The sequence below is a fragment of the Dipteris shenzhenensis genome, chromosome 21, assembly GCF_047967505.1.
Source record: "Dipteris shenzhenensis isolate YYH24624 ecotype China chromosome 21, Dip_SZ_1.0, whole genome shotgun sequence".
NCBI lineage: Eukaryota > Viridiplantae > Streptophyta > Polypodiopsida > Gleicheniales > Dipteridaceae > Dipteris > Dipteris shenzhenensis.
The window spans coordinates 52483204-52550287 of record NC_141616.1 but is presented as its reverse complement, the minus strand read 5'-3'; the positions used below and the strand labels follow the sequence as shown (position 1 = coordinate 52550287).

Below are 67084 nucleotides of genomic sequence, written 5' to 3'. Positions count from 1 at the left end.
TTCTATGATGCATGTGGGATTAAGAGGGAGCTCACATCCCCTCATACTCTAGAGCAAAATCTAGTTGTAGAATAGATGAACCGAACCATTCAGGAAAGGTTGCAATGTATGCTTTCCAATGCAAGTCTTTATGGTGGTTTTTGGGCTGAGGCAATGAGACTGCAGTGCATGTGATCAATAGATCACCTAGTAAGATTTTGGATGGTGTTATTCTTGATGAATAGTCATGGAGTGGCAAGAAGCCCTCTTACTCTCATTTGTGTATATTTGGGTGTGAGGCATTAGCTCATGTGCCAAAAGAGCTTCAGAAGAAGCTAGATCCTAAGTTTAGGAAATGCATCTTTTTGGGTTACGGTGAAAGTGGAGAGATGGGCTATCGTCTCTGGGATCCAGAAGCAAAGAAGATTATATGAAGCCATGATGTGGTTTTCAATGAGAAGAAGATGCATAAGACACCCATGAGGGAACTGGAAATGAGGAGAATCACTTTCCAGGATGTGAATCCATGTGCATATGTTGATAGACAAAAGATGTCCATGCATCGAATGTGTAGAAAATGGTCCCACCAGGTACTCCCACAAGTACACAATCAAGGTCAGATGATGGATCATCTATTGGTGGAAATGATGATCCAAATGTGGCTAATATGCAGATGGGACAACAAGTTGAAATGCCTTGAGAAGATTCACTAGAGTGTTTAGACCGGCTAAGAGATTTGTTCCAAGGGCAGATTTGCTTACTAATTGCAGGGAGCCTTCTTGCTACATAGAGGCTATGATGCACAAGGATCAACACAAGTGGGAGTATGCTATGAAATCAAAGATTAGTTCACTCATGAAGAATAAGACTTGGGACTTGGTTTCTTTGCCACATGAAAAGAAAGCATTGCCATGTAAATGGGTCTACAAAATGAATGTCACAGGTGGTGATGTGCCAAAGTACAAGCCCTATTTGGTTGCTAAAGGGTTCAATAAAGACAAGGGTGTGGACTTTGCTAAGATCTTCTATCCAGTTGTGAGGATTACCACACTTAGCTGCATACTTGGACTTGTGGCAATAGAGGATATGGAGCTTATGGAGATGGATATCAAGACAACTTTCTTGCATGGGGATCTGCATGAGGAAATTTACATGGTACAGCTCGAAGGCTTTAAAGCAAAGGGCAAAGAGAATGTTTGCAAGCTAAAAAACAATCTTTCGACAGATAGCTTCAAACACACTATGTTGTGCCTTCTCACTATGTTGTGCTTTGAAGGAGGCTTCCAAGGACTGTGATGCACACGTGTACGTGCATTGGAATGAGGTACATTAGTGCATTGCCCCTTTCCATATGCACATTCAAGCAACTTGTTAACTATGCTAGGGATCGTGTGCCACTCTTATGTGTAGTTGCACTTTGTGAGCAACCTTCCATAGCTGTTGAATGCTTATCCAAGGATCTAAGACCCATGTTTTTTTCTTCAATTTCAAGTTGGGACTAGTGGTGTGTGACTACATTGTCCACAATCGAGTATGGAATTGGAGATGTTTTACTACAAGACATGGGCCTCTTTTTGACACTATCTTTTGACGCTTTACGGGTGCAAGCACGGGCACGAAGATCATTGGTACGGTTGGTGGGCATGGAAGATGTCAATGTAGACATCAAATAGCCATCGGTATGGTTGTTGATATACCTGTCGGTATAGGGGTTGGTATATACCAACCCCTATACCAACATATCTACCGATTACCATACAGACTGCTACCAACTTTTTTATTGACGCTTTCACTGACTTCTGGGTACAATTTTCCATACCGATGTTTTTACAGAACGTCATTTCCAAGGGTCCCAAAATATTTTTAGACCACAAGTTTGGTCATTTGAAAGATAAAAAATACAAGAGTATGTAGACCGAAATTGAGATCAAAACACTTATATATTGATAGTAAACTTAACATACAAATTAATGTACAAAATGTCACTATAAAAATGTGAGGGCCAAATTACACATAAGAAGACTCATCAATGCCAAAACTATGAATCAGTAGCATTTACATTGATGGCTTCATCTTGATCCAAGTCTTGTGTGCCAAATATGTCTATCTCAAGGTTTAAATACAATTGATCGCCTACATCATCATCCCCTACTATATGTCTACCTAAGACCTAATCCTCTAGTTCACCTACCTCTAGTTCTCCCTCTTCTTCCCCAAAATCGCGATCTCCACCATCCTCCATTACAGTGTCATTATTCTCACTTTCTTCATGGCCCATATCATCATCATCATCCTCTTCCCTAGATCCATCAGCATCATTATTTGGATCTTCTGCTGGCATCTCCATACACATATTCCTACCTTCAAAAATATGTTTGCTTCGAGGAGCAACTTGGACCACGTACCACCATCTTGGATCGAAATGATCCAGATGAAATACCACCTACGTTGAAGATACAAATTAGGTGCTAGTAATTATATTCATTTATGCTCAAGTATAAATAAATAAATAAATAAATAAATATATATGAACAGATATCTACTAACATTTGTTTGAAAACTAAGATATTAGCTTTTAATCAATTCATTAGTGTGTACCTATTCACAATGCTCTAGAAGAACAGAGGTATCACTTTCATCAGTCCAGGGTCTGATGGAGTCAATGGCAAAGAAACCACAACTGTCTCTCTTGACTATAACATTGGGACCATTGTAGATAGTTCTAAACCATTTGACATCAAGAATGAAAATACTAAATTGACTAAAATAAACTTCATAGATGTCATGTATGGCCCCATAATAATCTAACTGTGAGGAGAGAAGATTGGTATTAGAAGCACTTTCTGGGCTATCTTGTACAAAGTTAGCCATGACTCCACAATCATATGTGACTCTCCTTGAATAGATGCCTTCCACACAAAAATGCCGTCCATGTGACCATAATGCATAGTAATTTTTGTACTACAAAAGAACATGATTAAAATAATGAGGATGCATTTTGTGGTGATTGTGATCATAAATACCCAAATTAAGTAGAAAGGTTGAAAACTTACATGTGGTATACATCAACTGCAAGGTCCCGCTCTCGATTAGTTATGTCCTCTCCATCATGTTTGGCTTCATGAAGGGCGTCTTGTAGCCAATCAAATGACATGTGTCTAGGGAGAAGAGTAAGGTCTGGTGGATATGGCACCGTCTGCCTATGCATGACTCTAAATCTCACCCTCTCATTTATTATTTTTTATTTGGCCTCTTCATATCTCTCCACCCATCTTTGCATCTTGGGACTATTGAGCACACAAAACTTATTGAATTTCTCTTTTTGCTCTTTGCTCATCTTTCTTTCAACCCCTGTACCTTGGGGAACCTCTACAATGACACGATCGTTGTCCTTGATGTTCTAAGCATGTGGCATATCAAGATCCATGGATGCAAGAAACTCTGTGATGTATACTAATGACTCTTGCACAAGCAATCCCTCCGCCATGCTTGCTTCGGGTCTAGCTCTCTACCTTACAAATCCCTTCAAGGTTGTCATAAACCGTTCAAGGAAAAACATCTAACGACTATGAATGGTTCTCGCAATGGTGACTTCATCAACTATGTGTACAAGCAAGTGTGCACCTAAGTCATCATAATGCTTGAGGGAAATTGCTTCTCAAGCAAGCACACAGCATGGAGCCCAACTTAGCCCTCTCAATGCTTGATACAGAGATCTCTTTTTGTGAGATCCACCTATTCCACATGCACTTGTAAGATTCGGTAATTTATACCCATCATTTAAAATTGTATGAAATATAAGGAAGGTGGTATAATAGTAAGCATACCTGACAATGCCACTGATCTTGTAGATAGTGGTTCTAACATATTTTGATTGATAAGCATCCTCTCACTATAATTGGGAGGATAAACTGCCCAAGCAAAATAGGAGTTATAACAATGTGTCAAATCATATAAGTTAATTACACGAAAGCATTTCAATCTTAGTTCTACTCTTATTTCAAGCTAACATGTAGAATATCTATAAGAACTTACGCCAATCATGGGACTTGAGGCCACTAAACTTATTGTCCCTTGTAAACGCACCCCTTAGGCAATGCATGTGTCCCATGTGTGTCCAAAAAGATGCAATATCTGCCTTGATCCTTGCCTCCTCTACCTTGGAAAGGATCCATGGTGCCTTTGGGAGAACAATTCGTGGAGGATGCTCTTGGGTTCGTGAACCACCCTCCTAAATTGTAGAACCAAACTCTTGAGTTCTATGCATATGCTCTTGGGGTCACAAGTGAGGCATCTTACCCATCTCGTGCAAGTCTTCTTGCACTCCCCTTGTGTCTTTGTCACCAACCAAGTGTGCTGAAATAGAAGCCCCCATATTCTTGAACATATGCATGGGATCCAAGAGGTGATTGATTTTTAACTTGCCCCAATATGGAAGCTCATGAAAGATAGACAGCTGGTCCATACTAGGAGGAGGCTCCTCACTATTAGTTCTCCAATCTCAAATCTAGTAACTTGCCTTCCTACGGACTGGTGGTGGATCAAGTTGACCTTCACGTGCAGGATGATCAAGCGAAAGATATTGAGCATGACCTTTATAAACCATCTTCCTCATATGTTTAGAGTGTCTCACATTCAAACTAGGGCCACAAATAGGACAAGCATGGTACCCTTGTGTTTTAAGTCCTACATATATGCATGGACACATAGGTCATTTGACATAGATCACACCATAATAGAATCATAAAGGTATCAATAGGCATGTAAGAGCACGTACCTGCACAGCCCCCAAATCCTGGATAGTCATGCATGGTCCACATCAAAATTCCCTTGATGCACATGTCTGCAGCTCTCGCCTTAGGGCTCTAGAAATATCAAAGACATGTATGCCCCTCCATAGGGTCTACTTGATCAAGGGTGCCATGTACACGTCCATATTTTGGGCCTTGTACTTCCCTTGGGGCACCAACTCAATGTGTAATATGTTACTACCCTTATCCAAGACCCAAGGTATGGGGGGACAAGGTCCATACATAATATGCATGGCTTTCCTTAATATGCAAGGGAAAAATATGGAAATTTCATGTCACCCCTCCCACAAAATATAAGGTATATACCTTGAAGAATATGCAAGATTTTAAGATTTGTACATATTTTTCATAATATGTGAGGCCCAAGGGGGGGGGGGGTCTTTTGAAGGGGGGGTAAAACAAAAAATACACTAAAATGTGAAAACCCATCTCCTTTCAAATTAATGTAACTTTTTCATGTGCTACCCAAATTTCAAGGTGTAAAGACGTATTTGTAGCTCTTTTAGTGTATAACACAGCCATGTTAATTTGAATAATTTCCACTCATGGCATATTGTTAAATTCATCTCATACTCAAGATTTTGATAGGTTTTCTTACTAAATGGAGTTGGAGCCTTAGGGTACTTCCCTGGCATAAGTAGGGCAAGCATGAGATGTCTCTTCTTTCTTGTTAGCCATGGCAGGATATTGTAGTTCACCAAGACTATGGGCCATATCGACCAAGATGTGGAGCATAGCCTGAAAGGGTTCATGCCATCCATTGCGAGCCGAAGATGTAGATTACATGGCTCCCTTGCAAACTTTGGCCACATGTTGTCTATGTGCTTCCAAGCAGCACAATTTGCTAGGACCCTCAAAGTGTCATCGGTGGACTGGTGTGTAGCATGCCACATCATCAGCTGCACAATGGACTTGCATCTAAATATGTGCTGTATTCAGGGGATGATGGAAAAATGTCTCAGGACCTTCACTGGGATCGTCTTCCCCAGCAAGTCTTGTCTATAGCTCTATGCTTCACACTTTGAGCAATTAACCAAATCACCATACTCGTGATGAAACAAAATACAATCATTAGGGCAAGAGTGGATGGTGTCATTATCCATCCCAACCATCGTCAACATCTTTTTTGCTTTGTCCTTGGGATTGGGCATGGTATTGGGGGGACATGCAACATCTTCTGGAGCAACCTATTACAATTGAGATAGCCAAGAAACTTGTGAATGAGATACTAATGAGATACTAAGATGAAGGCTCCAAACCTCATCAGGGCTGAGACACTTGTGTCTGACCATCCATACTTTGCTTGCAAATTCAAGATCGAGAGGCAAGCTTGTAGTTTTGACATCCTCATACCATCATACAATAGTGTTGATGCCAAATCTCGCATCACGATCTCATACTCAGACATCTCACCCCCATCTCCCTTGGTGCCTCCAAAAAAAGAATCCATCATGTTCGCCATGCCCTTGTCCTTCTCTAGAGGATCATCCTCAAGATCATCTTGATCGAATCGTGGTGGTGGTGGTGTACGTGCTATGTCACTGCTCTCCTCACCTTGTATAATATAATGATGCAAGGTTAGTGTGTTCAACGAGGACAAGCAATATAAATATCCATGAATCATTCAAATATCATTGGTTTACCGATGATGCACTAACATGTTGACCAATATCCTCTTTCGGTGGTGCCTCTCCATACATCTGTAAGTGGCACATGACAATATGGCACTGATGACAAACCCCTCGCCTGTAATGCATGCTAGGACAAGGCAATCTCTCACGAAGCCACTTCAAACCCCGAGAGATGGCCCCCTATCCGATTATCTATAACTACTCATCCTCTCCACCTGCACACATCCATAACCATCATCCCCAAGTCAAGTCAAATAGGAGTCAAACTCCCAAACACCCAAATCCCCCAAATTCCCTCAAACCCCCTAATCCCCTCTCATTCACCAAACACCCTAGGGCCTAAATCCCCTCAAAATCCCTTCAAACACCCACTCACCCCCCAAAATCTCCCAAGCCCCCCCAAAAACCCTAAACCCTAAACCCCCAAAAAAACCATGTTTCTTCGATATGGGCATCGGTATATCCTGATGACCATACCGACATCCATACCGATGCTCTGCTTTTATATCATTAGGGAAATTTTGGACTAAAAAAGGGCCTCTTGGATTAGTCCCTTAAGATTTGTGATTAGTAAACCAACCAATGGGAAGGCTTGGGCATTAAAAGAATGGAGGATTCCATATTGGCCTCTCATTGGTGGAGAGACTTCCCTTGGTCCCCATTAGGCTCCCACTTGCCTCCTCTTTCCCCCACCACCTCCTGGGGCATTTACTCTCCCCCTTGACTTTTTCATGGTCCCCCTACCCTCCTCCTTCACTCCGTGGGCCCCCAAAACCACGAGTTTTTTTCCCTCAAAAAAATAAAAAATTTCCAAAAGTGTCCCCAACCCCCCAAACTATCCCCATTGACTCCCAACCTTCCTCCTAGCCTCTTTCTCCTCTCAGCCTCCTCCTCCTCCTCCTCTCAACCTCCTCTCAGCCTCCTCCTTCTCCTCTCAACCTCCCCTCAACCTCCTCCTCTCAACCTCTTCCTCCTCTCAGTCTCCTCTTAGCTTCCTCCTCTCAACCTCCACTCATCCTCCCCCTCTCAATATCCTTAGCCTCCTCTCAACATCCTCATTCTTGCTCTTAGCTTTGTCCTCTCAATCTCTTCCTCTTTTCTTTCTCCCATTCTTTCCATATTTATGAAGCACTCCTCTTCCCCTAGACCAGGTGTAAGACACATTTTGAAGGAGTACTTCATTTTGGGATTGCTCAAAAGGGGCTTGTATGGGAATGAGGGTAAGAGGACTATGTTGTGGAGAGAGAGAGAGAGAGAGTGTGTGTGTGTGAGAGAGAGATATGGATTCCCATGCATTGTGTGTGTGTGTGTGTGTAAGAGAGAGAGAGAGAGATGGATTCCCATGCTCTGTGTGTGTGTGTGTGTGTGTGTGTGTGAGAGAGAGAGAGAGAGAGAGAGAGAGAGAGAGAGAGAGAGAGAGGGAGAGGAAGAGATGGATTCCCATGTTTTGTGTGTGTGTGTGTGTGTGTGAGAGAGAGAGAGAGAGAGAGAGAGAGAGAGAGAGAGAGAGAGAGAGAAGCCAATGGATTCCTATGGATCATGATGTAGTGGACACAATAAAGATTTGATTTGATTCCTAGGCTTTATTTGGTTTGAAGTTATTTTGTAGATATTCTGATTTCTATTACTAAGATAATGATTTTGAAGAAATACTAATGATTTACTTATTGCAATTGTCAGGATGCATCAAAATTGACCATTTAGGGACATGCCAAGTACCGCTACTATAATATCTATGAGAAGTGAATTCATGATCACAATGGGGCATGCCTTACAATGATTATTATTTTCTTTTATAGATTAAAAAGTTAAAGATTAAGAAGTTATTGGAAAGGCACATACCACCATCTTGGATCAAAATGATCCGGATGAAAAACCACCTATATTGAAGATAGGTGCCAAATGCCATCAATTATATATATGAAATTATGCTTAAGTACATGTATCAATGGATCTTAAAAAATGAAAGCTTCGATTAATTAAATCATTAGTATGCACCTGCTCACAATGCTCAGGAAGAACAAAAGTATCACTTTCATTGGTCCAAAGTTTGGTGGAGTCTATTGCAAAGAAACTATTATTGTCTTTCCTCACTGTCACATGGGGACTGTTGTAAATAGTTCTAAACCATTTTACATCAAGAATGAAAATACTAAATCGTTTGAAATCAATTTCATAGATTTCACGTATGGTCCCACAATAATCCAACTATGAGGAGAGAAGATTGGTATCCAAAGCACTTGCTCGGCTATCTTGTGTGAGGTTAGCCATGACTCCACAATAATATGTGACTCTCTTTGAATCGATGCGTTCCATGCAAAAATATCATCCATATGATCATAATGCAATGTACTTTTTGTACTGCAAAAGAGCATCATTAAAACAATGAGGATGCATCTATTTTATAGCGTATATTGCCACAAATAATTACTTAATTATGTCAAGAGGTAAGAAACTTACATGCATCATACATCCAGATAATAACTCTCGCTCATGCTCGTTTATTGTCTCTCCATCGCATTTGGCTTTACGTAGGGCCAATTGTAGCCAATTAAGTGACATGTGAGTGGGGAGAAGGGCGAGATCCCGTGGATATGGTTGCGATCGCCTGTAAATTACTCTGAATCTCTTCCTTGCAGCTATTCTTTTTGCTTTGGCCGCTTCATATCTCTCAATCTACTTTTACATCTCCTTGCTATTGAGGATACAAAACTTATTGAATTTCTCCATTTTCTCTTTGCTCATCTTTCTTTCAATCCCTTTTTCTTGGGAAACCTTGCCAACGATGTGATCATCATCCTTGTTATGCCAAGCCTGCGGCATATCGGGATCCGTGGATGTAAGAAACTCCATGATATATACTAATGACTCTTGCACAAGACATCCCTCTACCATGCTTGCTTCTGGTCTTGCTCTTTGCCTTACAAATCCCTTTTAAATTTTTCATAAACCGCTCGAGAAAAAACATCCACCGACTATGAACGGTACTTGCAATGGCCACCTCATCAACTATGTGCATAAGCAAGGGCACTTGAGTTTTCATAATGCTCAAGGGAAAGTGTTTCTCAAGCAAGAATACGGCTTCAATGGAGTCCACCCTAGCCTTCTCGATGCTCAATATGGAGATCTCTTTTTGAGATATCCACCTATTTCACATGCCCATGTAAGATATATTCATAATCAGTCTACAAATTATTCAGCTTAAATTGAAGAAAATGCAATCAATGCGATTTGATAGTAAGCATACCTCACAATACCACTGATCTTGAATATAACATTTTTAACATCTTCTCGTAAGCACCCTTTCACTGTAATTGGGAGGATGAACTATCAAAGCAACAAAGAAGTCATGTCAATAATATAACATAGTCATAATTACACTAATGCATCACAATTATTGGTACACTAATCCTACAGCTTAGAATACCTGTAAGACCTTGTGCCAATCATGGGACTTGAGCCCACTAAGCTTATTGTCCTTTGAAAATGCTCCTTTCAAGCAATGCATGTACCCTGTGGGTGTTCGAAAAGAGGCAATGTCTGCCTTGACTGCTGCCTCCTCTGTCTTGGAGAGGATCCATGTTGCTTTCGGGAGGACAACTTTTCCCAAAGCATGCACTTGGGGCCACAAACGAGACATCCTATTCATAGCACACAGGTCTTCTTGCACTCCTCTCGAGTCTTTGGAACCAACCAAGTGTGCCCAAATAGTAGCCCCTACATTCTTGAAGATATGCATGGGATCCAAGAGATGATTGATTTGTAACTAACCCCAATAAGGAAGCTCATGAAAGATGGATAGCCTCTTCATACCATGAGGAGGTTCCTCTCCATTCACCCTCCAAGCCTGAATCTAGTCACTTGCCTTCAAATATGGTAGTGGTGGATCAAGCTGGGCCTCCACGCATGACATGGTCCAGCGAAAGGTATCGAGCATGACCTTCATAAACATTTTTTCTCATATGTTTGGAGTATTGTGCAAGCGGTTTCAAACCCGGTCCACAAACAGGACAAGCATGGTACCCACTTGTAACAAGTCCTGCACGCGTGCATGAATGTGTTAGTATAAGACATGCACGTGAAAGAGTCATAAAAGCATAATCCTGTATTATACATGTAAAGACACAACCATGTACCTGCGCACTCTCCATATCCTGGGTAGTCATGCATGGTCCACATCAAGATACCCATGACCAAAATATCATTGGTATGTCTAGGAGCTCTGGAAATATCAAAGACCAACACTCCTCTCCATAAGATATGTAACTTCTCTATCAAAGGTGCCATGTTCACGTCCATATTTTTGGCCTTGTACTTCCTTGGCACAAGTAGTGCAAGCATAAGGTGTCCCTTCTTTATTGTTAGCCATGGTGGGATATTGTAATTCACCAAGACTATGGGCCATGTTGACCAAGATGTCGAGTGTAACCCGAAAGGGTTCACACTGTCCATGGCGAGCCCAAGATGTAAGTTGTGTGGCTCCCTCACAAAGTCCGGCCACTGATTGTCTATGTGCTTCCAAGCTACACAATCTGCAGGAATCCTCAATGTGTCATCAGTGGACTGATGAGATGCATGCCAAGTCATCAACTCCACTATGGATTTGCATCGGAACATGTGATGTATTCTTGCAATGATGGAAAAGTGCCTCAAGACCTTTACCGGTATCTGTTCACCTTGCAAGTCATCTCTATATCATTGTTTACCACACTCTATCTCCATGCTCACGACAAAAGAGAATACGATCATTACGGCAAGCATGGATGGTATCGTAATCCATACCCACCATTGTTAGCATCTTCTTCGCTTCATCTCTTAATGTTGGCATGGTATTTGGTGCAGGCAACACCTTCTGGAGCAACCTATCCCAATTCAAGCATATATAGGCTTCGAATAATGATGATTCTCAAACATACATGATGATTCTCAAAACAAACAATATCCAAATATGAGTCAAATTAATGTGGGAGCTAACCTCATTAAGGCCGAGACACTTGTATCTGACCACCCATACTTTGCTTGTAGATTCAAGATTGAGAGACAAGCCCATAGTTTAGACATCCTAGCACCCTTGTACAATTGTGCTGATTGCAACTCTCACATATTGTCGGACATCACGTGTACATGTGATGCAGTGCCCCTAATCCATCATGTCCACCAATAGAAAATAAAAAGGGCTCAATAGTGATGGCCACCATGAGGCGGTTAATGAGCCACCACTTCAAGAGCGGCATAGCTACTGATTGGCGGTACTAAGATTACCAAAAGAAGCAAGGGCTAAGGCTTCCTCTTTGCCATAAAGAAGAGCTCCTAAGTAGTGAGTTGGCAGATGACACGGCTGTTTTTTGAATTGAAATTAAGACAATACCCTAATCCTCCAAATTGGGAGTTTAATTCAGATTACATGCGAGAGCACATGGGTGGGGTCCTGAAGCATCGTAGGTCAACCTTGCGTACTTCAATCGCAAAGAGGAAGGCTAAACACAGCTGGGCAGACAAAGCTGACTGGAAGTTTTTCAAGAAGCAGTACAGGGACCATCCTGAATTATTTAAGGGTCAGAGGAGGGTGCAAGGAGAAGGCTGGACTCCATAGGTACTTCGCACTTTGGTGCAGGCGGACGGTTGGCGTTCGAGGCAACCGTGGTAAGTCTACTTCTTCTCATTTAATTTATTATTCTATTTGTTTTATTACATATTGCATGCACTTTATCTAACTCTTGTAAATTGGGTCCACAGCAAGCTGCGATGGGTCACCTTCCCACAGACGCAAAGATGAGACCTGGGTTTCACATAAGAATAAAGCCGTGGTTTATTGAGTAGTAGGCGCTAGGAGCGATGGTCACTTGGGCTGAGGTAGCTGCTCACACTGTATAAATCTACTCCTACTTGTAATCTCACTTTTTAAACTATTTTTTAAAAGTTCCAATCTAATTTCGAATTAATATGGTTTCACTCTTAGAATCAAAGCTCGAATGTCCCATCAATGGAGGTGAGCGGTGATGATGAGGGATTAGGCTTACCCTGCTTCGACGAGGGCCAAGGATCAGGCTAGTGTGATGAGGATGAGGGCAATGATTCGGATAAGCAATAGTTGTAGTAGTAGTTTGCATATACTTCAGCATGTATATGCTTTTCGTATGTCGGCTCGTTTGAGCGATTTTGTATCACTCTTTTCGAAAGGGTAATTTTGTAACAAACAACGAGGAAACATGGCTGGTTGAGAAATTAAATAGACCTACATACAACTTGACTACCAAGTACAGAAGTGAAGACCGAATTTTGAGAAACAAACCATCTCAAGAAGGTCCACATGGACAAAATGAAAAGCAAGTAATACTTGATCGACACAATGCCTTCTCAGACTGCTATTAATGATTCTCATGAACAAGCAAGGTGCATGCAAGGCAACAAGGGTATGAGCATGCAGAGAAGGTAGTGGAAGATAGCAAAGGGACGTTCTTCTTGAGAGCATGTTGGGAAGGTAGCAATAGCACCAGCAAAGGAACACCTTCAAAAAATTCTAGAGGCAAGACAACACGTGCAACAATAAAACCAGCAAAGGAAACACTCCTGATAGGATGAAAATTTTCCATGTAGACACTCTGTTGGAAAAATGCCATGTATGTCACTCTAGTTCCACCACCTGAAGCTCCAGTTCGACTACACTTCCCATAATTTCATGAAAAATGGAGATGACATGGAAATTCACACAAATTGCATAAGTCTCCATTAAAGCAATGCCTTAGCCTACATGGCAATGCTAATAAAAGGCTATATTGAGGTGCATAATGGACATATTTTAGCATGATATAGTTTTTTATGAGACCACCCACTCTCCTTCTCCATTGAAATTTTTGAAGGTTTTAGACATAGCCCTATTCCCTATTGGTGTGTCAATGAAGTCACATTTGGATCTAATCCACATGAACAAAAAATGTAAACATTAAATGAACCCGACGAATGCGTCTGACAAGCTGTAAGGAGCTGAGGGAGGCGTGTGACAAGCTCCAAGGATCTCTTTGTGAGATGTAGAGGTTGAAAGTGACATCATTTCATTGGGTAGGACAAACCATCCTTGTCAGGTCTGGAGTGTTCAATGGACATTGAAGGCAATGGAAGCTTTTGATTGGTTTCAAGAGCAATGGCTTCGAATGGCATCCTCCAAAATGGAGGCGCCAATGTGGAGTGTGCACACCAAAGGGGCTTCAAATAAGTCTCGAAATGCTCCAAAAGCCACCATCAGACTCGAATTTTGGGCTATGTGTGTATACGAGAAGTGAGGTTTAGAAGTTAGATCGTTAGATTGCATTCCCGCGCCTCGCTCAGCTCTATCCAGTGGGCGTGAAAAAGCTTGGCCAAGGGGAGTAGATTCGCGTTCCCGTGTGCTTGCTCCTAGCATGCTACAGTCCACCAGTGTCAAAGACCACCGAAGAGGAATCTTGCAATCGCAATCCCAGGTTGCAAGTTCAAAGTTCGACCACTACCAGGCTGCTACGGTCCACCACTGTCACAAGACCACCGGCTGCACCAGGTTTGATTGATGGTGGCACCGTAATGCCCGCCAGCCCTCAAATTTGAAGGTTGCAACACCCTTCAAAGGGGGGTTTACCCTTATAGAGAAGGGTAAATTTTTTTAAGCCATTCAAAAGAATCGTGATTTTTGAAATTATCCTTCAACTCAGAAGGAGATAAATTTTTTTAACATTCAAATGAAATTATGATGTTTAAGTTATCCTTCAGAATGGAAGGGTATTATTTTTTTTATGTTTCAAAAGAAGGACACACTTATTATAGGCCTTCAAAAGAAGGGCGGACATATTTTTGACCTTCAAAATTTTAAAAATTAAATATTATTAATAATATAAAATAAATAAAGAAATTAAAAATCATTGGCTCAAGCTGTCAAGTTGATGATTGCAAGAAGTTGTGGGTACTAGGTAGTTAAAACTTAATACTAAATAGTAAATAGCTCCTTAAACCGAGTGGTTATTGGGATTCCACACTGCACAGTCACCGTCCTCGTTCCACCGATGCATTCCATCACGTTTCTGCCTGTCATCTCCAAGGACCAAGTGCACCCCGCCAGCATGGCTGCCTTCTTGCTCATGCACATCGAAGAATGCCTTCACCTCGTCCTGCGTCATAGAGATATACAACATAACAAAGAGACTGTTAGGATCGTCTGCAAGTTGGATCAAGAGAGAGATATCCCATAGAAGTTCACGAGCTCTCACGAGTCACCAGTATCGCGTCGAACGGTCTGGTCTTGAGGCCCGAAAGTTCTGCTTTCAACTTCCAAGTTCCAAGTTCCTGATTCCTGAATCCCCTATTTCTTGTACACGGGTGACGGACCCTGAGTCCTGACCACGTGAGTCAAGAAGATGAGAGTCGAGACCAAGTTGAGGTGCAAAGCATTGAGCAAGCCGCCATCCACGAGTGATGATTCACGAACATACTCTTTCGACGAGAGGGCTCAGAGCTGAGAGGACTCAGGAGCACAAGAATAGCCCTCAAATTTGAAGGGTGCCTTAGCCTTTCATTTTGAAGGGTAAAATCTTTCAAGCACTTCTTAAAAGAAGGGTGAAAAAATACATTTCCCTTCTTTTGAAACTCAATTTTTTTTTCACACTTCCTTCTTTGAAGGACAAAAAGAGGACTACTTTTCTTTTGCATGGTAATATGTTTATCACCCTTCACAACATTAAACTAAAAAGTCCAAAAAAGCACCATCATGTGAAAATAAGTCCAACAGTGAACTAATAAATTTCAACATTAAACAAATAAGTCCAAAAACACCATCATGTGAAAATAAATACATCATGTGAAAATAAATACATCATGTATATAAAAAGTTTGATGTACAAAGAGTCATGATGCACAAAATTGGTTATAATGTAAACAAAAGGTCATATAAAAACCATGCAAAAGTGCTATACTAGGTTGCAATAAAGGCATTCCTTTCTTCATAGTGCCTTACCTAGAACTTGGGGATTTCAACATTAAACAAATAAGTCTAGAAAATCACCATCATGTGAAAATAAATACATCATGTATATAAAAAGTTTGATGTACAAAGAGTCTGATGTACAAAATTGGTTATAATATAGATAAAAGGTCATATTAAGACCATACCAAAGTGCTATACTTGATCTCCTGTTATCATCATTACCATGGCACGTATTTTGCACTGTCTAGAAGTTTGAGATGCATCATCAAAAATCATGTTTTTTGGATAATTGTATATTACATCAACTCCATCAGTGAATAGACTCTCTAATTCACTTACTAGTGGTTTAAGAAAGGCACTAAAAACATCGCCTGAGCTTTTAATTATTTTCTTGCAACTGAAGGGTATAAAGAGAATAGGTAGAACCCCCACAATGGATTTTCTTCCAGTGTTTAGAATATAAATTTCCACTGCACCACAGTCTTTTTGTATAGTTTGTGATGCTTGAAAACTATCCCAATGTAATAACAATGCAAAGTTGCAAGGATCTCCCTTGCAATACTTCTTTTCACATTTGATTGGAAAGCGACACTCCATGTAGATGAAGTCTCTTCCTCATTCCAACCACATTGTAAAGTTCTTGACATTGCACTTCTAGGGAATGTAGCATATCTCTAGCATATGCTTTCTTGCAATGCGAGGTTTCACATACTATAGGTAGCTTGTAAAGGGAATTGGGATTCCAAAAGGCTTGAACATCACGACATTTGTAACCATCCCAACAAAAGTCAAAAATATGCTCAGGTTGAGCACTTTTTTCTTTTCCTAACCACCTTTCCTTATTACGCCACATTTGAAGAAATTCATGACAAAAAGTTCTACTCTTAACTAGCAGTTGAAGTTGCTTGCTTATAGGTATATAATCAAACAAGACCATATCCTTCCTTGGGATGCCACACTTTTGACAACAATCTTTGCAATCACGTTTAGGTATCCTCTTTTTATTTTCATTTCTACATGAACAATATATCACATTTTAAGAGTAATTATTATCATTTGAAGGTAGAAGCAACTCTGGATCATGTACATTTTCAAGTGATCCCATACATAGCCTATAGTGTTGAGTCTCGACCATTCCAAGACTACTCAATAAAGAGTTAAATTGCTTCCAACTTGTAGGAGTCTTAATGCCATTAAGATCATCATCCCATGTTGGATGTAATTGTACCAAAAGTTTACTAAGGCTTGGTTTCTTACTTTCAACACTAGGCTTTCCTAAACCTCCAAATAGATGTCGAAGCATCTTATCCTGTAATTCTAGTGAGACTTTATGATCATCCCATAATGCTTGTAATTCAATTATACTCCCTAAGATTTGATCCTCTAATGCATCTTGAAACTCTTCTCCATCTTCATTTTCACTCTATAACTCCCTCAAAAGTTCAGCATGTGCTTCTAAATCATCCATAGCATTCTCTACATGGAGTGGACCACTATCATCATCTTCTAAATCATTATTATCTTCAAACTCTATTATATTCTCAGCTTTGATATTATTTAAGACAAATGTAGCACCAAGATCCTCAAATCTATCCTTCTATTTTTTATGTCAAAAAAAGGTGGCAGGAGCCATGTAATGGCCTCCACAACAAAATGAGTTACAATTACACCAAACTTTTCTTTGTTCACTAGGGGGTCTCAACAAGTGTGCCTCTCCTTGTGTATCCAATATAGATGGACTTTGGTCTTCAGCTACATTTTGTGTTTCTCTGATTATAGATGGATGAACATTTCCCAACTAATGTGGCACCATTAAAAAATGGTGTTATAATCCAAAAGGGCTTCTTTCTAGTTTCAACCATTGTGCACACCAATACTGGGTGCTTAACTGCAACTGTTTGTTCTTTGAGCCTTTCTTGCACAACTAGTCTTGCATTTTGACCATGAAAATGCTTGCCCACAAACTATAGATGTTCATGCAATCCAAGGACACCGCTTATCCTAACCTTGTATGTAGTACCAAATGCCCCACTGGCAATTTTTTCACCTACTTGTATCAAATCATCATTGAACCTACAAAAATACATGACCTAATGCACATTACGTGTTTCCATGATAGGCATGGCTTGTGTTCTAACCAAATTTATCTCTTCTAGAGACTGGGTCCATGGCAATAAGAGCACGCTCGGCAAAAGACCTCTGAGCCTTATTTGTCAGCTCACCTATTTTAGCCTGGTTGCTGGACATTACACATATTCGAGTCCTTCTATTAATCCAAAGTGTATTCCAATACACTTTCTGGGCCTTCTCTACTTGTTGTTGGGTAAGAGGTGAGAGATTGTTATTATATACATCTAGAACCGACCCAATATAGGCAGTCAATCTCTTTGGACCCTCTTTATTCCAATGTGAAGCAAGCAAAAGGTCTACTCTTTGCATGTCTGTCAACTTCTTTTCAACCTCTAAGGCAATGTTTATCTTACACTAGAAAATGGCAAGATCGCTTTGCATAATTCTCTCCATTTCTTTTTGAGATAGACCACTAATGAAGACTAGCATGCATTCCCTAATGACTTTGTTGAGCAATAATTTATCCTGGCCTTTTAATTTGATCTCACTGTTGGTCTTTTTCTTCTTTTGGCTAGCTAATACACTTGTGTGATCCATCTTTAAAGAGACTCTCCAACAATAATTTGAACATTTTCAATAAACATGCAATCAATAAAAGACACGCTTCAATCATGATGAGCCAAAATATCCTTTTCAAAGTAAATCATTGAAGAAAGTTATAGTAAAAAAAGATTTAGAGAAGAAATCATGCAATAAATTAAGACATGCAATCATTATGCTTTTCTTACCGTGCTTAGAATATGTTAAGACCACTTTTGAATATTTTTTTCTTACACACATATACCTAGGATTTAGAGCTTTTGCAAAATTTCAATTAGACATGCAATCATGACACTTTTCATGCCCCACCTGATCTGAGGATCCGATAGAACAATGGCACCATGATTGCATTCTAGAAACACACTTTAGACATGCAATCATGATGCTTTTCATGCCCCACCTGATCCGAGGATCCAATAGAACAAGGGCACCACGATTGCATTCTAAAAACACACTTTAGACATGCCATCATGATGCTTTTCATACCCCACCTGATCCGAGGATCTGATAGAGCAATGGCGCCGCAATTACATTCTAAAGGCACACATACACAGATTTGATTTTGAGCTTTTGTAAAATTCATTTAGACATGCAATCATGATGCTTTTCATGCCCCACCTGATCCGAGGATCTGATAGAACAATGGCGCCACAATTGCATTCTAAAAAAACACTTTAGACATGCCATCACGACGCTTTTCATACCCCACCTGATACGAGGATCTGATAGAGCAATGGCGCCGCAATTACATTCTAAAGGCACACATACCACATTGCTTTCTCAAATTTCACACAAGAGATATGTAATTAAAACTTAAGAACTTCTATCGTTACAAAGCATATCATGAATCTTGTTTTAAGTGCATCGATTGATTCATGATATGTGTTCTCTAACTTACTAGTTTTAGTTTCCATGGATTTGTAATGCATAACATAGTTGCATAACATAGAAATGTAGCATAAGTAGCAAAGTGCATAACATAAAGATAATATAGAAATGTAGAAATGTAAGAATCTGATAGAAAGATAAGATGCATTCCATGAGTACATTTTTAAATGTAGCATAAATATCCAAGTGCATAACATAAAGAGAAGGTATGTCTCTACTACATTGTTTAACATATTAAATCATGTGTGTGTGTGTGTGTGTGTGTGTGTGTGTGTGTTAGAGAGAGAGAGAGAGAGATTATTATTATTATTTTAATGTGTGTGTATGTATCTATGTGTGTGTGTCTTTGTGTGAGAGAGAGAGGGAGAGAGGGAGTCCAATTGCAAATCGCCATGCTACCATGCTACCTGCACTACAAGAGGAGTTCTTTTAGCTCTCAAAGTTTCTTCAAAGAAAAAAAGACACCATGCTTGTATTTCACTCTAAAAAATAATCAATCTAATGCATAAAAGTTAGAGACTCACTCCATTTAAGAGCTCCCAATGAAATAGAAACTAAAATGTAGAACTTTTAATACACTCTCTTCAAAGGTATTACAACCCTAGAATCTTAAACCTTTGAATTTCTTTTGAATTCTTGCAGGGATTTAATCGCTTGAAAAAACAAAATCTAATCCTAGTTTTCAATAAAAAACAAAAATAGTTTTTAAGGGTCTGCAAATACAAAACAAAACAGTTTCTTGAAAAAAATCATATGAGGGTACAAAAAAGAGTCTACAAAATCGTATGGAGGACTAAGGCTTTCTACAAAATTGACTAAGGTTTCTAAGGACAAAAAAATCGACTAAGGTTTCTAAGGGCTTGCAAATACAAAACAAAACTTGAAAAAATAAAAAAAACAGTACATTATACCTTATATGTTGAGTCGGGTCTTCGGCTTCTCCCGGCGTACTATGGAATCACGGTGCAGGCCGCCGTCTTTGGAAGTTTGAGTCTAGATGTTGTGAGTACTGGGTGCTCTGCCCAATTGCAGTCATAGGATAGGACGGGGCCGATCGGTGGGCAATCTCTGAGGAGTTTGAGGAACTAGTTGCAGTAGCGCACATGCGTGCACCAAACAGCACCTGTAGCAAGCCGCGGGTGAAAGCAGACTAAGCTTTGGATAGACAAAGCTTTGGATTAAACTATTGGCATGACAACAACAAAATATGGAGGCGCTTAGGTGCAACATTTGCATGCAGGTGTGTAAGCTCTGTGGAGATCGAGGCTGCCCTAAAGTCACACACGTATGCTGGAGTGAAAATGGCCGACTCCCGAGTACTTGGAGTGCTGGAGTGTAGGACCTAGGTGTATGGTGTGGACTCTGTAGAGATCAGATCGACAGCAGCAGAAATTCAAGAATAGACTAGAACGTGCACACGGCAAGAGACTCCAGCAGCAGCAATAGCATAGAGTGACGAGTCAAGAAGAGAGTCAAGAAGTAGCAAGGTTGGCTCGAGACCTTGATCGCGAGCAAGTATAGGCTAGGTATCAAGAAGAGCTCAGGAAAGTATGAGTCGTGAGCAGGGGAGGAGATTGAGACAGCAAACATTATCTACATGTACATCAGAGTCCTGGCTCTAACTAGCCATTTGGGTTTTCCCGCTTCTCCCTTCCCTCTCAATTTTTGGGGCTAAAAGTTTTTAATGCACAAGACAACAATATCCAAGTCTAGACTCACATTTGACCAATGATTACCTTGCATGTAATTGTCATACTTTGGAAAACTCTTTTTCCCCTTTGAAAACTATTACAAATAATGCATAACATAAAAGATAGATAACATAATGCATAACATAAAAGATAGATAACATAAAGGGGAGAGTGCATGCCAACAAAGGCCATGGTCGTGAGTTTGCTGGGCCAATGGTAGACAATGTTCTAACATATGACCGCATTGAAAGTTTGGTGCATAAGTGCCAACACTACACAAAGACACTCAGGCTAGTCTACCTTGGAGGCACTCTATCCTGTTGATGAGTTAGCTATTTGGGAGAGACCCATTTGTCTTTTCCCACTTCCCCCCTTCCCTCTCAATTTTTGGTGCCTTGGATTTTTCTAGTGCATCTTTTTCTCACTTGACCATAGGTCTCAGGGTGACCACCTCACATTGTTGATGCAACATCACCTCACATTGTTGTACTTCTTTTTCCAATATGAGAATTTGGTATTCATAGCCTTGGCTCTCACCCTTAACATTATTTTGACACAGCATCTGCAAGGAATCAAAATATTTGCTACCTCTAGGCTACCTCCTTGGTTACTCATTTCCTTTTTATCATAACCATAGTCATAGTTTCCTACAGTCCCTGATGCTTGAATTTTTAAAGATGAATTATTAAATTGTCTACATAGTGCTTTTTCTACGATCACAAATCACATTCTACTTTGTTGAGTCAGTCATGATAGTCCTATAGGTCATCTTCTATTCTATCATCTCTCAAACCTTCTTTTTGACCTTCACTCTATACTAAGGAGTATGACTTGCTAGCCAAAGAGATTCCTCTATAAAGACTTAAGCTTTTTGGTTGATTGTTATAGTTGCCAAAGACATTGGTTATCCGATTTGAATAGGAGTTGTAGTCCTCAACTAAAATACTTGATTTTGGTTATTAATAAACCTTCATGCAAAGTAGGATTTAGTGCTTCACATCATCATCATTGTTATTAGGTTCCTTGTCTAGCCTTTTGCTAGACCTAGGCTTAGAAAAAAAAACTTTGAGATTAGGAACCTAATAGCTCATCTTGGATCAAATGCACCAATCACAAAATGTGTATTTGATGTAACCTATAGTAATCCAATCTTCCTTGATGCCAATATGAGCATATCCTCTAGCACCTTCTACAGTTTAGTTTAAAGTAGTTTTATTTCTTCCTAGGAAAACTTATGTGAGGAATTCTTTAGATATCCCTCAATTAGATTTTAACTTGGTCGGAGGTCAACTTCGAGTTGTTTGGGCCTGTGGTAAGTTGAGGTTCGAACTTGGATCAATAGGACCACATGTGTCCTCGAGCCTCTATCCCCATCTATGCCAAGTAGGACAATCATTCATCATCATTGCAGAAACTACAAGAGTGTTTTAGAATGCAACGTCACATCAACAACATACGTATTCTTGGGTATTGTATGGAGAAATTTATTGCCTCTATATTATCATTCTTAAAAATTATCCACTTGCTATACTTACCTTCATGTCACCGATCGATACACCCATCCTTGCCATGCGTAGACCCACCAAAATGTGGGATCATTTGATAAGTTCATGTATCCTAGCTTCCTTGCATGCATCCACCATAGTGGGATCATTTGATAAGTCCATGTAGGACTTAGCTTCATGTCACCGATCCATACACCCAAATTTCCCTTGCATAGACCCACCAAAATGTGGGATCATTTGATAAGTTCATGTGTCCCATCTTCCTTGCATGCATCAATTGTAGTGGGATCTTTTGATAAGTTCATGCAAGACTTACCTTCATGTCAATGATCCATACACCTAGGTTTCCCTTGCATAGACCCACCAAAATGTGGAATCATTTGCTAACTTGCATGTATTTTGTCCTTGCATGCAAGTGGAATCCACTATAGTGGAGTCATTCCATGCACCGACCACCATAGTGGAATCATTTGATGAGTTGCATGCATTTCTTCCTTGCATGCATACACCCATCAAAATGGGGGATCATTCGATAAGGTCGTTTGGAATGACTTGATAAGATCATTGACTTCGCCAAAGTGGGATTATTTGAAAAGTTCATTCGATGAGTTCTATTTAATATGTTTCATTTGATAAGATCAAATAAGCTCCTTGCCTCATGGAAGCATATGGAGTAACCTTGGCTTATGGAATCATGTGTCACTTGCATTTATTTGTTGGCTTATTATCATGTTCATAAGGGTTGATCGGATTAATATGTGTGCTCATATGCTTCATAGGCCACCATAAACTAAAGTAAAGTTCTCCTTCATGGAGTACGAGTTGCATTTGAAAAACCACTACACAATGCATACATGTAAAGTCTCCCCTCAATTGCACAAGTGCATATATAATAATGATCAGCTTTGCATTCCCAAAACATGACAAAGTATCTCCAAGTGGAATTACAAGTTTCGATGTAGTGCCACAATATACCAAGGAAGAACATCTGGTTGTGCGCTTGCCCAAGTTGATGCAGCCTTTGCATTCCCAAAACATGACAAAGTACCTTGAAGTGGCATTACAAGTTTCGATGTAGTGCCACAACATACCAAGCGAGAGCATCTGGTTGTGCACTTGCCCAAGTTGATGCAGCCTTGCAAGAACATGCAATAGGTTTAGGAACTTCTTATTGAGGTACTGCCATTGGCCTTTCAATCGGCCGAATGCATGCTCCATAACAATTCAGGTGGAGGATAGATAGAAGTTGAACTTGCATTTCAAGTCTATGCTAGGGGTATCATATAGACTAATGAACCATATTGTAAGTGCATATACACCATCTCCAAGGATGTACTCTCGAATGCGAAAAGCGCCATCAAAAAAATTAAAATTTTGGAGGGATATGGAAACTACTCAAGACCTATGCAAGGTTTATTACCAATAAGATGATTGGGGGATGATTGGAGGTATCATTGTTGATGATTGCTACCTATTTTTTGTTCACATAATAGGATGCACATATAAATTTGGGATATTCTACCTTCCTAGCTACATATTTGGTGTTTGATGGACATTGGAACTTTGCAAGTACATGCAAAATTGGTGCATCATTTTATTTACCACCCCCTCATGGAGAGGTCTTGAGTCAACAAGGTGGAAGCAACATCATTTTCTTTGAGGTTACACATGAGGCGATGGAGATCAAGGGAGGAGGCAGAGGACGATGTAGAGGAAATGGAGGTAGTGGGCATGATAAAGGAAAAGGGAGAGGGCATGTTGGTGATACTAGAGCTTCTACTATGCTTCTTAATTCTCTCCTAGAAGCCAATGATATATTATTCACATCTCTTGTGATGCAAAAATCTGGAAGTACCTTGCAAGCTTCAAAACAACACTGCTGCAAATCGAGATCCTTTAAAGTACCTTGTAGATTTGAGTACAACACCTAATTTTCTCTAGGAAACCACATATACATTCTTCACATCTCTTCTAATGCAAAAATTTGGAAGTACCTTGCAAGCATAAAACAACACCACTGCAATTCGAGACCTTCAAATTACCTTGCAGATTTTAATACAACACCATCTTCAGGAGCTATTGCATATGAAGGTAAATTGGCAGTGCAAGGAAAACAGATACCAAGAATATGGATAACATTTGCTTAAACCACCAACTGAGCTCATGGTACCTTTCTCTCTTTTCATGGGGCACTCGAAGTTGTGAGATCCATGGTACCTTTCTCTCTTCTCATTGGGGTCTTCAAGAGCCAATGAGATCCAAAACGGCGACGATAAAAACTTGCAACCAAATAATGGTTTATATAATGTTTTATGCTTTATTGCTTATATATATCCACTATCCTTCGGTTTGGATATGAACACTGACATGCTCGCCAGACTTCTCCTCACTACCACACACCCATCCCAGGTAAGGGCTATGATAGACTCCTTGGTCTCTCAAGGGACCTTGGAGTTCAAGACTTTATCAATCCCTCATCGATTGAGATTCCCTACTACTGGCTCTCCTATGGTCCCTGTACCCCAAGCTTGCTTAAGAAGACAAAATATTGAGTGCTACACCTTGAGTTACCTCTGAACCTCCCTTCATTGCTCCAATCAGCTTACCTGAGGATGCCGCGAATTCCTATATCTACTATACACAGCTTCAAAATATTGGAAAAATGTCCCTTATAATCTCCACATTTTTGCATAATCCATAGGTTAAATTGTGCTGCAGGATGAATGGAATAAAACCAAACAATTCAACTTTGTCAACATCTCTTTTCCTAGGACATGTGTGGTTGAGCCATTTTTCCTAGAAGAAGTGCACGATCATCGTTTCATTACTTGTGGCTTCTCCACCATCCAATATAAATTTGATATCCCTAATACTTTCTATTGAGCTCAAGGTGCATGGATTAGCGACAATGTACACTCCCTTGCAATTCAGCTTCTACATACTCTAAATAGGATTCATGCATCTTCAACGTTTATCATGAATCTGCATTCTAGCCTTTAGTACATTTAGAAAATGCACTAATGACCGATAGCAAAAATGGTGAAAAGGGAAATGGGATTCCAAGTCAAAGACACTATTTGATTTAGATGTGAGTCGGGGGAAGTCTAGGAATGGATGTTTACAAACATAGAGAATGGTGGATGAGGTGAATGCATCTGTCAGGAGCTCGAGAGCCTATAATTTTTTATGCCAAGAAACACAAAGAATATCACTCTAAGAACCAAGGACAATGTTCTTGGCTCTTGACAATAGACTCGGTTTACGATGTTAATTTGGATGCATAGCACATACATGGCTTGGCAGATGATGGAAATTTGCATGCCTCATGGAGGGACTGAGAGCGCAAGGAGAAGTCTATTCATTGCTCTCCATGCGGCACCTTTTATTTTAAGAATATACAGATAGAGATGTTAAACATATTTCTTTTTTTTAAATGCCCATCTATTTTTTATTAAAAAACATAAACAATTTCTTACATGAAGAATACAATGTTCTTTCTTATTTTCTAGATAAACAACTCATTTAATATGCAGATAATCAAAATTAATACATAGGAAAATATAAATTCTTTCTAATTTTCAAGATAAAGAACTCATTTCCTATATAGGAATTGTAGAAAGTACTTCATTCTCCTTATAGGAACTTACATTTCCTAGATAGCAATATACATGGGCTATATAGGAAATGCAATTCCCTACACAACAAACTTGAAATCCACTTCATTCTCCATATAGGAACTCACATTTCCTAGATAGCAATATACGTGGGCTATATAGGAAACACAGTTCCCTACATAGCAAACTTGAAATCCACTTCATTCTCCATATAGGAACATAGATTCCCTAGATAGGACTATATAGGTTATCAAATTCCCTATATAAGAAAGTAAAAATCGGCTTCATTCTCTATATAAGAACTTGCATTTCCTAGATAACTATATGGGAAATAAAATTCTCTATAAAGAGGATAAAATGAGTAATTCTATCTAGTAAAAATGCATTAATTTCCTAGTTTGTTAAGAGTTCACTATATAGAGATTGGTCAAAAGTTCCTTGTGACCCCAAGCCCAATCTACAAGCCTCTATTTCCAAAGCAAGAAGTCCCAGTTGTAAGTTGGGCGATCAAGCAGCCAACCCTAGTGCAACCCAAGCGCATCTAGGCAATCAGAAGAGATCTAACAAAAAGTTATTGGAGTGCACAGTGTAGCATACTCTTTTCTCTCTCTTTGGAGGGAAAGTGGTAATGGTGTATATGCTAAACATTCTAGGAAAGTCTTTTTGTCGTAGTATAGAGTATAGACTTCCTTGCAAACGATTAGATTTCTCATTTATGCCACCCTTCACCTTCCAAATTGGCGAGCTAAAAAGCTGCTTTACTCTCTTGCTTTCATGGGTGTAGCCCCCCCCAAGACGTGAACAGTCACCAAATTGATGATTCCCAACATGCAATGCTCATTGCCCTTCTTTCCCCATTCCGATAACAATCCTTCTTCGTCGTTTTCTTCCAGAACATAATAGTGTTAGCATTGCTTTCTGGCAATAAGGCCATATAGTGCCTAGTGCAATTCGTGGACCAGCAATTGTAGGTGCACATTTTCTTTGACAAAGCATTCTGCAAACTTGTGAATCAAACTTGCGTCAAAATCTGTGGCCATGGTTCCACTAAGGTTTCTATGACGAGTAGGGGCTAGAGCTAGTTATTAGTTAAATTTAAGGAGGTTAGATCAAATAAGGTATCTTTCGTAAAGGACCGACAAGAGAGATCACTGCAACCGAAAAGAGAGATCAACAAGGCAAGGATTATTGATGCTATCATAGAGCTCCAGGGAGAGAGAGTAAAGGAAAGGCAAGGACTTAAATTAATTGTATGAAAAATAAAGAATATGTTATTGTAAGACCGGGAAGAGAGATCAGCTAGTCGTATGAAAAACAAAGAATGTGTTCTTGTAGGAACGTTCAAGCCAACGATTTCAAAGGAGAGCGATTAGAATTTACACAACAGCAAAGGACAACAAGAGCAATCAGGACATACACACATGATAGCAATGAACACGAATGAGAGAGAAGCAAACTTGAACTATCAAATGTGGCGAAGCAACAATAAACAACGGTGATCAATGAAACCAACCAAAAGGCTGCCTTGCTTTTAAAAGGGTTAGCACATTGTATTTTGTTTTTGGAGGAACCAAAAAGTCGCGTTGTTTTTAGAAGGATTGGCACGTTGTTTTTGGAGGTGTTTTCTTGGACGATCTAATGGCTTACATCTAGCCATGTGGCTGCATAGGATTTCAAAACTGCAAAGAACCACCTTCTAGTGCTAGCCAAGTAAAAAGGAAAATATTTCCAAAGCCTTTCATAGGATGAAAGTTTAGTGGTCGCTATGCCATCAAGGAAAATCGGAGCTTGTTTACCTTTGTTTCAAGAATATTTGAATTATAAATGAGCATGCATGATTGAAACTTGGGTGAAATTGATGCAAATCTCTCCAAGCTTAACAAAATTAAAAGTTAGCTAAAAAGGAGTTACCTAATCTTGAGAAAAGATATAATACAAGAGAATCCTAAGGGAAAAACACGAAAATTTTAGAACAAGCAAATTTAATAATCTCAAAGGTGAAGGAAGACATTTTTAAAGAAGTAACTCTATAATATGTTATGACTCTTGGAAAGGCTTTGTGTAAGGAAACACCTCACAAGAAGGGTTATGTCACGTGTGTTGAGGGAGAGGAGAGACGTAGAGAAAGGGAACAATGAAGTTTGCAAGATAAAATCACTCTCATACAGCTTACAATGCCACTAAGGTCTTGATTTCATTCTACAAAAACACAAATGTCAGTCAACTAGCTGCAAATGCTAGGACACATCCTTCTAAGGTGCTTAGCTTGAGTAGCAAGAACTGCTACGTATCGTAGCAAGGGGTCTCCATGAGTTTGATCTAATTGTTCGTCGAATTCGGGAAGATGCGCTTACCCTGAAGAAGAGAACGATAGCGTCCCAAAGCACTGAGAGGAAAATTCTGCGCGTAATAATGGTACTTGAGGTAGAAATGGCAGGGAAAGCCTCTACCCGTGAAGGATTTCTCATGCCAAGATCCATCTACTCGTTGAGTGTTCAGAAGATAGTTGATTCCACTCTCTATGGATTCTACCTCGAACTTGCCCAGAGCTTCTCCAGCAGCCAGAGGACCCTGGACTGCCCATGCAGTCTCTGATGCGGTGCTGGCATCCCCCTGACCTTTCAGCGATGGATCCTTATAGCTGTCACAGCTTTCGACCCATCCTCCATCAGCTGCTTTGTTTTTTCTCTGCGACTCCACCAGCTACCTCGCTCCTCGCGAGATCTGCTCCTCGTGGGTGCTGGGTGCCATCATTGAGAGCGCGATCAAAACTCCACTGGTACCGTAGATGTAGTTCGCACCCCACTGTCTGAACAGCCGCCTTCCTTCTCTTGCTCGTTACGCAGAAAGGCAAGGCCGCGGCTCACTGTCATGGGAGAGTGGACGAAGCTATCGTTTCGCTGAGCCTTAAGCATGCCCGTCATCTCTATCACCCTGGCGGTGACGTCGGACGTGTTGGGGTCGATCATCGCCTTTAGGTCACCGTAAGGAGTTGCATTTAGCCAATTCTGATTGTTGTCTTTGTCGAATGCTCCCCAACCTCCCGCTTTGCATTGCATGCTATTTATCCATTCCACCGCCCGTCCTATAGCCTCTTGCTTCAGGGCCTCGTTGGGGAGCTTTATGGCGCTGAGAGCCATCACCACGACGGCGGTGTCGTCTACGTCTGGATACCAGCGGTTTTGAAATTTAAAAGCCCAACCTCCAGGCCTGCCATCCTTATTTTTGACGGCCCAATCGCCCTCCTGCAAGATCTGTTTCTGCAAAAGCCAGTTTCCAGCTCGTTGAAGTGCTGGAAGATCGGGCGGAAGGCCTGAATCCACCAGAGAACGCATGACCAAGGCAGTATCCCAGACGGGAGAGATGCAGGATTGCACCCAGTACTCATCTTCCGTCTCTAGAGAAAAGGCTCGAAGCGCTTCAAGACCACGGTGAACGATAGGGTCTGAAACGCTATAACCTAGCGTGATCTAGGACCACAGAGAATAGATCATAGCTGGGAATATTCCAGCCGAGTCACCCGTCTCTTCTTGTCGTTTGATCACCCATTTCTCTGCTGCTTTCAGTGCTGTCTGCCGGAAGGGCACCACCTTCAAGTTCTCCGCCAGCTTGAAAGCAGAATCGATAACGATGAAGGCATCCGTCCAGTCACGCCGAAAAGATGGTCGAAGCTTGGCGTGCTTCCTTCCCTCCACATATAACTCGTCAAGAGAGATTGCTGGATTGATCGAGAAGATGGGCTTCCGGTCGAAAACAATCATTAGAGGTACCGTGCCCAACTAGACATTTCGTAGATGGTCGTGAGGAACTAGTTGGGCAGAAGCATCACCCACATAGGAAGGGAAGGGATACCACGCCAATCAAAGCAACCGATCAACGCAAGGTGCAGCTGAGTGAAGACGCGCACTTTGCTGATGCCTCCACGTTGGAGGATGAAACCACGGGCTCGCTCAAGGGCTGGATCGGATGCAGGAACATTCATCAGACGAAGCGCTAAGTAAGCCTCTATGGTGACGCTCAACTCGCCACCATCTCCGAAGTATACTTCCCATCCACCATTGCCGCGCTGCCTTTCTCAGATGTATTTCTCCACCTTCTTCAATGGATACAAGTCGTCTATACGCAGCACCTTGTAGAGGAGGACCCCTTCAGCTGTGATGGCGACGTTGCTCTCCAGCTCTACCCACCAGTATCCGTCGGGGTACTGCATGGAGAGAAGAAATTCTTGGCTCCGCTTGATAGCTGCGTCCAAGGAAAGTACAGCAGGACTTCCGACTTCTGGGATCGGCTCCGGCTTGAAGGACAGATCCTGATTGTAGGGACGCATTGTGCTCAAGAGGTTCAGAGAGACAGAGAGCTCAGCTGAATGTGATTTGAGGTTTAACAATGACAGAGCCTGCACGTTAATAAAGAGGTTGTAGCCAGTATCTACGCTAATTAGCAGAGCTAACATTCATTTATTTCGGAGCAAGACGATAGTTATTGGTCGCCGTATCTAGTCGACATGGCATTCAAGGCAGGCATGTGTGACATTCCTCGATACGCGCCTCGGGAAGCTTCATAGCGCAGTCTAAGAGCGCATTCCCGCGATGGCCAATTTGAGCGGTGTTGCCACTGAATGCCACCGCCTTGCATATTCCCCGATCGAAGATCCTCCACGCCATGCCAGGATCTGGCACCTCAACACCCCGCTAGAGACAAAACTTTTGCTTCTCGAGGCGGACATCAGCCCTCAAATTTGAAGGGTGCCTTAGCCTTTCATTTTGAAGGGTAAAATCTTTCAAGCACTTCTTAAAAGGGTGAAAAAATACATTTCCCTTCTTTTGAAACTCAATTTTTTTTTCACACTTCCTTCTTTGAAGGACAAAAAGAGAACTACTTTTCTTTTGCATGGTAATATGTTTATCACCCTTCACAACATTAAACTAAAAAGTCCAAAAAAGCACCATCATGTGAAAATAAGTCCAAGAGTGAACTAATAAATTTCAACATTAAACAAATAAGTCCAAAAACACCATCATGTGAAAATAAATACATCATGTATATAAAAAGTTTGATGTACAAAGAGTCATGATGCACAAAATTGGTTATAATGTAAACAAAAGGTCATATAAAAACCATGCAAAAGTACTATACTAGGTTGCAATAAAGGCATTCCTTTCTTCATAGTGCCTTACCTAGAACTTGGGGATTTCAACATTAAACAAATAAGTCCAGAAAATCACCATCATGTGAAAATAAATACATCATGTATATAAAAAGTTTGATGTACAAAGAGTCTGATGTACAAAATTGGTTATAATATAGATAAAAGGTCATATTAAGACCATACCAAAGTGGTATACTAGGCTGCAATAAAGGCATTCCTTTCTTCATGGTGCCTCAGCTAGAACTTGAGGACGCCTTGCCTTCATATCTTTCCAAACATCAAAGATTAAGTTCCAATCCACTTCTTGTACCTGCTGAGGAGCTGAAAGTGAAACAAACATCAACATATCCAAAGTCTTTAATGACAAACAAGACCGATCATTACTTTTAATTCTGTTTTGCTTGGAGAAACCTCTCTCACAGCAAGCAGAGCTTGCTGGTAATACCTGCCATAACTTTTTGAGTGTAGGAAACATTTGTGACCACTCAATTTCTGAGCTACATTGCTCCCATGCATCCAACAACCCCTTTGAAGGATATGCCTCAGCAATACTAAGAACAAATCGCTGCAACTCACCTTCACAATGCTTGGATTGGATAAGTGGTGTATTCCCATTTCCAAACCTGATACAAAGTTGATCAAGATATTGCTTGACAGTGTGTCCCCGAATATCAAGATCTTTGGGATAGTTTTTTGGCGAAAACAGTTTGGCTGCATTCACTACAAGGCATAGGCCATTTTTCGACGGAAATACCGACGCTTTTTACATTAAATTTTTTTTTTCACGAGCGCAAACGTCGCTATAAAAGTCGCTAAAAGCGTCGAAAAAGGAGCGTCGCTATATAGCGACGCTGTTAATCGTCGCTATATAGCGACGATGCAAACGTCGCTATATAGCGACGATGCAAATGTCGCTATATAGCGACACTGTTAATTGTCGCTATATAGCGACACTGGTAAACGTCGCTATATAGCGACGATTAACAGAAGTAAAAAAAAAAGGGTTAGTGGGGCTAAACAGGGCTTCCTTTTGGCCCTGTTTAGCCCCACTAATCCTTTTTTTTTTTTTGTAATTACAAAAGAAAGTTTTTTATAACAAAATTTCCCTTGCTTGCAGGGTGATACAAAATTGTTCTTATGAAATGATGAGTAACAAATGCATATACATGTCGGACATATACAACAGTGTTTGTAACAAAATTACCTTGTCGAAAGGGCGATACAAAATTGCTCAAACGAGCAGATATACAAAATGCTACTACCACTACTCATCCGAATCCGAATCATCTTCGTCTTGTTGGCCTGTTCCTTGGTCCTCGACACCTGCGTCTTCTCCCTCGTCCTCGCCACCTGCGTCCGATCCTTGCCCCTGTTGATCGCTCGCCTCCGATGATGGGACGCTTCAACTTTGACCTTAAGAGTGAACCATATAAATCGAAAATTAGATTGGAACTTAAATTAAAAAGTGAGATTACAAGTAGGAGTAAACTTATACCGTGCGAGCAGCCACCTCAGCCCAATCGACTGTCGCTCCCATTGCCTCTTGCTCAATGAACCACGGCTTTGTTCCTATCCGAAATGCGCGCCGCGTCTCTGCATCCGTAGGAAGACGACCCATCGCAGCTTGCTATGGATCCAATTTACGAGAGTTAGAGTTAGCTAAAGTGCATGTAATATGTAAGTAAAACAAATAGAACAATACATTAAATGGGAAGAAGTAGACTTACCACGGTTGCCTCGAACGCATACCATCCGCCTATACCAAAGTGCGAAGTACCTACGACGTCCAGCCATCTCTTCGCAGCCCTCCTCTGACCCTCGAACATTTCGGGATGGTCCCTATGTTGCTTCTTGAAGTACTTATAATCAGCTTTGTCTGCCTAGCTGGGTTTAGCCAACCCCTTTGTAATGGAAGTACGCAAGGTTGATCTACGATGCTTTAGGACCAAACCCATGCGCTCTCGCATATAATCGTCATTAAACTCCACATTTAGCGGATTAGGGTATCTTTGTTTTAACTCATCGATCACCGCCTGCTTCTTTTGGGCATCTTGATACCGCCAATCGGTATTTATGCCGCTCTTGAAGTGATGACTCATCAACCTCCTCATGGCGGCCATCACTGCTTTGCCCTTTTTATCTTCTATTATCTCTCCGGCAGATGTGATTTGATAGGAGAGATCCCCTGATGAGTAAGGGGGACTGACGGTAGCAGAGTCTGAAGGAGTGGAAGCTGCGCGAGCGCTTCCGGAGCGAGGAGTAGCAGTGGGAGTAGGAGAGGGAAAGGGACCTGACTGATACTGTGTCTCCGGACCAAGTGGAGACCTAAAGGAGCGTGAGTGTGCTGACTCGTCTACATCTCCCGAGTCAGCACAACATGAGCCGCCCGTCCTACTCTTCCTTCCCTTGCGAGAGGCATGCGCAGGTGATGATCCCGCGGTCGAAGGGGCGCAAGGGGATGGCTGGGCAGTACGTCCACCCGTCGGTTAGGGGAAGGAATTGCGGAGGTCCTTTGAGAGAGGAGAGAGAAGAATCTTGTTGCCTCCTCATCGCTCATCTGCGCTACAAACTCGTCGGGACTCCCGAGAAAGCCATGCGTGGCTAGCAAAGGAGTTCCCCGAGGGGTAGTCGCAGTGCTACGTGGAAGAGGGGTCGGCAGGGGTAGTCGTAGTGCTAGGTCTGAGAGGAGTCGGACCAGGGGTAGACCTCGGGATAGTCGCCTGAGAGGAATCAAAGTCCTCTGGAGCATATAGATCGTGAGCTCTCCTCCTGCGAGGCTGTCCGTACTCGTCGGATGAGCGACGTGATCCCATGTCTAACATAGACACAAACACGAAAACAGAAAACAAAAAAACAAACATAAGCATTCTCATAGGCATAGGCATAGGCAAGAAGAAAGAAGAGGGAAAGGAAAGAGGGAAAGAAGATGGAAAGGAAAGAAAAGAATGAGAATGAGGAAATAGAGAATGAGAGAAGGGGGAAATAGAGAAGGGGAAAGAGATGAGGGGGAAATGAGAGCTTATGCGAAAATAGAGAAGGAGAGAAGGGGGAAATGAGAGAAGGGGGAAATAGAGTGGGAAATAGAGAATGAGCTTATGCGGAAATAGAGAATGAGCTTATGCTTCTCTCATTCTCTATTTCCGCATAAGCTCACGCATAAGCATGAGCTTATGCGGAAACTTGAGCATAAGCTCATGCTCATGCAGGAGCATAAGCATAAGCTTATGCTTATGCTTAAGCATAAGCATAAGCATAAGCTCATGCGGAAGCTCATGCGGAAAAAGAGAAGGAGCTTATGCGGAAATAGAGAATGAGTTTCCGCATAAGCTTCTCTCATTCTCTATTTCCGCATAAGCTCATGCATAAGCATGAGCTTATACGGAAACTTAAGCATAAGCATAAGCATGAGCTTGAGCTTATGCTTAAGTTTCCGTATAAGCTCATGCTTATGCATGAGCTTATGCGGCATAAGCATAAGCTCATGCGGAAAAAGAGAAGGAGCTTATGCGGAAATAGAGAATGAGTTTCCGCATAAGCTTCTCTCATTCTCTATTTCCGCTTATGCTTATGCTTATGCTCATGCGGAAAAAGAGAAGGAGCTTATGCGGAAATAGAGAATGAGAGAAGCATAAGCATGAGCATATGCTTCTCTCATTCTCTATTTCCGCATGAGCATGAGCTTATGCGAATGAGAGAAGGGGGAAATAGAGAAGGGGGAATGAGAGAAGGGGGAAATAGAGAAGGGGGAAAGAGAGAAGGGGGAAACTTATGCATAAGCTCATGCTCATGCATGAGCATAAGCATGAGCTTATGCGGAAACTTAAGCATAAGCTCATGCTCATGTATGCGCATAAGCATGAGCTTATGCTTAAGCATAAGCATAAGCATAAGCTCATGCTTATGCTCATGCGGAAAAAAAGAAGGAGCTTATGCGGAAAAAGAGAAGGAGCTTATGCGGAAACCTAAGCATAAGCTCATGCTCATGCATGAGCATAAGCATGAGCTTATGCTTATGCTTATGCTTAAGCATAAGCATAAGCTCATGCTTATGCTCATGCGAAAAAAAAGAAGGAGCTTATGTGGAAAAAGAGAAGGAGCTTATGCGGAAAAAGAGAAGGAGCTTATGCGGAAATAGAGAATGAGAGAAGCATAAGCTTCTCTCATTCTCTATTTCCGCATAAGCTCATGCATAAGCATGAGCTTATGCGGAAACTTAAGCATAAGCTCATGCTCATGCATGAGCATAAGCATGAGCTTATGCTTAAGCATAAGCATAAGCATAAGCTCATGCTTATGCTCATGCGGAAAAAAAGAAGGAGCTTATGCGGAAAAAGAGAAGGAGCTTATGCGGAAATAGAGAATGAGAGAAGCATAAGCTTCTCTCATTCTCTATTTCCGCATAAGCTCATGCATAAGCATGAGCTTATGCGGAAACTTAAGCATAAGCTCATGCTCATGCATGAGCATAAGCATGAGCTTATGCTTATGCTTATGCATAAGCATAAGCTCATGCTTATGCTCATGTGGAAAAAAAGAAGGAGCTTATGCGAAAAAAGAGAAGGAGCTTATGCGGAAATAGAGGATGAGAGAAGCATAAGTTTCTCTCATTCTCTATTTCCGCATAAGCTTATGCGGAAACTTAAGCATAAGCTCATGCTCATGCGGAAAAAGAGAAGGAGCTTATGCGGAAAAGAGAAGGAGCTTAAGCTTCTCTCATTCTCTATTTCCGCATAAGCTCAAGCATAAGCATGAGCTTATGCGGAAACTTAAGCATAAGCTCATGCTCATGCATGAGCATAAGCATGAGCTTATGCCTATGCTTATGCATAAGCATAAGCATAAGCATTGCTCATGCGGAAAAAGAGAAGGAGCTTATGCAGAAAAAGAGAAGGAGCTTATGCGGAAATAGAGAATGAGAGAAGCATAAGCTTCTCTCATTCTCTATTTCCACATAAGCTCAAGCATAAGCATGAGCTTATGCGGAAACTTAAGCATAAGCTCATGCTTATGCTCATGCGGAAAAAGAGAAGGAGCTTATGCGGAAATAGAGAATGAGAGAAGCATAAGCTTCTCTCATTCTCTATTTCCGCATAAGCTCATGCATAAGCATGAGCTTATGCGGAAACTTAAGCATAAGCTCATGCTCATGTATGAGCATAAACATGAGCTTATGCTTATGCTAGCATAAGCATAAGCATAAGCTCATGCTTATGCTCATGCGGAAAAAGAGAAGGAGCTTATGCGGAAAAAGAGAAGGAGCTTATGCGGAAATAGAGAATGAGAGAAGCATAAGCTTCTCTCATTCTCTCTTTCCGCATAAGCTCATGCATAAGCATGAGCTTATGCGGAAACTTAAGCATAAGCTCATGCTCATGCATGAGCATAAGCATGAGCTTATGCTTATGCTTATGCATAAGCATAAGCATAAGCATAAGCATAAGCTCATGCTTATGCTCATGCGGAAAAAAAGAAGGAGCTTATGTGGAAAAAGAGAAGGAGCTTATGCGGAAATAGAGAATGAGAGAAGCATAAGCTTCTCTCATTCTCTATTTCCGCATAAGCTCATGCATAAGCATAAGCTTATGCGAAAACTTAAGCATAAGCTCATGCTCATGCGAAAAAAGAGAAGGAGCTTATGCGAATGAGAGAAGGGGGAAATAGAGAAGGGGGAAAGAGAGAAGGGGGAATGAGAGAAGCATAAGCATAAGAGAATAAGAGGGAAAGGAAATAGAGAATAAGAGGGAAAGGAAAGAGAGAAGGGAAAAGAGATGAGGGGGAAAGAGAGAAGGGGGAAAGAGAGAATAAGAGAAGAGGGAAAAAAGAGAAGGGGAAAAAAGGAGAATAAGAGAAGGGGGAAGAAGGAAAGAGTGAGAGGGGAAGAGAGGGTTCCTACGCCCATCACTGCAGCTAGCGCTTAAGGCGCTAGTTGCAGGCCAATGCAAATAACAAAAATAATAAATGGAAAAAGGAGGAAGCACTTACCTGAAAAAGTATGTCCCGCTCAGTGTAGTGGACTGGCCCTACAAAAGAGAGAAAACAACCCATTTTTTCAAATAAGATGTTAGTGGAAGGAGGAGATTACAAAAGCAACTTCTTGAAGGGAGGAGATTGAGGAGACAAGGAAAGGAGGAGATTGAGGAGACAAGGAGAAAGAGAAGGAAGAGAAATACAGAAAAAAGAGGTGAGTTTTCTTTCTTTCTTGAAATCTCGTTTTTTGTTTCAATCCTTTCAAAACAAGCATGAAAACTAGTTTACAGGTTTAGCAATACAAGAAGAAACACTCACAAAACTAAAGCTAACAAACAAACAACCTACATTGTTGAAACAAACTCACCTCTTGAAGAACTTTCTTTCAAGAAACCAAAGAGGGAAAAGGATAGAGAGGGAGTACAAGAGGTAGGAGAAGGGTAAGGAGTGGAAAATAGAGTGGGAGGTTGCTTGGAATAGATGGGAGGTCGTCGAAAATAGGTGGGAGGAGATTTTGGGTTGCTTACTTGAGAGATTAGGGAATGGATTGAGCAAAACGCCGCGCGTTTCGGCGTTTCGGGTTTTAATCCACAGCGTCGCTATATAGCGACGCTTATTCGTCGCTATATAGCGATGGAACAGAGCGTCGCTATATAGCGACGCTTACTGTCACTTTTTTTATATGGCCTCAAGAGAAGCTCAAACATGCTATTTTATAATTGTCAATATCTCCTCTTCATGCTTATGTTGTGATTTTATAAGTGTAGATGGAAGGGACGAGTGGAAGCTCATCCGATGATGCGCCAATGCCCGGGAGCACGAAGTGGCTTACGGAGAGGTTATACTGTCATTGCACTCATTGCAAGTGAGAAGTACGACATCAACGTCGTATTATCATGCGCCACTTGCGGATGTATGGGGAGGAGCCGGAACCAGTACCCCCCGTTGGTGTTGCACATGTTGATGGATCATCGGTAAGTCAAAGCTATTTAAGTTCGCAATCTTATTGTATACCAGGAAATAGAAGATCTTATATTTACACGAATGAGCTTATGACAGGATGAGGAGGGTGACGAGGGTACACATATACCTTCTCACTTTCAACAAGACTATAGTCTCCCGGATGACGACGAGGGTATGGTCGACATGATGGATTCCATTTTTAGGGGCACTACATCCCACGTACACGTGATGTCAGAGTCTGAGGTCAAAATGCGAGAGTTGCAATCAACACAATTGTACGAGGGTGCTAGGATGTCTAAACTACGTGCTTGTCTCTCAATCTTGAATCTACAAGTACAGTATGGGTGGTCGGATACAAGTGTCTCTACCTTAATGAGGTTAGCCCTTGCATTAATTTGACTCATTATTTGGATATTGTTTGTTTTGAGAATCATCATTTGGATAGTGTCTTTGTCATAGGTTGCTCCAGAAGATGTTGCCTGCACCAAATACCATGCCCGCATCAAGAGACGAAGCGAAAAAGATGCTAACAATGGTGGGTATGGATTATGATACCATCCATGCTTGCCGTAATGATTGTATTCTCTTTCGTCGTGAGCATGGAGATTTGGCTAGTTGTCCAAAGTGTGGGGAACAACGATATAGAGATGACTTGCAGGGTGAGCGGATACCGGTAAAGGTCTTAAGACACTTTTCCATCATTGCAAGAATACAACACATGTTTCGATGCAAATCCATAGCAGAGTTGATGACATGGCATGCATCTCATCGGTCCACTGATCACACATTGAGGATTCCCGCAGATTGTGTAGCTTGGAAGCACATAGATAATCAGTGGCCGGACTTTGCGAGGGAGCCACGCAACTTACATCTTGGGCTAGCCATGGACGGCGTGAATCCTTTCGGGTTACGCTCGACATCTTGGTCGACATGGCCCATAGTCGTGGTGAATTACAATATCCCACCATGGCTAACAATAAAAAAGGGACACCTCATGCTTGCACTACTTGTGCCAGGAAAGTACAAGGCAAAAAACATGGACGTGTACATGGCACCTTTGATAGAGGAGTTACATATATTATGGAGAGGAGTGCAGGTCTTTGATATTTCCAGAGCTCCTAGGCATACCAATGATATTTTGGTCAGGGGTATCTTGATGTGGACCATGCATGACTACCCAGGATATGGAGAGTGCGCAGGTTCGTGGTTATGTCTTTACATGTACAATGAGGGATTATGCTTTTTTTACTCTCTTTTGCACGCATGTCTTGTACTAACATATTCATGCATGCGTGCAGGACTTGTTACAAGTGGGTACCATGCTTGTCCTGTTTGTGGACCGGCTCTGAAATCGCTTGCACGCTACTCCAAACATATGAGGAAAAATGTTTATGAAGGTCATGCTCGATACCTTCCGCTCGACCATCTCGCACGTGGAGGTCAGCTTGATCCACCACCATCATATTTGAAGGCAAGTGATTGGATTCAAGCTTGGAGGGCGAATGGAGAGGAACCTCCTCCTGGTATGAAGAGGCTATCGATCTTTCACGAGCTTCCTTATTGGGGTCAGTTACAAATCAATCATCTCTTGGATCCCATGCATATCTTCAAGAATGTGGGGGCTACTATTTGGGCACACTTGGTTAACACACTATTCAAAATTTTTGGACTTTCTCTCTTGGTTTGGACTTTTTTTTGGAGCATATCCTTTCCACTCAACTTCACTTAGTGAGCTAAAAAATTGGGTTTTTTGAGCACTTAATGGGTCACTTATATACAAATATGGCCTTATTAAGCTAGTAAAAAGTCAAGTGGTAACCTCTAATTTTAAAAAAAATGGCTCGCTGAAGCTATAATTCCCAAACTCATGCATGGTGCCTCCATCCAATAACTATAATAATAATAATAGTAGTCTCCTAACTCAAGTTCAATTTTAACACTATGAAGTGAAAATATGACACCATATGAAAAGAGTTTGTTGAATTCAACATATAAGTGGTGTATAGATACACCATTAAAAAAAAAAAAAAGAGTTTGTTGAATTCAATACATAAGTGGTGTATAGATACACCCTTTTTTAAAAAACAAACCATACAATAAATTATCTTATTGGTGGTGTATAGATACACCATTTGTATGGAAAAAAGCATACAAAACATTATCTTATGCATCTGAATCTCGTTATTGGTGGTGTATAGATACACCATTTGTATGGAAAAAAGCATACAAAACATTATCTTATGCATCTGAATCTCGTTCAGAGTCATCAGACTCATGTAATGTATTTGAGCTTGATGGGTCAAGTCTTGCCAAATGATGTTTAATATGGACACGACTTGGATCAGGGATTGTGATACATTTTTCAACATTGTATCCATGCTTCTTTTTAAAACTTCGTGTCCTCGATTTCCAGCAATGAATAATGCTACTGCCTTCCACCTCTGTTAATCCCTCATTATTTGGAACCCATTCACGTTTCTTTTGCAAGCATCCCTCATAGAGTTGTTTTATTGTATATCTTCTCGGGAGATTTTTTAATGGCTTTGGTTCATACCATAAAGCTGTAAATGTTATAGGAGTTCCCTTGTCATCCCTTTCTATCTTAGTAACCTTTGCAACCCAAATTGGGCCACCTTGGTCATCCAACTCTGAACCCGGATCACATGCCCAAACTGCAACAAATAGACCCTCTTCAATCTCATTACATGGTATAAACTCTGGTAAGGGTTTGTCTCCCTTCCTGCCACAATATTTTCGAGGTAAAAGGCATTCCTCTGCTTCCTCCATATCTACTAACATATTTATATCCAAAGGAAAACTTGGTGACCTAGCTTGTTCCGGCCAAAAGGATTCAGACTATTCAATGCTCATTAAGTTTTCTTGTCTTTCTAAAGATTGGATAAGTGCTTTAGTTGATTTAATTGTCTCCAAATTCTTAGTTGATTGCTCAGGATATTTCTGCATCATACTTTGAAGATGTTTAATGAAGGCTTTCAAGCCTTTCATTTCATCTATGTCAAGTGATTTGTTTTTTGCAAGAACAAATCTAGTTTCCTCCAATGGAATTATTCGTTGTAACAAAGCATATGACTCACTCCATAAATGATCTCCATCTACTGAGTAGTGCTTCCATTGCATCACTGGAATATTGTTATGCATGTGAAACCGAAAGTAGTGTGGATTTGTGTGTCCTATTAGGGCATCATCTCCTGTTTGTAAATGTGGCTCTATAAATGCTCTCCAATCTACCATCCTCTCTAAGATAGCCACTTCTGATTCTTCCCTACGAGAACCTCCAATTTTTTTCCCAATTCGAAATAGCATATCCTCCATTGTCAAAACATCCATTGCCTTCAACTCACCAGAGATAACACTGAAGATTTGATCTATGTCTTCATGTGTATGGCCGACAAGAAGAAAGCCAACTTCCACTTCTTCAAATATTTTCAAACCAACCAACATAGAGCATAAAGCAAATATATATTTATTCTTGTTCTCTCTCCAACAATTATCAGCTTGTATTCGCAATGTGTTAGGCAAACATCCGCAAGCATCTCTGACCTTTCTTATTGCTTTCATGATTGATGTAACAACCTGGTTACTATCATGGTCATGCAAACTATCAATCCATACATCACAAAAGATTCGGTATCCATGTACTAATACTCCACACAAGTGTGTTTTTAGTCCACGTTTGCCCTCCAATGCCGGTGGGATACGTCTATATCGTGGCAAAGTGGTTGTATTCTGGTCCATGCCATCAATGGTGATGCACATGGACTTATTGACATGTGAAATAGCTTCCTCTCTCCAAGAAGCATACAACTTTCGAGCATCCTGCACATGACGTAAATGGATTGATCGCCATTTAATATATCTTCCTCGCTGCTGCTGACATTTACAATGTTCAATGGCATTTTTTAATTCATCACATGTCTTACATTTTGACATCCTTTGCTTTGATGGTGTCTTGACATGGCAAAAATCTCTACGCCAAATTTTGTACAAGGTTGATCGTGAAATCATGCTCTCGTCTCTGTCTTGTAAAGTTTTATTGACAGTCTCTAGGACGACCTTCTTTGTCATTCCCAAAGGAAGATGTTGTTGGCATTCGACACGTCCATCTAGCATTGTTTGTTGAAGATGAGGCTGCGGTAATGCATGGTCTTCGAGAACTTGCTTTAATGTTGCGGTTGCATTTATAGTGCTTCCATGGCATTTAAGCTTGTACGTATTTCCATGAATTGTATGAATAACTTTTTCTTTCACCTCTGCCCAGATGGTCCAATATGTGCCATGTGATAGTCCAGTTAACCATTGATATCCTCGATTGCAAATGGGTCTCCCATTAACCATGGGTTTCAATCTAGGTTTACAGTGTCCTGTGCTCAAATCTTGATTAGTGCCTTGATGAAGAAAGCATGAAAACTCTTGAAGAAGATAGTTATGTCTATTAGGCGCTGTCTTACTCCAAATACCAAGGCGTATGGCTGCACAATCATCTTTCCCAACTTTTCTAATGCAAAGTCTCTTGCAACAAACTCGCATAAGCATCCTTTCCATATTCTCCTCGGATAGCATCACATGTCTCTTTGGTTCTAGAATTGATGCCATGATTCTTCGCCTCTTCACACTCACATACTTTCTTTTTGTAAATAGTGTCTTGCGTTTTCTAGTTGTAAGACCATCAAACCTCGAATCCATTTCCCTTGAATCTTCATCTTTATAATCAAATGCTGTGTAGGCTTGAGAATTATTTGATACCTTATAATATCTTGGAAATGGCAATCTGGTCGACATGTTCATTGATGTCAATTTGTTGCCAATGCCTCTTGAATTTTGTGGTTGAACTGTTTCTCCTTCGTAACTCAAGATTCTCCCATCTATATTCTCTGGCATGCTAGCAACAATATTCTCAGATTCTCTGCCCCTTTTGCCTTGTATTCGAGTGGTAACATCATGATCATTGTCACTAATATCATCAATTCCTGTTATTGCATCACTTATCCCATTGATCTTTGCGTGTATTTTTCTTTGGGGTCCCATCTTATTATTTTCAACACATCTTCTGTCTTTTATATCAATAAGCATGTTTGAGTCACTTGCAGCACAAGACAAGTCTTCTATACCAGTGAGCCTGTTTGAGTCACTTGCAACACAGGATAAATCTTCTATACCAGTGAGCCTGTTCGAGTCACTTGCAACACATGACAAGTCTTCTATACCAGTGAGCTTGTTCGAGTCACTTGCAACACAAGACAAGTCTTCTATACCAGTGAGTATATTTGAGTCACTTGCAACACAAGAAACCTTTTCTGCATCAACATCTGTTACTATAATGTCCTCGATACCTGTGAGCATGCCACTATGATACTCTTGATTACTACTATAGCTTCTTATCAATTTGGATCCCATTTGTGTTATAGTCTTTTTCTTCTGATAATATTCTATTGTGTCTTCCATGACATTGAAGGAAACTGTCTTGGGCAAACTTGATTTCAAGAAAGCTAACCCCCATTTACAAGTACTATGAACTTGTAGTTGAGACGTAGTATTATGGACGTCTAATTGTGAAGTACTATCCATTGCATTTTGAATGACACCTGCACTAGTCAACTTAATTATCTCCACTATACAGAGAAAACTCTGAGCATAGCCCTTAAAGTTGCCAATTGCTAAAACTTCTCCGAAGCGAGATAACATCTGTACTTTTTCCCCCTGGATATAAGTTTTCTTGATATCTTGAAAGTATGTCTTTGGAACAATTTCGTCTTGGTCCCAGAGTGTTCTGTGTGCTTGCATATCAAATATATCACATTGTAAGATATCTCCCAATGTTTCAAAGTCTCCATGTGGATATTTTAAATGTACTTCAGGATTTACAACGTTGGTGATTATCACTACACATCTTCTCTCACCACAACGTTGAAAATGACACACATTCATAGGATCAAGACTATGAATTCGTCCAAAAGCCACCACTTCATTCTTCTCATATAACACCACATCCATACCCTCTGTTAGGGTGAATACCTGTTTTATGTATAAAAGTAAATTAGCAACTCAAAATGAACATTTAATAAATAACCATTGAGCTTATTATTACTTAATAACTTCTATATCAAAACTAGCAGAGAAGGCATTAACCTAAACCCTACATCCTAAACTTTAAATAATTAATACCAAAACATCTTAACCACCGTAAATCCTAAACTTTAAACATTTAATTCTTAAACCCTAAACCCTAAATCCTAAACCCTAAACCCTAAAAATATAATCATAAACACTAAACCCTAAACACTAAATCTTAAATCCTAAGCCCTAAATCCTTAACCCTAAATACTAAACCCTAAACCCTAACCCTAAAATACAATCAAAATTTTATGATTTTTCTCGATTTGTGCAACATGTTAGATATACCCCCCAACTCAAGCAACACGTTGGGGGTATATCCGACCTGTTGTACAAATCTAGAATTTTCTCGATTTGTGCAACAGGTCGGATATACCCCAACCTGTTGCTCAAGCAACAGGTTGGGGGATATACCCGCAACCTGTTGCTCAAGCAACAGGTTGGGGGGTATATCCAACCTGTTGCTCAAGCAACAGGTTGGGGGGTATATCCGATTTGTTGCACAAAATTCTCGATTTGTGCAACAGGTCGGATATACCCCCCAACCTGTTGCTTGAGCAACAGGTTGGGGGTATATCCAACCTGTTGCATGAATCAAGTTGGATATACTCCAACATGTTGCACAAATCGAGAATTTTCTTGATTTGTGCAACAGGTTGGATATACCCCCAACCTGTTGCACAAATCAAGAAAATTCTCGATTTGTGCAACATGTTTAATATACTCCCCAACCTGTTGCTTGAGCAACAGGTTGGGGGGTATATCCGACCTGTTGCACAAATCGAGAATTTTTTGGATTTGTGCAACATGTTGGATATACCCCCCAACCTGTTGCTTGAGCAACAGGTTGCGGGTATATCCCCCAACCTGTTGCTTGAGCAACAGGTTGGGGGGTATATCCGACCTGTTGCATAAATCGAGAAAATTTTCGATTTGTGCAACAGGTCGGATATACCCCCCAACAGGGCAACAGGTTGGGGGTATATCTAACATGTTGCACAAATCGAGAAAAATCATAAAATTTTGATTGTATTTTAGGGTTAGGGTTTAGGGTTTAGTATTTAGGGTTAAGGATTTAGGGCTTAGGATTTAAGATTTAGTGTTTAGGGTTTAGTGTTTATGATTATATTTTTAGGGTTTAGGGTTTAGGATTTAGGGATTCGAAGAAGTGATGTATGCACACTGATTAGGAAGAAGTGCATGGTGTATGAGAAGAAATGAAAAAGTATTTGATAAGAAATATTCGAAGAAATATATATTCCATATCATGGACATTCTAAGAAATATGTATTCCATATCATGGATACCATGGATATCTGGTGCTTGCTAAAGTAAAAAAAATGATATGGATGCAATGATACTGTAGTCTTCTAGATTCTATGGTTTTAAATACCTACCTTACAAATACATTATCTAATTTTGCATTCTTTCGACTAACTAACAAGCATTATACACATGGAATCATGGATATCTGATGGTTACTAAAGTAAAAAAATGATATGGATGCAATGATAGTGTAGTCTTCTAGATTCTATGGTTTCTTCATTGTTTTAAGACTAAGTATTATATAAAGCACATATGCTAGAAGATCTCCTTTCAATTTTTTTCTTAAATTAATGTATTTATATATTTATTTATATAATAATTATATAATATTTATATTAATTTATAGATTAATAATATATATTTTTAGTAAAATTATATTTTAACATTAGTTAATAAAAATTTAATCTATTATATTATGAGGTAAAAATATTATAAATGGATTTCTTATTTTAATAAAGTGTAGTGAGAAGAGTTTTTTAAAAAGATTTATGATTGAATTTTGTTTTGAAATTGTTGCGTACGGAATAGGTAGGACATTTGAGTGGTTTTGAGATTGATAGAGATATTTGTAATAACGTGTAGTGAGAAGAGTTTTTTGGAGGATTTGTGATAAAATTTTGTTTTGAAGTTGTTGCGTACGCAATAGGTAGGGAGGTTTGAGTGCTTTTGAGGTTGAGAGAGAAATGTGTTATAGATTTTTTTTTTTTTAAAGGAGTTTTTTGGAGAGATTTATGATTGAATTTTGTTTTGGAGTTGTTGCGTACGCAATAGGTAGGGAGGTTTGAGTGGCTTTGAGGTTGAGAGAGAAATTTGTAATAGATTTTTTTTTTGGGTTGATGAGTTTTTTTGAGAGATTTATGATTAAATTTTGTTTTGAAGTTGTTGCGTACGCAATAGGTAGGGTTTGAGTGTTAAATTTTGTTTTGAAGTTGTTGCGTACGCAATAGGTAGGGAGGGGTTGTGAGAGTTTGAGTTAAAGAGGAAAATTTATGGAAAAAAAGATTTAATGCTAAAATGGTTTTTTAAGTTGTTGCGTACACACAAGTTTTTTAGAAAAAGATCGGATTTGAAAAAAAATTCAAATTTATAAAAACTTGATTCTTAGAAGTTCTTGCGTACGCAACAACTCACCTCTTGCATCATTTTGAAAATTTTTGCGAATCCTGCAACAGGTTGATGAGAGGAGAGAAGCGTGGAGTGTAAACGAATGATCTTTGAATGAAAGAGAGAATGAAGAATGTTCTACTTATAGTGAACCTAAAAGAACTAAAAAAACCTTAAAAACTAAAAAAAGCTGACTTGACCTAAAAGCTATCCATTTCCTATAAAACTCTACTTCTCCTCATTCTGTCTCACAACTCTCTTATTCTCTCTCACAACTCTCTCCTGGAGCTCCACCACCTCTCCACTCAGGTACTCCCTCCCTCCCTCTTCTCCAACTTCCTCTCTCCCCTCCCCTTCCCATCCCTTCCCCTCTCCTCCCGCTTCTCCCCTCCCTTCCCTTCCCCCTTCTCCTCTCCTCCCTCCCCAAGGCCCCTTCCCCTCCCCTTGCCTGCTCCCTCCTCCTTCCGTCCCCTTCCTTCCCTTCCCCCTGTCGTCGCTACCCCGCCCCCACCCCCCTCCGCCCCTCTTCCCTCCCCTCCGCCCTTCCCACTCCCCTCCCTCCCTCCCGCCCTCCGCCGCACCCCCCCTCCTGCCCTGTCGTTGACCCTCTGCCCCCCCTTCCCTTCGCCCTCCCCTCCGTCCCTCCCTCCCTGCCGCCCCTCCGCCTCCCCCCCCTCCGCCTCCCCCTTTCCTCCCCTCCGCCCCCCAAGCCCCCTCTTCCCTTCGCCCTCCCCTCCGTCCCTCCCTCCCTGCTGCCCCCTCCGCCTCCCCCTTTCCTCCCCTCCGCCCCCCAACCCCCCCCCTCCCCTCCCGCCCCCCCCCCGCCGGCGCGCCCGCCCCCTTCCGACGACGGAAGGGGGCGGGCGCGCCGGCGGGGGGGGGCGTGGGGAGGGCGGGAGGGGAGGGGGGCGGGCGCGCCGGGAGGGGGGGCTGGGGGAGGGGGGCGTGGCGAGGGCGGGGCGGGCGCGCTGGGAGGGGGGCTGGGGGCTGAGGGAGGGGGGGGTGTGGGGAGGGGAGGGGGGGCAAGGGCGCCCCCCCCACCTATTGCGCATGCAACAGGTGGGTGGGGGGGGGGGCGGCCCCCCCCCACCCACAGACATTGCCTCTTTTCAAACACCGACAGGGTACATGCGTTGCTTGAAAGGAGCATTTTCAAAGGACAATAAGCTTAGTGGCCTCAAGTCCCATGATTGGCACAAGGTCTTACAGGTATTCTAAGTAGAATTAGTGTACCGATAATAGTGATGCGTTAGCGTAATTATTATTATGTTATATTGTTGACATGACTTCATTGTTGCTTTGATAGTTCATCCTCCCAATTACAATAAAAGGGTGCTTACAAGAAGATGTTAGAAATGCTATATTCAAGATCTGTGGTATTGTGAGGTATGCTTACTATCAAATCGCATTATGTATTTTCTTAATGGACATGTGAAATAGGTGGATATCTCAAATATCTTACATATGCATGGACATGTGAAATAGGTGGATATCTCAAAAAGAGATCTCTATATCGAGCATCGAGAAGGCTAGGGTGGAATCCATCGAAGCCGTATGCTTGCTTGAGAAGCACTTTCCCTCAAGCATTATGACAACTCAAGTCCACTTGCTTGTGCACATAGTTGATGAGGTGGCTATAGCAGGTACCGTTCATAATCGATGGATGTTTTTTCTCGAGCGGTTTATGAAAACTTTAAAGGGGTTTGTAAGACAAAGAGCAAGACCGGAAGCAAGCATGGCAGAGGGATGGCTTGTGCAAGAGTCATTAGTATATATCACAGAGTTTCTTGCATCCACGGATCCTGATATGCCGCAAGCTTGGCACAACAAGGATGATGATCGCATCATTGGCGAGGTTCCCCAAGGAAAAGGGATTGAAAGAAAGATGAGCAAAGAGCAAATGGAGAAATTCAATAAGTTTTGTATCCTCAATAGCCCCGAGATGCAGAAGTGGATTGAGAGATATGAAGTGGCCAAAGCAGAAAGAATAAATGCAAGGACGAGATTCAGAGTAATGTACAGGCGATCACAACCATATCCATGAGATCTGGCTCTTCTCCCTACTCACATGTCACTTGATTGGCTACAACTGGCTCTACGTAAAGCCGAACGTGATGGAGAGACAATAAACAAGCGCGAGCGGGAGTTATCATCTGGATGTAATTATTTGTGGCAATATATGCTATAAAATAGGTGCATCTTCATTGTTTTAATGATACTCTTTTACAGTACAAAAAGTACAGTGCATTATGGTCATATGGACGACATTTTCGCGTGCAATGCATCGATTCAAAGAGAGTCACGTATGATTGTGGAGTCATGGCTAACTTCACACAAGATAGCCGAGCAAGTGCTTCGGATACCAATCTTCTCTCCTCACAGTTGGATTATTGTGGAACCATACGCGACATCTATGAAATTGATTTCAGACGATTTACTATTTTCATTCTTGATGTAAAATGGTTTAGAACTACTTACAACGGTCCCCATGTGACAGTGAGAAAAGATAGTAGCGGTCTCTTTGCAATAGACTCCACCAAACATTGGACCGATGAAAGTGATACTTTTGTTCTTCCCGAGCACTGTGAGCAGGTGCATACTAATGATTTAATTAGTCAAAGCTTTCGTTTTTAAAGTCCATTGATATATATATAATTAACGACATTTGGCACCCATCTTCAATATAGGTGGTTTTTCATCCGGATTGTTCTGATCCAAGATGGTGGTACGTGATCCAAGTTGCACCACGAAGTAAGCAAATTTTTGAAGATCGAGATGTGGATATGGAGATGCCACTACCAATGCCGGATCCAATTGATGAATCTAGCGAAGAAGATGTAGATCACCATATGAGCCAAGAGGAAGATGCGCATAATGACATCGCACAGGAGGAGGATGGAGATCACGATATTGACGAAGAAGACAACAATCATCAAGATCAATCACCACACTTAAGCTTTATTGAAGAAGATGATCAAATACTTTTAGGTGAACGTACGATGCTAGAGTACGATGATGATATAGGAGATCAACTCGGTATAGAGTTGGAGATAGACTTGCTTGGCGCCTTAGACTTGGCTCAAGATGAAACAGTTGATGTAAATGCTCTTATTTGATTTTTCTCATCTCAAACTTGGACATGAATATATGAGCTTCAAAGGCTTGATGTACATGCTCTCATTTTTTTATTCTCTATGAGCTCAAACATGTATGAAAATTTAAAAAAAATTGTCATTGGAAAAAACTAACTTTTAAGGCCTTTAAAAAAAAAAAAACCTCTCTGTAAAAACGTCGCTATAATATTTTGTCTCAGTGTCGCTATATAGCGACTTTTAGCAACAGTCGCTATATAGCTCGACGATTTACGAAACCCACTTTTCATACCGACAATTAATGCTAAGCGGGCGCTAAACGTCGGTACGTAAACGTTGCAATAGGATCCGTGTGTAGTAGTGATTGAACAAATGGTGATCATGAAACCGTTCATCAAAGGTAGAGACAAGTCTTCGAATGAAAGCTTGAGCAAACCAAATATTCTCCTCCATGCTGACCGGCCTAGTATTATCAAGCAAAGATGTATGCTGTAACACATGATGCTGCATTACTCCATCCTTATTCTTGTAAGATAAAATGCCATTTTGGACTGCTTTTAGAAATCCATTTAAATTTTTGGAATCTTGAGGAAATGAGGCATGCAGATATCGATTCTTCAAGATAGTTAACAACACATCAATCTCTCTCCCAATCATGGATATATCAACATTGTCTGCTTGAAATTTTACATTCAGCAGATCGACTTCTTTTAACACATCAGCTAAGAAGTGGACAATAAATAGAAGCTGAAAGTTCATTGCTCTCTTGTACATTGCTGGGTATTTTTGCTTCCAACATTCAAGCAGAACCGGCATTACCTTAACCAACCTAATTCAAAAAAACCAAAATACTGATTATAAGCTAGCTTGCATAAAGTAAAACTGTCATAACTTAACCTAGAAAAATACATGAGCTCACATAAAAAGTAGATTTTAAAGAAATTACCTTTTCATAACAGCACCTCGAGATAACCATCTCACTCCATGAATCCTCAATAATTCATAATGTCTAGGGAAAAATTCCTCCATCAGTTTCTTCAATTCTTCCCTTTGCAAGCATGAGTCACCCACCCATTCTCGTACCTTATTTGCAAACTGATCCACGAGTTTACACTCACATATATCTTTGACGACTAGGGCCTCTCTATGGGCTATGCAATGAACGCCCACAAGGTGTGGCACTTCCCTTCGCAGCATTGCAATCAAGCCACTATTTGCTCCAACCATTGCTGCTGCCCCATCTGACCCTATAGCTATCATTTTATTCAAAGGCAATTCCAACTCTTTCAACACATTTTGTAATCCTTCATACATGGTATGCGCTTTTCCATCTTTTACACCCACTAACTTGACAAATTTGGTTACAACAGGTCCATTTCCTCCTTTTGTCAAGAAAGAGATGTACAAAATAAGATGTTTTTCATATCTGCGGTCTGTACTTTCATCTACCAATATTGAGTACACCGGGCTTTTTAGAATTTCTTCTTTGAGCTTTTCCCAATAAACCATATAAATGGCTAAAAGAAACTCCTTTCCCGTGGCTGGATTTATGTAAGCAGAATACTCACAAGACAAGGGCATATTTGGAGTCCTCATGTACATGTGGAACCTACACTCATCAGCAAAAGCTTCTAAGGACATGTCTTTTTGAGTTGCGTGATACATGATTTGGATTATACTAATAATCCTTGATTTCTCACTATCAACTCGTAACTCAATATGCTTCTCAATGCTTATCATCTTGTCCTTCTCAATGAAAGCTTTGCGCTGCTTTGCTTGCTTGTGCGACTCGGAAGCATCATGGATAGCTAATGCTTGCTTTTGGACTGTTGTACTACCAAGCTTTGCATATGGATTATTCATGCTCATTTCCGTACAAATAGAGCCTTTAACTCTCTCCCTCCCCTCCTCGTCAAACATTGAGTATGACCATGGATACAACAACTTCCATGTAGGAACAAAGGTGCGCAAATAAACTCTCTTTCTACCCCCATCTACTGCTGTACTTTCCCCATCTTTGAAGCCTTCCTCATGCACTCGTACACTTTGTGTAACTATGCCCATTTGCTCCAATAGATGTTGGCGTTTATCTTTTTTGGGCCTTCCCATCTACCTAATGATTCATGCATCCCCAATTACTATTGCATCAGACACGATACTCAAAATAGATATTATCATAACCTTATAACAAAGAAGCTAAAAACAGTAAATTAATGTGTACTAGAAAAGAGGCCTCACCTGGTAAAAACAGTGAGAAAGAGTAAAACTGCAGCTAAATAATGCTCTTCTCGGAGTCTAGTGTCACTAATTGGACAGCTTCAAAATCACACAAGATGTCCCTCAAATCTGTAACATTCAACAAAAGGTTCACACTTTCTGTGGGTGCATGAATTGCCATTACATTATGGTTACTCATGCGGATCACATTATTCAAGGTGCAGACAGCATATTACAAAGCAAATGGAGAGACATGACGATGCTATCCAAACATTAATTTGTAGGAAATTTTAGCCACTTGCCTTTTTGCACGAGCGTCCCAAATCAAGTGAATAAAAAGAAAGATGAGGGAATCATCAATAGTGCTTGCCTACACCATAGCAACGAATTCTGATCAGAGCGAATTAATTAGAAGGGATCCAAGTAATAATTACATTAACTTTGCTAAAACAAACATTCCACTAAACATGCATAAAATCCCATCTGCATCTTACCTTAACACAGGCCACAGAGTCGATTGAGCAGCCCTTCAAAAGATGCTCCAGCGTGAGCTCGATAGATCATAGAGTAAGAATTAAACTAGTCGAATGAACACTTCATCTCCTTAAAGATTCTCCCCTGCATGAGATTGAGAATCGAGATGGCTGTTTTGCAGAGAAATATATCTCTGTTTGAGTCTATATTCCAGTGCATCGTGACTCGTGAGCTTGCCCAAAAACTGATATTACATAATACAATTTACAGATTCGAATTTCGGTAATACAGAAAGCTTTACCTTGATAATTGATTCATAGCTTAGAGCTATCGCTCTCACTAGTACCTCGCGCTGTGTCGAGATCTGTTTTCTCACAAATGGACAAAAAGATTGCTGATTTGCTCGACGCTCAGTGCTCACATTCTCCTCAGTTACACCATGCAAATTTGCAAAATTCCCTCTTTCTGTCGTGTTCATCGCCAAGCAGTTCTATAATTACCTCCAGGCTCGACCTCCTCTTCCCCCCTCGCCTAATCCACCTGCTGTACCCCCCTGAGCCCTCTCCTCTGCCCTCAAATCCTCGACTGATATCTTACCTCAGGCTCGACCTCCTCTTCCCCCCTCGACAAATCCACCTGCTGTACCCCCCTCTCCTCTGCCAGTGCTTCTAAGTTCTGCCAGCTCGCCACCTCCACCCAGACCACCTCCGCTCAGAAGTCCTGCGCCCTTGGCCTTCCCAAAGCCTGTGGCTTAAACACCACCTTCACTGAGTCCTCTTGCACAGATGCGTCCTCTTTAACGGCTCGCGAGTCGCTTCCGTTCCTCTGAACCTTCCCAAGCTTTCACGAAAGCTCGAAGCCTCACACAGGTTTTCTAACGCTCCACCATCTTTAGTGGGTTTCTGGAGATATTTCAGGGGTTGGAGTAGGAAGTAGGAGACATCGGCATGCCGCATGGATATAGAAGGCTGAAGCCTCACTTCAGCAAGGAGGTTGCCGAAAGCCTAGCGTCACGCGTGTCTTGAGACTTGAGACTTGTTTGATCTTGATTCTCTGCATTCTTGTGCAGCCCTCAAATTTGAAGGTTGCAACACCCTTCAAAGGGGGGTTTACCCTTATAGAGAAGGGTAAATTTTTTTAAGCCATTCAAAAGAATCGTGATTTTTGAAATTATCCTTCAACTCAGAAGGAGAGAATTTTTTTTAACATTCAAATGAAATTATGATGTTTAAGTTATCCTTCAGAATGGAAGGGCATTATTATTTTTATGTTTCAAAAGAAGGACACACTTATTATAGGCCTTCAAAAGAAGGGCGGACATATTTTTGACCTTCAAAATTTTAAATATTAAATATTATTAATAATATAAAATAAATAAAGAAATTAAAAATCATTGGCTCAAGCGTTTGAAAACCTGTGTGAGGCTTCGAGCTTTCGTGAAAGCTTGGGGAGGTTCAGAGGAACGGAAGCGACTCGCGAGCCGTTAAAGAGGACGCATCTGTGTAGGAGGACTCAGTGAAGGTGGTGTTTAAGCCACAGGCTTTGGGAAGCGGAGGTGGTCTGGGTGGAGGTGGCGAGCTGGCAGAACTTAGAAGCACTAGCAGAGGAGAGGGGGGTACAGCAGGTGCTCAAATATGTTGTGATAAGAGAAGTGGATTATGAGGAAAAGCTTGTGAAACTAGAATGGTTAATGTTGAAACCTCAATGTCATGATGAATGGAAGGTGGATAGAGAGGATAATGCATTCTACAATTGGAGTCATTGTGTAAAAGTTCTATCAAATTTTAAAGTGACAAAGTCTAGAAAAGTGATGATGAATGGTGAAGCCAGATGTTTACTTGGAATCATGTGGCATACATGATCATCTCATAGGTATTACAAGATGATATTACAAGTAATATGAAATGGTAAGAGATCAACAATCAACTTGACATTATTATTTTTTATGTATTCAAGCTGAGACATGAATTTCTATGTGTTAATAAACACTTATTAACCTATATTTTCTTATTATGAATGAATGCAGGTCTTCTGAAGTACTAAACGATGGACTCTTCTAACATTAATCAGCTCTCAATCAGCTCTTTGCTCTTTTTCAAAGCGTGGTTCAAAAAAATACAGATTTACAAAAAATGATGCAAGATTGTGGTCAAAGCGATAGTGCAAAAAGCTCAGTTGGTGAGCTTGCTTCATTGGGATCAACATTAGATACCCAAGTAAGAGAACGGAGCTCTTCAATAGATGCACCATCATATGATCAAATATTTAAAGTGCCTACTCAAAAATTCTGTGACAAAAGTAAGCTATACGGTAAGGCTTTTTTGAGTATGTACTTTCCCAATCAATAACAAGTCATGAATATCAACTATCGTATTGTGCGAAATTGGTTCGCGAATTCACCTATAGTGAATTTGAGACACAACAAAATGGAACAACAACAAATAAAATCAACTATCAAAAATCATTACTCCGAGATAAAGCCCTTAGTTTTTGGGGCTAGAAGTTTAGTTTGGATGCAAGATGACATATACGATTGGCATGTGAGATCACTCCAAGCTAAGAGAAAGTATCAGAAGAAGAAGGGCAAAATCTCATCTTCTCCAAGCCCATTGTTGGCACAAGTAAGTATCTTATAACTATAGTAATATTATATATATATATGTGATTTCTTTCAATGATATGTATACTAATTGAAATTCAAAATCTTATGTAGGAAAATGATGGGACTTCCTTGGATGTCCCACTTCTTGAACAACTGTCGGAATGCCCAATTGTAGAGGTACATTTATTGCATTAAAATATCATGTTATTACTTTTGTATAGGTATGAGAATTTGATATTTTTCCTTTATAATAATTGTAATGATTATATTGAACTTTATATATCTAATTTTTTAACATAGAAAGAGGATGTCGGTGTTTATATCCCAGAGCTGATCATAGAAAATTCTCCAAGCCTTAAGGTTCGTGACTAGTATAGGTTTCTTATTTTTTGAAGTAATGGTCCTTTTTCTTACCATTTTATCTTTCATTATACCTGATGCATATGTTTTAACTTATTTAATACTTAAATTTTAGCATATCTAATATTGAATTGTATTTTAATGCAGGATCAATATGATGATTACAATCTAGGTGTAGTCAACGAGCAAACTTTTATAGAAGAGGTATGTATAACTAGTTAATACTATCTCAAGTTCTTTATTATTTATTTCAAGGCATTAAGAGTTAAAATTTAAGTTTCCAGGTTAATATTGATGCTGACCCCAATACAAAGTTTATGGACCTCTTGCAAAATATGATGTCTATGGAACCTACGAATGTAAGTAATGTTATTTTTCTTTAATTATTATTTGATTCACTAATATCATATGATCTTATTATAAAGAAAAGATATTAAATAGTGTTTTCTTGTATTTATATTAGAGGTCCTCTCAGAATTCAAAAGAGGTTGACATAGATGCATCAAGGAAAAGTGGTCGAGCATGCAAGGTATGCTTTGCATTTGGCTAAAGCTATAAACATTCTATCTTGTGTTAATTATCTATTTCATAATATGGCTTAACTATTATTTATCATTTCAATGTCACAGATGACTATGAAGATGCAACATATTATGAAAAAAAGCAATTCATCAAATGTTGATTCTACTATAGTGACAAAATCAAGGGTATATTGTATGGAAACACCTACCTTTCTTTATTAAGTTACAAAGATTAACTTGTGCTAATCAATTAAATATTAATTTGTTTTGTTAATAGACTTTGAGTGAGATTCCAAATCTAGGCATGAGTTGTGATGGAGTATCCTCAAGCAAAGTGCAAGTATGTTTTTTATATGCTATAACAATTTTTTAGTCAAATAATTTGTTATATCAATGTAAGTAACTTCTAACTTGATGTCATTTTGCATGTCAGGTACATGAATTTAACCATGAGGATCAAGAGACAATTTTGATGTACTTTGGTACTCAAAGTGTGCTTGATGCCTATAAGCTTCTCAAAGCAAATTTCAATACTCTGAGAAGAGATATATAGGGAATAATGTTAGGAAAAATATGGAGTATGATTTGAAACTTATGAGAGAAGATCTAGTATCTTGGCTTTTGGAGAAACAAAAAGTAGTTGTAAAGAAGATTGGACAACAAGGATTGTCTCTAAATGACATTCATCTAGGAGTTGAATAGCATTACTCATTTTTTCAATGATTCATTTAATTTGGATTGGAATACAAACATTTCTTTTCTTACTCTTGTTTGTAGTTGTTAGTATATAGTGTAATTGAAGCAATGTATGATTTTTCTACATAGTGAATCTTACTTATTTAGTCAAAATTTATGGCTAAATATTCACATAAAAAATTTTCATTATATAATGAATGTTTAAAAAAAGCCCATATGGTGAATTTCCATGGTCTAGTTCTCTAGATAGATAAATTTGTCTCTAAATAGTGAAACTATATCTATATAGTAAAGTTCTCACAATTAAGGACTCTCTACATAAAGTTCTCACAATTAAGGACTCTCTACATAGTGATTGTTTTTCGCATATAGTGAATTTTTTCTCCATATAGTGAATTTTTTTCCATATAGTGAATTTCTCTCCATAAGGATTCTCTATATAGTAGATTTTTCTCATAAGGACTCTCTATATAGTGATTGTTTTCCCCATATAGTAAATTTTTCTCCATATAGGAACATTGTCTTAAGAAATAGAGAATTTTTTTTCCCTCTATAGAGAAATATTCTCTAGGTAAACTATAACTTTCTCTAATCTAGAGTTTTACTAGATAAGTGTATTTCTATCTAGTAAATAATCTAGCAAATCCTTTTTTTTTTGCTATATAGAGATTGGTCAAAAGTTCCTTGTGGGCCGGTGGGACTCGTTGTTGTCTTCTCAGCAAGCTTGTGCGACTAGATGCTCATGTGTTTTGAACAATCAACAGCTCGTTCTAGAGGAGCTTAAAGCTCCACAACGATAGAGGCCTCCAAAACTTTGAAACACAACCCACGTCTTTTGGCACGATTTGTAAAAGCTGCGCACTAATAAGCCCGATAGGCAACAAAGGGATGTTGGAGATTTATCGTTGCAGTAAGTGAAGATGAGGCTATAAGATCGTTCAACAGGGTGGCTTGGAATAGGGTCTCCCACAAGTCGTACCGCTCAGGAGCTCAAAAGCTCAAACGCTTAGTTTGCGGCAAGGACTTGTTGGAAGCTTGCTTGGAACCTTGCTTGGAACAGCAGGGCATGGTCGACAACTTAGAAACTTTGCTGCAATAGGATCTTCCTGGACGATTGATTGGACTGGCCTGAATTGCCATCAAACGTGCTTTACAACAGAGGCATCTTCATGACGTTGGTCTTGGAGCTTGCTTTCTACCTGATCTCCTCTAGGCTCTGGCCGAGCTCTTTGGCCACGAGATAGGGAGAGCCAAATCGTACAAATCCTTCATCGTATCCAAGAGTTCCTCCGAGATCTTGTCCACTGTAGGTAGTCTATGACCTTGCACACCCCCTATGCCTTGCAAAACACTGTAAAACTAGATGAGTCTCTCTTATACGTGCTTTGCTTCCAATGTTGTCAAATGCCTTGATGCCATCGGGCTAGAATGCTTTCCACGAGTTAAAGCGCATGATGATGATGAGCTGAGGCAGCCGAGCTTGGAGAGGGATTTTCCAGGAGTGGGATGCTTTGAGGGTGGTGAAACACATTGTTCGGATCCACACGGCTCTTGAGTTCTGCACAACGATAGTAGTCTGCACACAGCTGCAAAGCTAGAATTGGTGCCCAGGTCAAGATCCAAGTAGCCAGCATACGCTTGCCTTGGATTCTGCGATACATAAGTAGCCATGTAGCTGTATAAACTTCTCGTCCAAGGGAGGAGGAACTATTCTGGCGATCGTATATTGTTTGACCAATCTGCATGATACTATATCACGAACAAGTTTGCAGCTATCTGCAAGTATTCTCGCCATCATCCCTCCATACCGTTCCAAAAGCAAGCTTCCCAAGCTTGGACTTGCCTCTAGGATGTCAAAAGCTCGTGCGCATCCTACTTTTGGAATGGGATGTTGCACGTAATCAGATTTGGCTTTGAGAACATTCTTCGCCGTGTTGAATTTATCTGCCAGTGTGTTCGAGCTGCCTACACGTCCTACTTTCGGAATGGGATGTTGCACGTAATCAGATTTGGCTTTGAGAACATTCTTCGCCGTGTTGAATTTATCTGCCAGTGTGTTCGAGCTGCCTACACATCCTACATTGGCCACTGCTTCTATCCAAGTCCCTTCCATGCGGTCCCTAGCCGTGAGATCAAGCTCAGAAAATATGTCGTTCATTAGTGCAAGGGTCAATTATCTTGGGTGTTAATTCTTTACTTTCGTGTTTGAAGTATGCCTAACAATGAATGATTTGCTGTAAAATGGATTCGTGAAACATTGAAGTACGTTTTGTTGGGAGTTTTCTTGGGGTATCCTTGAAAGGATTTGCTCAAATGGCACATGGGATTCTCAGGTGTTGTCAAATGAATGTATATGTTCTTTTCCTTGTGATTCCTTTCTTTTAGATGGGTCATTAAAGAATGTGTTACTTCCATCTACTTTGGGGTATTCCCAGAAGGGTTTGCTCAAATAGCACATGGGGTTCATGTGATAGGGTATATGTCTGAAACTATGTTTTTGTGCTGAAGTCTCCTTGAATAACTTGTAACAAGATTGCTACATCTTCCATCTGCTTTGGGGTATGCCTACAAGGGTTTGCTCAAATGGCACATGGGATTTGTAGGTGTTGGCAAATTAGTAGTTCTTGGCTTTTAAATCATCTATTAGAGAATGCATGTTAGTTTCATTTACATTGGGGAATCCTTTGAAGTGTTTGCTCAAATGGCACATGGTATTCATCATCGATGTATAAGGGAATATGTGCGGTGGTTAAATATACTTTTTAAGTACTGGTAGAATTTGTGGCACATGGAGTTCGAAAGTGACATGAACATTGAAGTATGTTTTCTTGGGGTATCCTTGAAAGGGTTTGCTCAAACGGCACATGGGATTCGCAAGTGCTGTTGAATGAATGTATATGTTCTCTTCCTTGTGATTCCTTTCTTTTAGATGGGTCGTTAAAGAATGTGCTACTTTCATCTGCTTTGGGATATTCCTAGAAGGGTTTGCTCAAATGGCACATGGGGTTCATGTGATAAGGTAAATGTCTGAAACTATGTTTTCGTGCTGAAGTCTCCTTGAATAACTTGTAACAGGATTGCTACATCTTCCATCTGCTTTGGGGTATGCCTACAAGGGTTTGCTCAAATGGCACATGGGATTTGTAGGTGTGGGCCAATGAATGTGTCTGTTCTCTTCATAGAAGTTCTTGCCTTTTAAATCATCTATTAGAGAATGCATGTTAGTTCCATCTGTGTTGGGGTATCCTCAGAAGAGTTTGCTCAAATGGCACATGGGATTCATCATTCATGTATAAGGGAATGTGTAGTGGTTAAATATACTTTTTAAGTATTGGTAGAATTTGTGGTACATGGCGCTCAAAAGTGATTATGTGCTTGGTTTTCTTCCAATGGTTTTTCGAAGCTTTACGTGCTGATGTGTCCTTTAATAACATGTACCTCTACAAATCAGTTGAGACCTGATAGCTCCCAATAAGGGGATCTAGAAGGCCTCCAACCTCTATAGCTGATTTGAAACCTCTTGGCATTACCGAATTGATCTCCTAAATCATCATCATACTCTGGCATCATACTCTGGCATCGTACGTTCACCTAAGACTTGATCATCTTCTTCAATAAAGTGTGGTGATTCTTGATGATCGTCATCTTCTTCCTCAATATCATGATCTCCATCTTCCTCCCGTACGATGTCATTATGCACATCTTCCTCTTGGCTCATATTATGATCTTCATCTTCTTCGCTAGATCCATCTGGATCAATTGGATCCAGCATTGGTAGTGACATCTCCATATCCACATCTCTATCTTCAAAAATTTGCTTACTTCGCGGTGCTATCTTTCATTGAATGGAAGCATTCATGTACATTGGCTAAAAATGATTTGATTGAATATACCAAGAAATTTTTTATACCACATTGGATATCTATATTTTGTTCTGTAAATTATCATATTAATTCTTTCGGAATGTATTACTTTAGGTTAATTGTTGTATTTAGTTAGCCAAGACAACTTTGAATTACTACATGAATTAGTGAGATGAAGAACAATAGGTTGTGCATGGATGAGAGTAGCTAGGTTGTTTGTGAGATCTTGGCAATGAGGTGTAGATGTAAGTCTTGAAAACAATTGATGGGACATGGATTCCTTTATAATGAATTCCTTTATTAGGTAGTAGGTTGTCTTTGGGATCTTGTGGATGAGGTATAGATGTACATGTTGTGTTTGGGATTTTAAATCAATGGGTATATGGTCTTTGAAAATGTACTACTTTTAAAGATTATGTAGGTTCAGTTAGATATGAGTCTTTATTTACTTAATAAATCCCAATGGTGCCAAAATACACCACCTCATGCATGGATGAGACAAATTAATATGTATTATGTTGTGTATATGAAATATGTATGTAGATATTTGGAAATTATATTTACTTCTTGGACATTACACCACATTTGAAAACAATCAGACATAATTGCATGTGATCACTTGTATTTATTATTTACATAGAATGGGAGTTGGCAACTTGAACTCCCAAGTAATACATGCTTTGATGGAATACTCCAAGTAACATTTTGGTAAGGTTCTACTCTTACGTATTGCTTATATTTAGAGCTAGATTGATTTTTTAATTCAATTAATAACTTTGACTTATGAATAATATAAGTTACAGGGGATATTATAATTGAATATGTATTTAAAAACTTTGCTTTTATAATTTTTATCAATTATATAACATTTTTTTAAGATCTTCTTCAAATGTACCAAAAATTTGGATGTAATAAACACAATGCATCATTTTTAAATTTAAATTATATAGAAATCAAGCATGCAAAGATTCGGTAAGAAGACAGGAAAGGACAAGGGTGGGAAAAAAATGTTCAATTTTATTTATTAAAAGAAGTGGAAAGCTTTTAAAGGTTTAAAGTTAACATATCCATCAAGATCCGATGAAAGATATCCATATCGTATCCTAATGTTTGGCATCCAAAAGTAAAAGTATTTGAGCATCTAAAAGACGAAACACCTGTAGATCAATTGTACCATAAGCATAAAACATGTCCATGCATATCCATGCTATTGAATTGAGGTACAATGGGATTATTAGGGGCATACATATGTATAATATCGATGGTTCTTGTATAAGGTAACAATTATCTGTAATGACAAATTGTCTCTAAAAGTTTACGAGTGACATTTGTTCTTATTGGTTTTAGTGTAAACACTAAAACAATAACTAGAGAAGGACATAATACATAAGAAATAAATATGATTGAATTTATGTAATGGATCAATCTTCAAGTATAATATGCATATGCATGCAAAAGTGAAAGGAATGCACATCGGACATATATAAACCATGAATAGAGTTTGTAGATCAACCTTGTAGAGTATAATATGTGTACTTTTTGTGAGTACCCATTGTGAGGTCATAGGTCATTGCACTGTATTTTTGCTTCCATGATTTGTTTTCACAATTTCATCAACATATTGGAAAGGCAAATATGTTTGAGAAGATGATTGATTTTGGGAAAAGTCTGTAAGAGAGAGTTGTAGATTTTACACCAAGCTACAACTTTGATACTTTGTGATTTACATGGTTCAACCATTCAAATGGGCAAATAATGGCCCGAAAATGTAAAAAAGGCACTCAAGTGTTTTCTTGGCTTAAATTTATGTGCCCAATTCTAAATGCAAATTTGAAGCCTTAGATGGCGAGTTTGGGCAGAAAGAGATGATGATAAAAGTTGTAGGGAATCAAAAGACTGTTAAAAGTTATTCAAGCCTAGTTCAAGTGGTTGCCTTTCTTTGTTTAGACAATACTTGTTCTTCTTGGCTCAACTGATTTTTTGTATAGATGTGTGGCTAATGGGGTGTACTAGTGTTCATTATAGAGAAACTTGCTAATTGCCAGGAAGGGGCTGATTAGGGGCAAGAAGTAATGTCATAAGACACAACAAAGTCCTCTTGGCCAAGTACACATTTGGGCCAAACTTACATTGTTTGATCCAATTGCACAACCACATGCACATTGAGGCCAAGAGGCCTTTTTGAAATAGAGTTTTCAGTAAACTTCAAGAAGCAGCAAGAATAAGACAACAATAATAAAACAACATAGATTATGATTTTACTTTATTTCATGAGAATGATAACAATTATTTATTTTAAAATGAAATAATATCAATTACCATAAAAAGGGCAAGTACAAGCAACCTCCATGGGGGATCCAAAATATAGTGTCTACAAAAGGACATACTAAATATAATAGGTGTCCTCTAAAGGAAAATAACACATACAAGACAGATAAATGTTGATGGGTATAGTGGTAAATGCTAAAGAATGACCACTTCCATCATGTTAAAGAAGATTCTTTCCTCTATCTTTGATTGCCTCAATGTTCTATCCATCCATGCTCAAGCTCCTTGAAATCCAATCGTGATTACTTCCACATATTTGAAAAGATTTGAATAATGTTTATCCAATAAGCTACATGGAGAAGGTAGTTCATAATCCCTAGACATAGCCCTCATGCACTTGCACCCTTTGATTCATTGCTTGCTCCACTACAACCTACCAAGAACACATTTTGTCACATTCGCTTGTAACTCAAGAAACACTTCTACTTCTTGTTTGGTAACATTGAAATGGAACAATGAGAGGTAAGAAAATAGATTTGAGTTACTGAGTGAAAGTAATTTAAAAAATTAGATTACAAAATAGCTTTGTTGTTACACTATCAACTACCAAGCACCACATTGTAGGAGAATCTTGCAATGGAGCCATGAGAGGGTTAGAAAAGCGACAAAAAATAATTATGGTGAGAAGAAAAAGGATTTAGGGGTCAAAAAGTGATTAGGTGAGAAGAAGAAGGATTGAGGCATTGGAAAGTGAATGTGGTGAGTAGAAGAAGGATTCAAGGGTTGGAAAGGGATTTGGGTGCATATGCATGGTTTGGGGGAAGGTCTGGAAGAGTTTCACGTCATTTTTTGCACTTCTGAAAAATTTTAAATTTTTGGGAGTACCCGTGAGATACTTTTTAGGAGCGGGGACCACCTTGGGGTATAAAGAGGGTGGACTTCTTGCACATGGTGGGGATCCTCCAAGTGGGAGAGGGAGGTGCACTTTTTGGGACCATCAAAGCCTAGGGAGATTTACTTTTTTGGACTCATATGGGGGTGATGGGACCCTTTATAGACCTTATTAGTTCTTAATCCATTTTGCTAATCCACTCCTTATGAGGCCCTTTCCAAGTCCAAAATTCCCCTAATGACCCACTTTCATACCGATGAATTATGGGAACCAAAAACCCGTGATGTTCGTCCCGCATCAACATTCGATTTTTCATGCATTATCCTCCCTCGCTTTCGCTTTTAGCTCGCGATCACCCGCAACCCTTGCCTCCTCACTCCTTCCTCCTTCCCCCCCCTCCCACCTCTCCATCCTCTCCTCCATTGTCCCTCTGCACCTACAAGACTTGTTGCAACTCCCTCTCCACCTCAAGGTAAGAATTCCTCTCTTCCCCTTCTATTTCAAGTTTGTTTGGTTTCTTTGTCTTTCTTTCTACCTCTCCTCTTGTTTCACTTCCTCTACTTTCACTTTCCTTCCTTTCTCTAAAGTTTCTCTCCTCCTTTCCTTTCCTTTCCTTTCTTTTCTCTAAAGAAAGAAACAATACATGAAAAACAATCATGAAAGAGAAGAGAATGAAAGCTTTAACTATTGTTTTCATGCTTTCTCCTTGTTTGTAGGCTTCTCTTTGTCTCCTCAATCCACACCCTTTGGAATGTTGCTTCTCCAAACTCCTCCTTTCACTAATTAGTTTTTTTTAAATGTGAGTTTCCTCTCTTTTATAGGGCAATAAACGTGAAACACCTCCTCTTCCGAGTGGGATGATCTAGTGCCAAGACACATCATTTCCAAGTAAGAACGTGCTTCCTCTCTTTCCTACTTTTGTTTTCATGAATGCATTGGCCTACAGCTAGCACTTAAGGTGCTAGCTGCAGTGATGGGCATAGGAACTCTGCTCTCTTTTCCCTCTTTCTTTCCTCTTTTCTCTTGCTCCCCTATCTCTCTCTCCTTTTCTCCTCTCTTTTCCCTCCCTCTTTTCCCCTCTCTTTTCCTCTTTCTCCCCTCTCTTTCCCCCTCTCTTCTCCCCCCTCTTTTCCCCCCTCTTTTTCCCCCCTCTTTTGTCCTCTCTTCTTTTCCTCTTTTCTCCCCTCTCTTATTTATCCCTCTTCTCTTTTTTCCCCTCTTTCTCCCCTCTCTTTTCCTCTTCCATCCTCTATTTTCCTTCACTCCTCTCTTTCCCCTTTCTCTTATTTTCACATCCACTTTCCCCTCTCTTTCTCTCTTATTTCCTCTCTTTTCCCTCCCTCTTTCCCCCCTCTCTTTTCCTCTTCTATTCTCTCTTTCCCCCTCTATTTTCTTCTTTGAGCTCTCTTTTCCTCTCTTCTCCCCTCTCTCATTTCCTCTCTTCTCCCCTTTCTTCTCCTCTCTTCTCTTATTTACTCTCTTCTCCCCTCTCTTCTCTTTTTTCCCTTCTTTCTCCCCTCTTTTCCTCTTCCATCCTCTCTTTTCCTTCATTCCTCTCTTTCCCTTTCTCTTATTTTCACATCCTCTTTCTCCCCTCTCTTTCTTTCTTATTTCCTCTCTTTTCTCACTTTTCCCTCCCTCTTTTCCCCTCTCTTTTCCCCTCTCTTTTCTCCCCTCCCTCTCTTTCCCCTCTCTTTTCTCCCCTCCCTCTCTTTCCCCTCTCTTTTCCTCTCTTTTCTCCCCTCTCTTTCCCCTCTTTTCCCGTCTCTTTTCTCCCCTCTCTTATTTTCCCCTCTTCTCCCTCTTTCTACCCCTTCTTTTACCCTTCCATCCTCTCTTTTCCTTGCCTCCTCTCTCTTTCTCTCTCATTTCCTCTCTTTTCTCTCTTTTCCCTCCCTCTTTTTCCCTTGTCTTTTCCTCTTCCATCCTCTCTTTTCCCCTCTCTTTTCTTCTCTCTTTTCCTCTCTTCTCCTCTCTTCTCTTATTTTCTCTCTTCTCCCCTCTCTTCTCTTTTTTCCCTTGTTTTCCCCTCCCTTTTCCCCTCTCTTTTCTCCTCTAGAAGAAGGGGAAAGACAAGAAGGGAGTGGTGTGAGAAGGGATATAGCAGGTGAGTGGTGTGAGATACAGAAGAGAGGAGGGGAGACTTTAAAGATTGAGGGAGGATGAAGCGAAGAAGGGAAAAGCAAAGAATCAAATGTACAAAATATGGTTCCCACTGTTGTTAATAATTCCTACAAAAAAGGACCCATTAACTTTGTATTTGTGTTGCTGATGATATCATATGGGAGAGCATGTAGGGATCCTCTAGAGCAGCCACTGCAAAGAGAGTTACTTTCTTCAAAGTTTGGAGAGGATCTCCTTTCTTCTCTGAGTCTCCCTCATGGTTGAGGTGGCATTTTTTAGCCTCTGCCTTGGTTTTTTATTAGCTCCTTTTGAGCTATTTACTAGTGTGAACCATTGGGCCCCATGCAATAGTGAGGATAGCATGGATCAAATGGTGCACATTGGCACAAAAGAAGTTGATTTCCTATACCATGTCTCCTCTTGTGATTGCATCCTCTAGCTTGCCTTCTACCTTTGCGCTCATCTCTCTACCGCCCTTTAATGAAGCATCAACATAATGCCAGAATGACCCTTCATCAAATGGCAGCATGAGGAAAAACTAAAGTATGCTCCCATAATTAAAGAATGGTATGATGGTCCAAATGGGCTCCTCTCGAGTCATAACAATAACCAAGGTGTGCTATCTGCATGGCCACCTCTCTTCATGCTTCTTGTCTATGAGTCCTAGTGTTGTCATTGTACTACTTGCCAACATATTTATGTTGTAATAGGCTAGGATAGACTATTACATGGAACCGATGGATTGTGTCATATGTTCCAGATCCAATATTTTCACCGATATGGATCTCTTTCTCCATGATGAAAGTCACAAAAGTCACATTTCATATGTGGCTAGCTTGTTGTTGTAGCTTTTACAGCCTTTCAAGAGGCACCAGCTATTGCATCATTCCTCAGCTCACTTGGCTTGCTCCTTTGCCATCGCAAACACTAGTGTTGACTTTTTCTCCTAAATCTCAATCATAGGGTCTTCTTATTAGATTTGAGGACTCTACTTCTATGCAGATAGGGTGATAGGGAATGTGATTGGTGCAGATTGTGGAATAAAGGAGAGTGGATGCAATAAAGTTGCCTAGAATTATCTTTTCGAAATATATTGTGCTATATATATAATTTTTTGAATATAAGTGAATGTGAATATAGCTTGTTTGTACCCTGGATTCTTTTACAGATCTTGAATGAGTGTCCTGATATGATTTGTAATGTGTTTTATATGCATATATTTCGTTCTTTTTTTTCAAACAGATTAAAAATGGAATGCCCTCCTCCACGATAGTCTTCCGTAAACCCCAACCCGGTTCCCCATGTTGCTATCATTCGGGACATCCAAACTCTACTATCACATGTAGTAGAGAAGATTGTGCATGATTCAGATTGGATAAAGTTTAACATCGAAGTGCATGCGTGTGGGTGGGGCCTAGACCGATCGTGCATGGAGTGGCATATTATGAGGGAATGCCCTCCTCCACGATAGTCTTCCGTAAACTCGGGACATCCAAACTCTACTATCACATGTAGTAGAAAAGATTGTGCATGATTCAGATTGGATAAAGTTTAACATCGAAGTGCATACGTGTGGGTGGGGCCTAGACCGATCGTGC

The 67084-nt window shown here is 40.2% G+C and overlaps 2 pseudogenes; both read right to left on the bottom strand.

Moving 5' to 3' along the window:
• Window positions 1-6609: 6609 nt before the first annotated feature.
• On the bottom strand, window positions 6610-22188 carry LOC147889052 (uncharacterized; annotated as a pseudogene).
• A 5867-nt stretch (window positions 22189-28055) lies between these two features.
• Window positions 28056-30063, bottom strand: LOC147889051 (dammaradiene synthase pseudogene; annotated as a pseudogene).
• Between the last annotated feature and the right edge of the window lie 37021 nt (window positions 30064-67084).